At 39.5% G+C, this 62,939-nt stretch overlaps 2 protein-coding genes across 2 annotated transcripts; both read left to right on the forward strand.

Moving 5' to 3' along the window:
• Window positions 1–17,094: 17,094 nt before the first annotated feature.
• On the forward strand, window positions 17,095–46,026 carry LEO1 (LEO1 homolog, Paf1/RNA polymerase II complex component). The gene is made up of 12 exons (XM_033109167.1): window positions 17,095–17,291; window positions 24,128–24,886; window positions 26,861–26,965; window positions 29,667–29,761; window positions 30,768–30,913; window positions 31,853–31,937; window positions 34,643–34,737; window positions 35,288–35,422; window positions 36,532–36,667; window positions 38,448–38,634; window positions 40,646–40,743; window positions 45,780–46,026. Exons 1-12 carry the CDS (start codon window positions 17,234–17,236, stop codon window positions 45,882–45,884), a joined length of 2,004 nt encoding a protein of 667 aa, XP_032965058.1. The 5' UTR covers window positions 17,095–17,233; the 3' UTR covers window positions 45,885–46,026.
• A 48-nt stretch (window positions 46,027–46,074) lies between these two features.
• LOC117023135 (RNA polymerase-associated protein LEO1-like) lies at window positions 46,075–60,594 on the forward strand. Its single transcript, XM_033107621.1, has 11 exons — window positions 46,075–46,172; window positions 47,149–47,216; window positions 51,905–52,008; window positions 52,803–52,948; window positions 53,653–53,737; window positions 54,911–55,005; window positions 55,576–55,710; window positions 57,292–57,424; window positions 58,051–58,198; window positions 58,732–58,829; window positions 59,880–60,594. Exons 1-11 carry the CDS (start codon window positions 46,075–46,077, stop codon window positions 59,937–59,939), a joined length of 1,170 nt encoding a protein of 389 aa, XP_032963512.1. The 3' UTR covers window positions 59,940–60,594.
• Window positions 60,595–62,939: the final 2,345 nt, after the last annotated feature.

Consider the following 62,939-nt stretch of genomic DNA (forward strand, 5'->3'; position numbering starts at 1 on the left):
CAGGTTATGAAGGAAAGAGAAGGAAAAGATTAAAATGGTTCTTTCCCTCCTCCCTCTATGACTCAGATTAATCCTAAAAATAATCTTCATCCCAGAATGGGGAAGCTGAACAAAGACACATCTTCACATTGCAACTTCCATGATGGCCTTGGAGAGAAAAGGAACAAAAGGAAGAGGGAGATAGGAAATAGTAGCTATTAAAGATAATCTGGAAAAGGCTTTACCTATTCAGAAGTGGTGAGGTGAAATTGAAGGCCAAATCCAGCTGTAATGAAATAGGCATTTTCTGTTCTTGCCTTACTCTGAGGTATGTTGCATCAAGAAGGATGAAGTCTCGACTTGCCTTTTCAAGCTCATCTCCTGCTAACTCTCCTGGTGAGCCATATTTTACTCATTTAAAGGAATTTTTGTCTTTCAACATCATACCCGCTTTCTTTGTATCAGCAACAGGAGGGTGTTTTCAGGTGTTTCCTTAGTTACATGTAAGTATGTTCATTTAACAAAAGCTATTTATTTTCAAAGTATTTCAAACTTACAGAACATTTACACATATAGCATAATGACCTTTTTCTTTACCTGAACAATTGGAGAGTAAGTTAATAACATGAAACCTGTGGTGGACATTTAGATGCACTGACCAGATGCCCTTCAAGGAAGGACTGGTTTACCCAGCTGTGGGGACTGTGGTCAGCACATGGCTGTCAGCTGTTGTTCCTTCATGGTTGCCTGATCTGCAGAGGGCCACCTTGCCCAATGAGATGTCCTTTTACCAGATGTCCCAAATTCAACAACTGATCAAGGCCAGGATACAAAGGCCTGGCTATTTCGGCCCTATGCAGGAGACATCTTTGAGACATCACCTGAGGAGACCATTTCTTCTCAAGAGCTCTCACTTGGGTAAGCTGAGGCTATCAGCCTGCATCTCAAATCAACTTCTTTCTCTGCCTAATCCTCTTTCTTTCTCCACCCCTTCTCAGATACTGATCCTGAAAGCTCCACCAAATAACTATTCTGGACACTAAAGTCTATTTCAGAGTCTCCTTCCTGGAAAACCCAAACTGCAACAGTTGGAGTCAGGAGACGTCTTAGAAAGCAGATGATAAAGTGGGACTTTTGAGCTGGATGGAAATACGCTAAAGGAAATATGCTAAATGAATATGCTAATCCATACAATGGAATACTATTCAGTTATAAAAAGGAATGAGACACTGATACATGCTACAACTTGGATGAACCTTGAAAACATTTTGCCAAATGAAAGAAGGCAAACGTAAAAGGCCACATGTGGTATGATTCTGCTTATAAGACATGTCCAGCATGGGCAGATCATCCATAGAGACATAAAGTAAATTAGTGATTGCCAGTGACTGTCAGTAGGGGAGAATGAGGAATGACCGATAATTGGCACAGGGTTACATTTTGGGTTGATGAAAATACTCTAAAATTGATTGTAGTGATGGTTGTGCAACCTTGTGAGTGTACTGAAAACACTGATTTGTACACTTCAAAATGGTGAATTGTATGTATGTGGATGCTATTTTCCTTGTTTTAAAAAGGACTCAGAGAAGTGGGAATGCTAGTGTGGATGATATATTAATACCCATATAAGGCCAGGAAACCCTCCAGATGATGACTGTTCCACGGGAGGACCTGGAGCGTAGGTACACCATCTACCAAAGCAATAAAGTGTTGGTGAGAGGGCACCTGAATTACTATGAAGTTCAGTGCTCTCTTTTGCAGGCTGGACTCATGGTAGGAGATGCTGTTATAAAACTGAGCTCCTTATTAGCAATGGAGATAACACAACCCAGAAATAATTGAGCCAGGTAGCATCCTGCAACTCTCAGAAACCATGTGGACACAATTATGATAATGAGCGGCCAGATCAAAGTGACAAGCTGAGTACCTGATCCATGAAGAATTATGGAGATAGTTAATAAAACATGGTGTCTCTTGCTGAAAAATAGGTGGGCAGCCAATAAGGGTACTGCTCAATCTGTACAAGTGAAAGAAAGAGCGTGAAGGGAATGGAACTATTTGGGAGCAAAGTTTTTGTATACTATTGAAATTAAATTGGTGTTAATCTGGACTCAACTGTTATGAATTAAGATTTAATTGTAATCTCCAGGGCAAGCACTAAGAAAAATCTCTCTTTCTCTCTCTCTACATATATATATATGACATACATACATACATATATATGACAAGGGAATTAAAATGGTACATTGGAAAATATCTTTTTAACACAAAAAAAGGCAACAATATAAGACTAGAGGAACAAAAATGCATGGCATACAGAAAAGAAAGCAAAACGGCAGATGTAAATCCCTCATATATAAACTGACACAGCCAGTTGACTCCACCTCTGTCACTAACCACACCATTGCTGGCACATGGATATGTGAATGAAATGGCCATGGTAAAAGAGATTGAGGCTATTTGGGGCCCAATAGTTTGGGTTCCCATTTAGCAGGGCTGACCTAATTATTGCCACTGGCAAATGTACAACTTGATAGCAAAAGAGATCAATGTTCCTGGTCTGACACCGTTCCTCAAGACCCACCAATTGGTTGGTGGCAAGTTGACTACTTTGGGACCCTGCTACCCTGAAAGGGCCAGTGATTCATTCTCACAGGAAGGGAGACATAGTCTGGATAAGGGTTTAAATGTCTTCCCTTCAGGCCTCACCGTGGGCTTATATAATGTTTGATCCTCCAGCAGACCTCATGTAACATTGCATGAAACCAGGGGATCCAATTTGCCTGAAGGTTTTCATAATCAGATTCACGTTATGTACCTTTGGCAGAACTATTAGAACAGCAAAGAAGGTGTGAGAGTACACCCGTGACCATGGCATCTACTGGGCATATCACTTACTGCAGCACGCTAAAGCCCCTGGCCTGATAGAGCATGGGAATGTCTTGCCGACTGCACAGCTGCAGTGCTAGCTAAGATGCAGTGCTCTTTGAGTGCTATCCTCCAGGATACATTAAATCCATTGCATCAAAGATTTTTATATGATGTTGTGTCCTCAACAGAAAGAATACATGAGTCTGAGAAGCAAAGTATTGAAGTAGGAGAGGTCCTGTATATCATCACTCCCGATGACCCTTTCGGGAATTTATGTTTCCTGTTCCTGCTATTCAGGACCCTGCAGAGTTAGAGGACATGCTTCCTTAGGGGAATATTTCCACCAGAGCAAAAGTCCCTTTGAATTACTAGCTAAAACTGCTGCCTGGGCACTTTGGGTTCCTAGTATCCAGGGATAAGTGGGCTGAAAGTAGAGGAACAATCTTGGCAGAGATATTAACCTTGATCATCAGAAGGAGTTACTGTGTTTCCCCGAAAATAAGACCTAGCCGGACAATCAGCTCTAATGCGTCTTTTGGAGGAAAAATTAATATAAGACCCAGTCTTATTTTACTATAATATAAGTATCTAATTGGATACTGGATCTAATATATAATATAATATAATACAATATAATATAATAATATAATACCACGTCTTATATTAATTTTTGCTCCAAAAGACACATTAAAGCTGATTATCCGGCTAGATCTTATTTTCGGGGAAACACAGTAGGTCTGCTGTTATAGAATAAGGGGAGGGAAGAATGTTTAAGCACCCAGATGATCTACTTGGATGTTTCTTGTTATTCCCTTGCCCAGTTGCAATGGTAAATGGATAATGTAGCAAGGACATGGCGACCAGGAACTCAGACCTCTGTGGGATGAGAATCTAGGTCATGCCCTCAGGTAAGTCACTGAAGTCAAGAGAAGTGAAGGCTGAGAATGAGAGAAATGTAGAAAGGATGGTCGAGGTGGGAGACTAAATTTTAATTGCAGCTCTAAGACCAGCTGCAGCAACAAGGGCTTCTCTTCCAAGTTGCCCCAGGAGGAGAGGCTCATCAGACATCTGGAGAAGCTACTCAACATGTATGACGAAGTATCTTGGAGAGCAACATGGGGAATGAACGTGGAGATGAGCCACTGAGATTTCCCTTTGCAGGACTTCTTGTGCCAGCTATTTGGAGTACTGTCCGCAGACAACCTTTAGCTATCAGCTGCTACCACTGCAGAGAGCTGCTTTATTAAAGCTCACGCCCTTTTGGGGACAGTCCTCATGTAGTGACTGATCAAGGCGTGGTTTTAAAACCCAGCCATTTCAGCCTGGTTTGGGACAATGCTAAAGCGCAATTGGAGCTCCAGAGCTCCTTGTGGGGCCAGTTGAGGCTGCTAAGACTTCCTCACACGCAGCTTCCTTTTCTCCTGTCTAACCTACTTCCTTCTCTTCCCTATCACAGGTGTCGATTCCAAAGGCACTCCCTAATAAACATCCTGGACACTAAACTCTGACTCAGAGCCTTCTTCCTGTAGAGCCTAAACTGTGAAAATGCCCCGTCATCCCAATACTTTAGTGTGTGTTTTTTCCTAATGAGAGCATTCGTCTAGATAACCCCCAATACAACTAGCACAATCAGGAATTTAGCATTGATATATTTCTATCTAATCCTCAGACCCCATTCAAATGTTGTCAGTGGTCACAATAATGTTCCTAAAGATCCTGTCCAGAAGTCATGCATTGCATTTAGTTGGGTCTTCAGTATTCCTCAGTCTTTACCGGTTCCCTAATCTTTACTTTCATGGCCTTGACACTCTTTAACATTACAGGCCACTTATTTTTGTGGAATGTCCCTCAATTTGGGCTTGTCTGAACGCTTTGCATAATCAGATTCAGGTTATGTATCTTTGGCAGAACTATTAGAGGAATGATGCAGTATTCTTCTCATTGCATCCTATCAGGTGGCACATAACTTCAATATTTCCCATCTCTGGTGACGTTAACTTGGTTAAGATGGTGTCTGCCAGGCTTTTCCATTCTGAAATTACTCTTCCTCCCTTGTGTCGTTAAGTATTTTGTTGAAGAAGTACTTTGAGGCTGTGTAAATATCCCATTCTTCATCAAACTTCCTATTGATATTTGTTCTTTTATTTACTTATATCCATATTACCGAAGGAATTCCTGTGATTCAGTGGATTATAATCCATTAATGTCATTATTTTGACACTCAAACTGTTCCACATTTGGCCAGTGGAAGCCCTTTAAAATTGGCTTGTTTATCCTTTTCACATATCTCCGTCATTCTTTTGCACTTCTTGCTTGCTGCACAAGATAGTCCAAGCTTATTTTGTTCTTTCCCTGCCCCATCCCTGGAATCAGCAATTTCTCCAAGGAGCTGTTTCCTTTTGGAGAGAATGGCATTTAGAAACAAGATCTTGGTATTAGGTGTTTTCACTGCTATTGAGATGTTACTGTTCTCAGGGCCTTACAGTGAGCGGAGCTAGGAATGATAGGAAATACATATACTCATATGTATGTTACATAAATATGTGTGTATATATATATATATACACACACATATATAGTATATATGTATATATATATATTATACACACACACACACACACACATATATATACATTTCTATATTTCTGTATCTATATATATTCAAAATCAGGAGTTCACAATGATACTTCCAATCCAACTAGTTCATGCTGGGTTGTTGTTTTTTTTTTCACTTTTCATGTATGTAACTACTACCAGTATCTCTACCTGTGAGAAACCTAATTCCCATTATCCTTAAAATGACTACTTACTGATGATCAATCCTTCCGTACACAAACAATCTCCTGTGACTGCCCCTTCCCCTGTGTGGACACCCTCCTCACCCTTACCTGGGCTGTTGCTCTGCCCTGATACCTTCTCCATCTTGTTTGGGCTCCAGTTCCTCGAGCTGGACCACCCCCTGCATAGTCACCCTCCTCACCCTGATCTGACTTTGACACCCTGTGCCAGGTGGGCTTCTTTCATGGATGCCCTAGTCACCCAACTTGATCTCCGCACCCACCCTAGGCCTCTTCTCTTCCTCTCCTCTTCCCCTGCCCCATGTGGAGAGCTGTTCTTACCCCCATTGAGCTCCAACACCTGGCACCAGGCTGCCCTTCTGCAGAGACTCCATTCCCACCCTGGTATCCCCTTCCTGGTGGTGTATGGCCTGCCTCATCCCAGACAGGCCATACACCACACAGATGTCCCTTTCACCCCTCATGAATTCTGACACCTGCACCAGGCTGACTGACCTCTTACTCATTTGTCCTCCTCATACCTCGACCATGGCTCCACACCCCTACCACAGACACCCACCTTGCTTGGCCCAATAATGGCTTTTGGATTGATTTGTGCAGGAAGGGGTGGGAAGAGAATGGGAAGGTAGAGAAAGAAGTGGCAGACAATTCATTCTTTTAGTTCATTTTTAATAGAATCATTTTTCTCAGATTCACTTCCATTTTGGTATTCAGTGAGATCTATTTCTGTCATCATGTCTGTTCAATTCATACTTGCTGGGAAAGTCAAAGCTGCCTGCTCACGCCATTCCTTATCTGTGATGGCCACCACTTCATTTACCAGGACCACTATGGCTCACACAGATCAATAATAACCAGTTGCTCAAGTGAAAATTTCCTTCTCTTGCCTTTCATTTCAGTTGAGTTTTCAGAATAATATATAGATATGGGCATGCATATTTGGGAAAAGGGTATCTTACTTCAATACTTCCAACTTCTTTTCATTTCCTTTCTTCCTCTTTCTATCAGAACGCTGTTAATTTTGAAAGGTTAGTTTAAATGGAACCTCAGTTGCCCCTAACTTTCTGCTAGACTTTTCCCATAGGAAGATACTTCAAATGTCCTAAGCTTGTAGACTCCAGATCCCAGGAAGAATGGATTATTCATTCCCTTAAAAAGTGCCCCAAGCTGTTCTACCTGTGTGCCTTTATTCATCCTGGTGCTTCTGCCTGATCCATCCTCTCATTGTTTCTCTAAAGGTCAAAGTACTATATCCTGTAAGGCACACTTCACATGCTACCTCCCACAAAAGCCTTTGCCAATATTCCCAACTCTGGACCCCCACGTAATTTTGTATGCATCCATGCCATATATCCCTTCCTGATGTATTCTAATTATCATTCCTTGGAGACTGGAAACTAGTTCCTAGTACCATTTCTTTTTCATCTCTTTACTCCCCAGACGCCTTGCACATAGTAGAGGTGCTACACATAAGTTGAATTGAAACATAATAAAGGTTTATATATTTTATATTAATTTTTCTTTACATAGTATAGGCTTCAAAACAACTAAACCTCCTAGCAGTCCTTTATGGCCTGGGACCTAAATTTTCTACTTCATAAAGAAGAAAGATACTTACTTTTATCATCTGAAGGGTAAGGAAGTAAAGGTGTTTACCTTTTTTCCAACATGATGCAATAGGTTGTGTTTGTATACCAGGAAAAAAATCTATTCTCAAAGCGAATTCATATTTGCCTATGGAAGCCTGTATTTGTATCCTGCCCAAATGGTACACCATGCTAACTTTGGAATATTGACATTGTTTCTATCACATATGCATTACTTTGCGCAGAGAATAAAATCATATTTTTACCTGCAGAGAGATGGCCCCAATTCCTCACTCCCCGTAGGAGTTATGTAACTGCAGTAGGAGACTGATCTGCTTCTTTTGTGTTGGTCTTAGCCTGGATTCTCATAATCTGTTCCAAAGTAGGGCATTATATGACAATCTAGGCTATTTTGTCATATTTTTTCTCCATTTAACTGTTTATTGCAAGGACAATCATTAGATTGTCAACTCTTTGACTCAGAGGTGACTTCTAACTCTTTTGTAGCTTTCTTTTGTGTGTGATAATAGCCCACCATAGATGTACAAAGAATGATTTCACCAAGTTAGTCTTAGGTGTGCTTCACTTACCTAGGCTGTCACTACTAATCTTGTTGTGTTCGGTAGCCAAAAATATGGACTTTTGGTGTTCTGGACTGCATGCTTGATCCTACTAAAGAATTTTAAGCTTCTCTTTCATAGCAGGCCTTGAAATTGGAAGAATAAGTGGAGAAAAAAGGATGGGGACCATGGAGAACTTTCCTGTATTCTAATAGAACTCTTTCTGTGTTATCTGTGGTAGTGAACATTTTGTCCATATCTGTCAAATTATTTTCTCAGGGTAAATTTCTAGATATGGAAATGTTGAATCAAAGAGTACACCCATTTACAGTTTAGATAGATGATACCAAATTGCCCTTTCAAAAGATTGTCTTATTTTTATACTCCCTATACTAGTATATGAGAATGCCCTGAAAAATATCATTGAAATGATTGCATAGCATTTCAGTTATGGATGTCTGATAATTTATTTGATCAATTCCCTACCAAGGTGTTTCTAACATTTCTCATTCTGTAAATAATGCTATAATATAAACACCCTTGTACATCTTCATGTGAATCTCTTCTTTTCCTAAGCTAAATTCTTTGATATGGAATTACAGAGTGAAAAATAAGTCTATTTTTAGGACATTTTGATACATGTTATCAGTTTCAGGTGAATATTTAAAACTTAAGGTTGTTTTTAAAGAATTTACTTGATGCTGAATAGAAAAAAAATTTCCATCTTGGAAATAAACTTTCATGGCTCTCAAATAAACTTACGGCTGTTTTCCCTTTAGTTTCTTCTTTGGCATTATAGGCCCAGGATTCTAACCTATTCCCCCATCCAAATCTTGTTCCTGTGTTAAGTAGCAGATAAAAAGTACACCCAAGTGTATTTGCATGTTGGAAAGTTAAATGTATCTGTATGTCAATATGAATCATTATTAACCTAAAATGTCACACCCATTTAAGGAAAGGGATTAACCCAACCCGTCATTACCTTAATGAGTAAGAAAATAAGTTGCAGTCAAGGAAATAAAATCTTCACTGGACTCCTTAGGGAAATTTCATTTTATGGATCTGAAGAAAAAATTTCGAATTTTTCAAAAAGGTAAAAGTTATTTTATTTAATTAGTGTATTGCTTTATCAGTAGATACATAAAAATCAGAGTGCCTATAGCTGAAAAATATATCCTTAGTATCTACCAGTCTTAAAAGTACTTTTTTTTTAATTGGGAAAAAAAGAGAAACCAATAGAAAAAAATACTTCTAAGTTTTGTGTAAGAAATGTTTTGATTACTATGTAAAGTTAGATTTTCAAATGTCTTCTCTCCTTCACACCACCCCCACTTTCTGAGTCAATTTTTTGCTAAGGAAAATTGGTAGGGTGTGTGTGTGTGTGTGTGTGTGTGTGTGTGTGATTTTTTGCAGATGAACAAGGTCTTTTCAGGTAAACCATCACCATCTTGTGGCCTCTTGTCATATTACCGTTAAGGGTTCTACTACTGCAATGCCTTTTTTTGCAATTGTAAGCATGAAATACGTGAAATACATGGAAATCCCTCTATGGATTAGATGAACTATGCTGACAGCCAGATACCGTCTGCATGCCAGGGGTTCCCACCCTCAGGTGAGATATTTCTGTATTTATGCTGTGTTCTCACATGATTGTAAAACAACTAGTTGAATAAGAAAATCTAGGGAAGAAATTTGATTAGAGTAGTTTTATTGTAAAGTGAAATTTTCAGTTTTGTTTTATGTTTGGGCTGAATCGGTTTTAGTGGTTCCTTTTGGTTTGTAAGAATATTGGTTGGCAGGGGAATCTATAAAATCTGCTAACTTTTTTCTCTGTCTCTTCGGTTATATAGTGAGAATGTTTCCCCATTTTTGTTTCAATATTCTCCATCTTAGCACGATTTTATTATGTTCTTTTTTGGGAAAAAAAAATGTTCTTTCCAGATGGCTCTTCCTTTCCCTTTGTCTCTTTAATCTATTTTTTCCTTCTTTTCTATCCTTCCTCTACTTTTCATTTTCAGTTTCTTTAGTGTCCTTGCTGCATGTTACTTATTCAGCTTCCGCTACTGACACCCACACTCACAGTGGCCCCACCCTCCCTCTCTGTGTCCTCTTTTCTTTGTTCATTCCATTTCCTTCCCCCAGTAGTTGTGGTTCCGGCTCTGTAAAGTTGACCTCATCCGGTCTGCTGCCCGGGTCTTTTAAGGACACAGCTCACTGGTAACCCTTAAGCTTCCGGAAGGAATCTAAATCCTACTTATTCTAGGAAGCTAGTCCCTAAAACTAATCCTAGGTTCAAGAGGAAAGGTTTCAAAAGGACAATCTTTGCTTCATTCCTAAGAAATAGTTTCTGACTCATTACCTTCTGTTCTTTTTCTCAACATAAGTGCAAATTTTCATAGGAAGTGTACTGGGACATTTTCCAAGCTTATGTTTGCCTGTGCAAACTCGCATTTGCATGGAAAACAATTATTTACCAGTGCTTTGGAGTTGACACTTGAATTTTATAAAAGTGAGTTAGATTAATGATGATGAGAGGAAAGAGATTTGGGGAATGGACTTACTATCATTTTGGAAAACAGTTTAAGTTTTATTATGAGACATGTATTTATTTGTCTTTTTCTTGATAGCTTGAAAACTATCCCATGAGGTAATCAGCTTTACATTTTAATAGATTTTATAACTCCAACTGAGTAAACAGAGCACCTGTAAAAAATTATTTGAGGCCCACCATCGATTATGACAGTAAAAACTTTCATTTATTAGCCCAAGAAGCCCAGGTTTACTCATTCTTCAAAATCTGAAGATTTCTGTAGTCGTAGAATCCTAGATACAAAATTAATAGAAAAATATAGTTGAGTGAAGGGATATACATACTCCCTAGAGAAGGTTTTCCCCCCTCTTATTCTAAAACTAATCCATGTTCATTGTAGAAATTTTAGAAAACAGAGAAAAAAACAAAATAAAAGAAAAATCTCAGCATCCAGAGTTAACTAAACAGTACTCACATTTTGGCGTATATCTTTTTACTACTTTTTAGTTTAATTTTAAATAGAGTCCCTTGGTACAAAATTCAAATGCTGCAAAAAAGTATAAACTAACATTTCTCTCCTACTCTTCTCCTCCAGTGTCTCCTAGCTCGTCTCCTCAGGAACAATAACCGTTTCCAACTTCCATTGCCATCTCCCAGTGATAGTCTATCCATTTCTCTCTCTCTCTCTCTCTCTCTCTCTCTCTCTCTCTCTCTCTCTCTCTCTCCACACACTATTCATAATGTTGTTGTTTTTTCTCTTTACTCGTGTATCTTGGATCCTTCCACATCAAAACATAAAAATATTCCTCATAAAATTATGAGTATATGTATGCGTATGTGTGACATTTTAAAAGTCAAGTAGTACTACTGAACTTAAAACATTCAGTATTTACAACGTTATGAGTAAGTCTTATTAGCTATGCGGCCTAGGGCAAAGCCACTTAGCTTCTCTGTGCTTCTGTCAGTTTTTTCAGGTATAAAATTGGAATATAATAGAATCTGTCTTAGAGGGTTATTGTTTGAATTGAGAAAGTTAGTTCTGGTCCACAAGCGCTTATTCACAATTCTGAAATCCAAAAAGCTCTGAAATGGAAAATCCTTTCATAACTCACTTGGTGGCAAATGCTGTCCTGAACAGACTTAAAGCTATTTAAAGTTTTGTTTATCCCTCTTAGTTTTGATTTTCATACATTTTACCATATAAATTGAATTTTGATTATAGAATACTGTTCACACTCAACAAGATGTGTTAAATAATAAAGACTACATATATATGTATAGTATTACCTTTCTAAAATCTGGGAAAATCTCTGAATTTTGAAACATATGGCTCCAATGTTTTTGGATTAAGTACTGTGGACTTATATATAAAAAGCACTTAAAACAGTGCCTGGCACAAGGTATTACCTATTATTATTATTATCAATTGAGCCACAAAGCACGGTGATGTACATTCATTTTGTTTTTCTTGGAGTTAATAATTGCCTTGCTTTTCTGTTTGCTTAGTTTTAATGTGTCAGTTGCAAATTTTTTACATACTAATTACAGAAAATATCCATTCAAAATATTCAAACACATCAGATATAAATATACAAAACTGAAAGTATATATATTTATAGGTTTATTAGTACAGTATATTCCTTCCTTTATTGTTTCTCATCCTCCAGCAAAATGCAAGTTTCTGAGAACAGACACTTGACCTATTTTGTTTCTGTTGTATCTTCAGTGCCTAGATTAGTTTCTGGCATGGAGAAAGCACTTATCCTTATTGGATTAGCAAATGTAGCAGGTATTCTATTCATTTCCTTCTTAGTCTGCTTTCTCTTGGAACCTTCTGTCCTCTTGCTCCAATCTGGACCAGCATCCCTCTTGGCCTGCAGGCCCAACTATCATTCTGGAAATTTCTTTTGCCTCTTTTCAATCTTGGATTTCCTGCCTTTTAAGTTTTTCCCTTTCTTGGCTTAGTCCCTCATTTTAGGGACTACAATTCATAGATTGTAAAATTTTTGAGTAATTCTTCCAACTGCTATTGCTGTATAACAAACCACCTCAAAACTTAGAGGCATTATGCCACAACACCCCCTTACTGTCTCCTGGTTTCTGTGTGACAGGAATTGAGGAAAGGGCCAGCCTGGGCACCTGTGGTCTGGTGTCTCTCACCGAGGTTGCACGCACACTGAAGCTGGAAGCTTAAGAGGACTATTGCAGCTGAGGGTTGGTCAGGCATCTCTCTTTATGTAGTTTTGGGGAGTCTCCATTTGGTCTCTCAGCGTGGTCTAGTTTGGGTGCCAGATCCAGTGAATAAGGTGCATGAGGACACACCATAATGTTTTTATTTGACAGAAATTGCTGTACCAGAAGTGATGTGTGACATGAACCTTTTGTCATAATGGAGGATGAAGTAAAGACACTCATGGAAGAGGACTTCCAGAACTGCTTCAGAAAACGGCAAGAACGAAGGGAGGTGTTCGAAGCAAGGGGGAGTATTTTGATGGGGATTAATGGCAATGTGTCTTTTACTGTAATAAATTTTTTTAATTTAAACATTCACCTTATCTTTTGATCACACCTCGTATTCCGGTTTTGCAACTTGATGTGAGCATATAATTTATAAAATTTAAAGGTATTTTTGCTACCTTTTACGAGAGTCTTGGTTCTTCTTGCCTACAGTGAAGAATCAAAGGTCAGCAAGCTGATTAATATGCAGGCAGGGTTGATTAGTGATACACTCTTAGGGAAGAGAATGGGCCTAGCCAAGGTGGGGGACAGGGAGAGAGAGGGAGAAAGAGAGAGAAAGGGGAGGAAGGGGAAGAGAGTGAGGGCTAGAGAGCTCGAGGGTCAGAGACAGAGAGAGCCCTTGTCCCAAGGACTTATAGTTTTCCGGGTGAGGTGAGGGAGTTACATATTGATTTGGTGGGAAAAATGGTGCATGCTCTTCCATGGGAGGGTGTGACCTGCTAAGATGGGTGGAGGTCTGTTGACTCAGATCCTCATCTTGCTCCAGACCACGGCATTGTTATCTGTTGTTGTAGAAACAAATATGAGGCAGTTAATCAAAGCTACTTATGAGCTTTTTCTATAGTCACTATGGACCCCCTCCCACCCCGCCTCCTCCTACATTTTCTAACTTCTACCTAGCATCATCAACCTAGTTGAATCCCTATTCTTTGACTGGGGGTATTGTGGTGTCTGAGGATCACACTTCACCTAATGAAGTCAGAACATGGGAAAAAGAGACAACCTCCAAAACTGGGAATCAAGGTAAAGTTACTCTGGAGTTGTTTTAGTGAATCACACACATAATAGATGAAATTTTTCATCCCTGGGAGCAAATCAAGAGATTATCTTAACATCCAGAGTTAAGTTAGTTAAACACAAACCCAGTAAGATGAACTTCTTATCCAATAGGATAAATGAAAATTATTTTAACATTCAATGAAAGTGATCCGGGTGTAACCTTAGGCAAGCAGTACTGGAAAATGATTGTGATTGATTTAGCTGAAATCTAATTGATTGCATTATATTTAAAGAAAGACAATGAATAAAAGAGCAATGATCGGCATACAGTATAGTAAAAACAAAAGTGAAAATCAAAGAACCAGAAGTTATTTGTTTTGCATTATTCTGATGGGATAAACACACTAATTCTGCTAGTCATGAATATGGGCATGGTGATTCAGCATGCTTCACTCAATTTATTAAGATTTAATCAATGTCCTTTTCAAGGATAGTATTCTAAATGAAAATGAAACTGAATTACAAATAGAATACTTGTTTTCCCAGTATTCCAGAAAGTTTTAAAGTAATCCCACCTACCTACTCTTATATCATCCATTTTATCACAACAGCTCTGGAACTGATAACATACCTAGTTAGCTAACCTTTTGCCCATTTGGACCATGTCAGGCACTCTTATTGGCAACAAAAATATATCTCATAATCTCCAAACTCAAAATCCATGTTGCTTGTCCAAGATCAAAACCCTCATATTGGCCTAATTTGGTAATAACCTAACACAGGATGCACACTTTTAGTTAACCTTTTAATTTTTCAATTACAACTGACATACAATATCAGTTTCGGATGTACAATACAGTATTAGACATTGATATAAATTATGAAGTGATCACCCCAATAAATCTAGTACCCATCTGACACCATACATTGTTACTACAATATTATTGACTATATTCTTTATCCTATACTACACATCCCCATGACTACTTTGTAACAACCAATTTGTACTTCTTAATCCCTTCCCCTTTTCACCTATCCTTCCAACCCCCTCCCATCTGGTAACCATCAAAATGCTCTTTGTATCTATGAGTTTGTCTCTGTTGTTAGTTTATTTTCTTCTTTAGATTCCACATATAAGTGAAATCACATGGCATTTGTCTTTCTCTGTCTTTCTCCATTCAGAACAATACCCCTAGGTCCATCCATGTTGTTGCAGATAGCAAGATTTCATCCATTGTAAATATGTACCACCTCTTCTTTATCCATTCATTCACTGACGGACACCCAGGTTGCCTCCATATCTTGGCTATTGTAAATAATGCTGTGATGAACATACGAATGCACATTTCCCTTCGAAGTAGTGTTTTGGGTTTCTTTGGATAAATACCCAGAAGTGAGATTACTGGGTCCTTCTTTGTCTCTTCCTGTAGCCTTTGTTTTAAAGTCTATTTTGTCTGGTATAAGTATTGCTACCCCAGCTCTTTGTTTGTTTGTTTCCATTTTCACGAAATATCTTTTTCCCTTTACTTTTAGCCTGTTTGTGTCTTTCAATCTGAAGTGACTCTCTTGTAGGCAGCATATGTAAGGGTCTTGTTTTCTTATCCATGCACCCATCCTATGTTTTTTGATTGGAGCATTTAATCCATTTAAAGGAATTGTTGATAGATATATAATTATTGCCACTTTATTATTCTTTTTTTTGTTTAATCTTCTTTCTTCTTCTTTTTAAAGAAGTCCCTTTAACATTTCTTGTAATACTTTGGTGTTGATGAACTCCTTCAGCTTTTTTTTGTGTCTGGGAAGTACTTGTTTCTCCTACAATTCTAAATGATAGGTTTTCTGGATAGAGTAATCTTAGTTCTATGTCCCCGCTTTTCACCACTGAGTATTTCTTGCCAGTCCCTTCAGGCCTGCAAAGTTTCTGTTGAGAAATCAGCTGACAGTCTTATGGGAGCTCTACTATAGGTAACTCAACTGCTTTTCTCTTGCTACCTTTAAGATTCTCTTTGTTTCTAACCTTTGGCATTTTAATTATGATGTGTCTTGGTGTGGGAGGATGTACATATTTTATTTTACTGGGGAATATCGGGGTACAGTGTATTTCTATAGGGCCCAAGTAGTTGTCCTTCAATCCAGTTGTGGAAGTCGCAGCTCAGCTCCAAGTCCGGTTGCCATTTTCAATCTTTAGTTAAAGGGGCTGCAGCCCACCATCCCATGCGGGAATTGAACCCGCAACCTCCTTGTTAAGAGATCAGGCTCTAAACAACTGAGCCATCCGGCCCCCCCTTCGGCAGCTCAGCGGCAGCTCATTGTCTTCAATTTAGCTGTGGAGGGCACAGCTCATTGGCCCATGTGGGAATCCAACTGGCAACCCTGTTGTTCAGAGCTCACGCTCTAACCAACTGAGCCATCTGGCCGCCCTAGAATGTACATTTTTAAAAACTGAAATGAAAGCTTTCTAAAAGAGACCTAGTTCTTTAATGTATACAATCGCTTCATTTCTTTGAGCTCCTGTAAAGCAAGAGTGTTTACCTCGCACTAACCTATTATGAAAACTCTATTACTGTCTGGTTGTACTATGTATAATTGTAGCCACATATCCTCTAAAATCAATTTCTAGGCAAAATAAACAAGTCAATGAAACCCTTTAAGTAGTGTTCTAGCTGCAGGTTGCAATCCATTAGTAAATCATGAAATCATTTTAGTGGGTGCACTGCCTGTCAGCATTCAACATAAAACTAAGAAGCTGAAATAGAATAAAATAGAGAATAGGAAATCTTAGACTGCATTTTAGTAGTGAAGGAAGTATTGTTTTGTGAACTATTTATTTCAAATTTTTACATTGTGTACTAGGTTAAGATGGAAAATTTATTTATGATGCTTGAGATACACTGCACTAAAGCTGCATTGGTCAAAGAGTTGTCTGAGAAAGACAACTCCCCCCCCCCCTTTCCGGAGGGGACTCTGTAAGGTCCTCCCTTTCCTAATTATGTAAATATTTGTTATGAGGCCAGATTTTCTTCACAAGCGTCAACCAAAACAGACTGAATGAATGTGAAAGCAGGCATGAGAATTCAGCTGTCTTCTTTTAAGTCAGACATTAAAGACATTTTGAAAACTGTAAAATAATTCCACTCTTCTAATTTTTTTCTCTTACAAAAATCCAGTGATTTAAAGTTTTAAAATGGTATTTGTTAACCTGTTTATTATGTTTAAATTTTTTTAAATTTCTGATTTAATTATGAATGTGGTAAATATCAACATATATTACCAACATAAACAAAAGCACTTTGGAGTCCTCAACAACTTAAGAACCGCGCGTCAATATCAAACAAAGGACATCAGGCCCGACTCCGGGCAGGTTTAACACGGTCCAAGACCCTCTGGGGAGAGTGTCAAGCACCACCCACTCCATCCACTCAGACCCCGAAGGCCCGGCTCCGGGTGAAAATCCTCGCCAATGAGAACAGATACAAAGGGCGGGGTTTGTCACCATGTGAACGCCTAAGCATCGACGAGCATATAGATTCGTGGAGCTCGCGAAAATTAGGTCACAGGAGGAAAGCAGCCTTTTAGAGAATCTTTGCGACACTGTCGCGTTTCGTTGGTTTCGTGCCGTAAAGACGGTCGCGGAGCAGTCCCCAGCCAAGGCAGAGGCGGACGTAAGCGAGAATGGCGGATATGGAGGACCTCTTCGGGAGCGACGCCGACAGCGATGCTGAGCATAAAGGTGGGATCGACTGGGCTTCGGCGGAGCGGGTCGCGGAGGGCCTTCTGCGGCCGGAACCCGACCGCAGTCAGGTTCCGGGTCTGCGAACGCTCGGACGGTGCGGGCTGGTGGTGCTTCCTCCTTTCCTGCCCCAGCGCCCCCTGCACTCCCGGCGGTGCCAGCCTCCTCCTGCGGGCGGAAGTAGAGGGACAAACGCTGAGCGTGAGCCTGGGGATTCTTGGTGTCGGTGGAGCATGCAATGCCTGGGAGCGTGTAGAGCGAAGGGGGCGCGGGGCAGGGGTGGAGGCGCGGGCGAACCTGCACAGCCCAGGACGGAACCTTGGGGTCCTGCTCTCTCCTGGCTTGCACAGGCTAGCGCATAGTAAGGGCTGTTTGTGAGTGAATGGAAATTAGGTGTTCAGGAATATGGGGAGTGGGTGGACGAATTTACAGATGAGCTCAGAATGCCCGCTTCAATGAGACCACACCATGGGGTTATGGGGCGTTTGAGATACCTGGGAAAGGAAACTAGGAAGGAAACCGGGATACATAGGCATTACGCACCGGAGAGAATGCCTTCTGAGAGCCTGTGCAGAAACTAGAATTTACCTGGTAAATTAGAATTTACCTGGTAAACTAGAATTCACCAAACTCAACTGGTATTAGATTGCGGGACGTATAGTGTCTGTGTTTGAAGAGGAGAGATGAAGGATTTGTTGATGAAATGAATGAAAATGAATGAATGGTTCATGGAAGTATTTCTGGTACCAGGACTGTGGCTATTTGAGTTTGAAATATGAATAGGAGTTATTTGAAGTGAGAAGGGGTCTAAGACCAAGTTCAGAATTCTTGCAACCCTCCAGTCTCAAAGTAACTTGATCTACTTTTTGCCTTAGCAAAGTGCATTGTTGTAGTTGTTCTTTTTCTCTCCAACTCCAATTTACTCATATTTTTTAGTGTAGTGGAAGGAGCACCAGGTGGAAGTCTAGTCTGAGGGCTTTAGCAGGATGGGTGTCCAGGAGATTCTAGTCAGGAAATACAGCCCTATATGCTACCTCTTGTTCCACTACCTTTGCTAATGTTTTCATTTCCCCCTCAATTTTACTTGTCCATATCCCATTTGTCCTTCAAGGCATAATTCCACCATGTGAACCTCCCATGACTCACTTCTATGAAGTTGTTCATTCATTCAATAAGTAGTTATTGATCCCCTATCATGTTCCAGCTACTTTGCTAGGTGTTGGGGATATAATGATGAAGAGATTGCCTCTGCCCCCTCCCTTTCTCCACCAGCTTACACTGATGTTTAATGCATATTTAATAAATAAATTGGAGCAGTAGAAACAATAGTTTAGTAACATGTATCCTGCAGTGCTTTCCCATTGCAAACTCAGTGTATGGGGAAGTGATATTTGGAGGTATCTGCTTCTCTTGGCTTCACACTTTACTTTCTCTTGTAAGTCTGTTGCTTCTTTCATCTTACCATTAGATAACAGGACTCAATCAGATTTACTACCAAATCTGTCCTTGAAGGTTGCTGTTGATCACGAAGGTAGTATGGATGTGACAGGGAATTCCTGTTATGCCTAGCATACTTCATTTTCTCCCTGTGCTAAGAGAGTTGTGGAAAATAACTGCACCTGACAAATTTCTTGGCATAACAATGAGTAGAATTCCTACCTAGGCCCAGCATGTTTCTTTCACATATAAATGTGCCAGGTCGTCTTTAATTTCTTTCAGCAATGTTTTGTAGTTTTTATTGCATAAATCCTGCACCTCCTAAATTTATTTTTAAGTGTTTTATTCTTTTGGATACTATTGCAAGTGTAACTGTTTTCTTAATTTCGTTTTTGGATTGTTTGTTGCTAATGTACAACTGATCTTTGTGTGTTAATCTTGTATCTTTGCTGAATGTGTTAACGCTAATAGTTTTTTAGTGGATTCTTTAGGATTTCCTACGCGTAAGATCATGTTATCTGCAAATAGAGATAGTTTTACCTCTTCCTTTTCAATTTGGATGCCTTTTATTTCTTTTTCTTGCCTAAGTGCCCTGGCTAGAACTTTCTATCCAATGTGAATAGAAGTGGTGAGTGGACATCCTTGCCTTGTTCCTGTTCTTAGGGAGAAAAGCATTCACCATTACTTACATATGATGTTAGCTGTGGGTTTTTCACAGATGCCCTTTAGCAGGTTGAGGAAATTCCCTTCTATTCTGTTTTTTGAGTGGGTTTATCATGAAAGGGTGTTGGATTTTGTCAAATGCCTTTCCTGCATCAACTAAGATAATCACTTTTTTTCTTTTATTAATATGGTTTCACTTCGACTTTTATAGGTTGAACCACTGTTGTATTCCTATGTTAACACCCACTTGGTATGGTGTACATCTTTTTAATATGCTGCTGGATTTGGTTTGCTAGTATTTTGTTTAGTATTTTTGCATATGTATTCATAAAAGATATTGGTCTGTAGTTTTCTTTTTTGGTGACGTGTTTGGCTTTGGTATCAGGGTAATGCTGGCTTCATAGAATGAGTTTGGAAGTGTTTCCTCTGCTTCAAGTTTTTGGAAAAGCTTAAGAAGGATAGGCATTAATTCTGTAAATATTTTATATGATTCACCAGTGAAGCCATCTGGTCCTGGGCTGTGTTTTTGTTGGAAACTTTCTGATTACTGATTTAAATTCTACTTTGTTATAAGTGTATTCAGATTTTCTATTTCATCTTTAGTCAGTTTTGATGGTTTGTGTGTTTCTAGGAATCAATGCATTTCATCTAAATTATCTAATTTGTTGGCATACAGCTGTTCATAGTAATCTCTTTTAATCCTTATTATTTCTGTAAGACCAGAGTAATGTCTCCATTTTCATTCCTGATTTCAGTAATTTGAGTCTTTTCTCTTTTTCTTGGTCATTCTAGCTAAAGGTTTGTCAATTTTGTTAATGTTTTCAAAGAATGAACTTTTGGTATCCTTGATTTCTATTATTTTTTATTCTTTACTTCATTTATCTCCACTCTAATCTTTATCATTTCTTTCCTTCTGCTTGCTTTGTGTTTAGTTTCCTTTTTCTAGTTCCTTAAAGTGAAAGGTTCAGTTTTGAGATTTTTGAGATTTTGAGATTTTTCTTTTTTAATGTAGGTGTTTACTGCTACAAATTTTCCTTTGAGCACTGCTTTTGCTGCATCCTTTATGTATCCTGTGTTTTCATTTTCATTCACATCAACATCTTTTCTAATTTCCTTTATTATTTATTCTCTGAGCCTTTGATTGTTTGCGTGCATTAATTTCCACATATTTTTGAATTTCCAGATTTCCTTTTGCTATGGAATTCAGTTTCATTCCATTGTGTTCAGAAAAGATAACTTGGTGTGTTTTCAGTCATCTTAAATTTATTGAGACTTGTTTTGTGTCCTAACATGTGGTCTATCCTGGAGAATATTCCACGTGCACTTGGGAAGAATGTATAATATGCCTTTGTTAAGTAGAGTGTTCTGTTGATGTCTATTAATGCCTACTTAATTTATAGTGTTGTTCAAGTCCTCTTTTTCCTAATTGATTTTCTGTCTAGTTGTTTTAGCCATTATTGAAAGTTGGGTATTGAATAATAGTTTCCAACTATTATTGTTGAATTGTCTATTTTTCTTTCAGTTCTGTCACTTTTTGTTTTCTAGTTGTGTTTGTTTATTAATGTCATATCTTCAGGTTGGATTTGCCCTTTTATCATTTTATAATGCTTTTTTTTTGGTTTCTTTTAAAGATTTTATCTTAAGATTTATTTTGTCTAGTATTAGTTTAACCACTATAGCTCTCTTTTGGTTGCTATTTCCATGGAATATCTTTTTCCATCCTTTCACTTTCAACCTATTTGTGTATTTGGTTCTAAAGTGAATGAATCTTTGTAGACAGCATATAGATGGATCATTTTAAAAATCCATTCTGCCAATTTCTGCCATTTTGTTAGAGAGGTTAATCCATTTCAATTAAAAGTAATTACTGATAGGAAAGGACTTCCATTTTACTACTTGGATTTTTCGTATGTCATATCTTTTATGTTCCTCAATTCCTCTATTACTATTTTCTTTTATGATTGATTTTCTTTTAGTGTGCTGCTTTTATTCCCTTCTTGTTTCATTTTCTGTATGTTTTTCTCCTTGTGGTTTCTCTGGTGATTACAATTAACATCTTAATTTATAACAATCTAGATTGGATTAATACCAACTTAATTTCAGTAGTATACAAAAACTTTTAAAAAATATAGCTCCATCTTGCCTTTATGTTGTTATTGCCACACATTACATTTTTTTTTTTTTTAAGATTTTATTGGGGAAGGGGAACAGGGCTTTATTGGGGAACAGTGTGTACTTCCAGGACTTTTTTTTTTCCCCAAGTCAAGTTGTTGTCCTTTCAATCCTAGTTGTGGAGGGTGCCATTCAGCTTCAAGTTGTTGTCTTTTCAGTCTGAGTTGTGGAGGGTGCAGCTCAGCTACAGGTCCAGTTGCCATTGCTAGTTGCAGGGGGCATAGCCCACCATCCCTTGCAGGACTCGAGGAATTGAACTGGCAACCTTGTGGTTGAGAGCCCACTGGCCCATGTGGGAATCGAACTGGAAGCCTTTGAAGTTAGGAGCATGGAGCTCTAACCGCCTGAGCCACCATGCCGGCCCCACACATTACATTTTTATACGTTGTCTGCCTAGAGACATGGATTTATAATTATTGTTTTACATATTGTCTTTTAAATCTAATTTAAAAAGAGGAGTTACTAACCAGAAATACTGACTTTCGTACTTACCTATATAGTTACCTTTACTGGTGTTTATATTTCTTTATTTTATGTGGATTCAAATTATTGTATATTATTCTTTCATTTTAGTCTAAAGGACTCTCTTTAGTATTTCTTGTAGGGCAAGTTTACTAGCAACAAACTCTGTTTTTGTTTATCTGGGAATGTTTTAATTTTGCCACTTAGTTTTTATTGAGGTGAAATTCACATAACAAAATTAACCATTTTAATTTGAACAATTCAGTGGTATTTAGTACATTTACAATGTTGTGCAACCACCACCTCTATCCAGTTCCAAAACATTTTCATCACCCCAAAGTAAAACCCCGTACCCATTAAGCAATTATTTCCCATTTGCTCCTCTCTTCAGCCCCCATTAGCCACCAGTCTGCTTTCTGTGTCTACCTATTCTGGATATTTCACATAAATGGAATCACAGAATATGTGGCCTTTTGTGTCTGGTTTCTTTCACTTTCCATAATGTTTTCAAGGTTCATCCACATTGTAGCACGTGTTAGTACTTCATTCATTTTTAATGACTAAATAATATTCCACTCTACGTATCTGTTCCAATTTGTTTATCCATTCAACCATTGATGGACATTGAGTTGTTTCATCTTTTGGATATTTGAATAGTGCTACTTGGACATTTATGTACAAGTATTTATTTGAGTGTTTTCAGTTGTTTTGGGTATATGTTGGGGATGCTAAAAAGGGGGGGATGCCAAAAAATGTACACAAGTGGACACTTTGGTCAACGTTGCTCAAGCAGTAGTTCTCCATAATCAGAAGTGTCTGGAAACTGATGGTAACCACTCTGAGCATCTCTTGTAATTGCAGAAGTCAAACGTGACTTGTATTCATCTTTTGTTATTGGTATATATTTAGTATTACAGTTTTCCTTTCTTAAAATGTATACTTTTTTTTGGCACTCTCTGTATGTATATACAAATTGCTGAGTAATATGGTAATTATTTTAAGTTTTTGAGGAACAACTAAACCATTTTACACAGGGACAGGACCATTTTACCTTACCAACAGCCATGTTCGAGGGTTCCATTTCTTCACATCCTCACTAACACTTATGGTTTTTTGTTTGTTTGTTTATTTTTTAAATGTAGCCATCCCTGTTGGTGTCAGGTGGTGTCTCATTGTGGTTTTGATTGGCATTTCCTAATGGTTAATGATGTGAGCATCTTTTCATGTGCTTGTTGGCCATTTGTAGAACTGGAGAAATGCCTATTGAGGTTCTTTGTCCATTTTTTAATTGAGTTGTGTTTTTGTTAATGAGTTGTAATCATTCTTTATTTATTCTGGAAACTAGATACTTATCAGACATATCGTTTGCAAATATTTTCTCCTATTCCATAGCTTGTTTTTCACTTTCTTGATAATGTCCTTTGTTGCACAAAAGTTTTTCATTTTGAAGAAGTCCAATTTATCTGTTTTTTGTTCTGTTGCTCATATCTCCATTTTTTTGAAACGTAGTTTTGCGGGGTATAGTATTCTTGATTGACAGTTGAACCAGCAACTATGGTATTTTTAGCACCATGCTCTAACCAACTGAGCTAACTGGCCACCCCCTGTAAATGTTTTTGACAAACACTCCCAACTAGTTGCCTCAACATTGAGAGAGTTCCAAGTTAGGTGAGATAAAGTCAAGCCATATGAGCCAGTACTTCAATGATCTGCCAGACAGATAAAACTAACAACCATGATTCTTTGTGAATGAGGTCCCTTCTGCTCCCTCTAGTAGTGATAATGTGTTCCAGTAATTCAGGCTGTTATCTTCAAGACACTGTTAGCTGGGGAGTGGGGGAGGGGGATAGTGGGTGATGGGTGTGTCTAGGGTATGTTAAAACACCACAAAGTTCTCCTTTCTAAAAATTCAGCTGTTGTTTTTTTTTTTTTGCATTCTCTTGGTTGCTGCAACTTTTGATTACGTTTCCAGAGTACAAAGAAAATTGACTTTCAATAGTTGTGGACAGGTTTGTCATTGCTTTTATGTTGGGATGGACTTTTAGTGTTGCTTGCTCTGTCTTTTTTTGCTGACATCTCCCAATGTTTGTATGATTCCATAGATTCCGATTCTGGATCAGACTCGGATTCTGATCAAGAGAATGTTGCTTCTGGCAGTAATGCCTCTGGAAGTGAAAGTGATCAAGATGAAAGAGGTGATTCAGGAAAACCAAGTAATAAGGAATTGTTTGGAGATGACAGTGAGGATGAGGGAGCTTCTCATCATAGTGGGAGTGATAATCACTCTGAAAGGTCAGAAAACAGATCAGAAACTTCTGAGCGTTCTGACCATGAAGACAATGACCCTTCAGATATAGATCAGCATAGTGGATCAGAAGCCCATAACGATGACGAAGATGAAGGTCATAGATCAGATGGAGAGAGCCATCACTCAGAAGCAGAAGGTTCTGAAAAAGCACATTCAGATGATGAAAAATGGGGCAGAGAAGATAAAAGTGACCAGTCAGATGATGAAAAGATACAAAATTCTGATGATGAGGAAAGGGCACAAGGATCTGATGACGATAAGCTTCAGAATTCTGATGACGATGAGAAAATGCAGAACACAGATGACGATGACCGGCCTCAGCTTTCAGACGATGAGAGACAACAACTGTCTGAGGAGGAGGAGAAGGCTAATTCTGATGATGAACGGCCAGCAGCTTCTGATAATGATGATGAGAAACAGAATTCTGATGATGATGAACGGCCACAGATGTCTGATGAGGAGAAAATGCAAAATTCTGATGATGAACGGCCACAGGCCTCAGACGAGGAACGCAGGCATTCAGATGATGAAGAGGAACAGGACCATAAGTCAGGTAATTCATTGATGAGAATCAAAATGGTTTAGTAGAGAAGCATCCAAATGCAGCCCATTATGCTTTTTGCCATATTTAGTGCACCATTTTTTTTCCTCTCCTGTCCCTCCATTTCAACCATTTCTAACTCTATAGAGTTTGTTTTTTGAAAATTTTCGTAACCCATGTATTATTTCTGTCCCCTTTTCATTTGTTAATTGATGATAGATCAGGAAGAAACAAAAGAAGATAGTCTTCAAGAAAGATATATGGTACTAGAGTAGTTATAAAATGAATAGAGGTGGTTTTGTTTCTGTGGGTAACTGAAGAGCATGCCTCAGGTAAGAATCGATTTGCTTGGGGTAAAAAAAAATACCATTGAAATGTCCTCATAGGGTAGCTGTACTATGTGAACAGCATGTTCAAGCTCAGGTTTTTGAGATCCAAAATTTGATCATCCAGAGGTAATGAGGCTCCAACAAGTTTACTCAAACTAATTTATAAAAGTTGAATTGTAAAATTGTTTCAAGATGATCAGTTATTTCTCTAATCTTTGTTTCCTTTCCCTTGGGGGAAAGCTACATTGGGTGCCAGTTTATAGTAATAATCAGGAGGTTGCCTAGGGAGCATAACATCCAGAAAATGAAAAAAACAAGTGGATGATCTTAATGATCTTCGATAGCTTGAAGCAAGCATCCTCACCCTAGGGAGATGTACTTGGGTCACAATACTCATTCCCTAAAGAATACTGGAAACATACAGCTGACCTTTGGCTCTGGACCTCCTTTTAAAATAGCTATTTGCACCAGTCTGCTCGAGTTAACACATTCCTCATATAGAATATTTTTTAAAACTGAGAGATCTTGTTTCTTTGCATTATATAAAAGTTACCTTGATTAGGTTGGAAGTCTTCCTGAGAGTCTGGATTGCTTCATTTCTGTAGGTGATTGATTGTAATTACATGTTGATCTTATTTTTTAGAGACCTTAAATATGGAGGCAGAAGGGTCTTTTCTCTTGTCATACATACCTCACAGGATAGCATTGCACACCACATTTTGACATTATTTAGGAGAGGATGTCAAAAAATGTCCAGAGATGGATATAGGTTCATGTAGACTATGGGACTGCAATAAGTATTCAGTAACTAATTCTGGGTAGAGTTATTTGTACTGTTTCCAGACTCGTTAAGACTAAAACTCATGCAGTCCTTCCCAAATACTAGCAGACTAACCTAAGTAAGACTTGGGTCATAGTAGGGAATCTTGTAGCTGGTCATTCTGATTAACTCTTAACAAATTCTACAGTTGATTTTCTTGAAGTTTATAATTAGGTAAACAATTGTGCCATCCAGAAACATGATATATTTATCTCTTCCATTGCAATATTTTTACCTCCTTTTTTTCTGTAATGAGTTATATATAAATTTAATCATAAGTTTCAGTACTACTTTTCTCATTCTGCCAACTTCTTCTGCTGACAAAAAGCAATGTTCTTTTTATTCATTTTAAATTAACTGCAGTAAGTTGATTTTCGTATGTGTATGTATGGTTCTGTTAATAATAATACATGTGTGCATAGATTTGTGTAACCACCACTATAGTCAGGGTAAAAAACAGTTCTGTCACCCTAAAAAAACTCTCTCATAGTATCTCTTCTGTAGTCACTTCCTTCCCCCACTCCCGACCCCTGACAACTACTGATCTGTTCTGACAGTAAGGTTTTGTCTTTTCGAGAATGTCATCATATAAGTGGAATCATACAGTATGTAGCCTTTTTTCTTTCACTTACTCATAAGCTTCTTTCACTTAGCATAATGCATTTTAGATTCATCCAGATTGTTACATGTATCAGTAGTTCATTCTTAGTTGTTACTGAGTAGTTTTCCATTGTATGGGTGCACCACAATTTGTTTATCCCCAATGTTGCTTTTAAAACAAAATTCAATGTTACAATATGACTGATCATGCAGAACCTCTAATTTCTACTCTTACAGAATCTGCAAGAGGCAGTGATAGTGAAGATGAAGTTTTACGAATGAAACGCAAGAATGCAATTGCATCTGATTCAGAAGCAGATAGTGACACTGAGGTACCAAAAGGTACTCCAATTGTTTCTTTTATTATTATTATTTATTTCCATCTCTCTTTCTGCATTTAACTGTAGTGCACGCCCAACCCTGGGCTTTTAACCCCGACTACAAGACCCACAGAAAAAGTGTGGTTACACTTAGTGTACAGAGGGAAGTTATGCTCATATGAGAAACTGTTCATGCTTAACCAGTTGAAGAAGAATCTGTTTCTTCGTTTATAATTAGAGCGAACCTGTTGTTAGGGGGCTAAGGCTTTGGTTCAGCTGGAGGTGGCAGTGTCCATCCTTCAGTTTGAATAATGACAGTTCCAGGGCAGCTTGTTCTTAACAGGTTGATATCAGATGAAGAAACTGATTTTTCAAGCTGTGGGTTAGATGAAGAATTCCCAAAAACCCAGTGTTAGGTAAAATAGGTTTGTTTTAAGGATAAAAGGTCTACCTGTTCATCTCTATGTATGACTCTGTTTCAAATGGCAAATTACTATGCAATAAAGATGTTAGTATAAAAGTTACAGCAAACATAATTTTGATAGTTTGCTTATGGGTAACTGTTATTGTACTGAATGGTAATTAGGCATTGATGTTAAATAGCTTACATAAATTATTGTAAGTAACAAAGCAAACATTTAGAAGGTCAACTAGAGAGAAAAGGCGAGAGCTGGACAGAACAGCAAGCTCCGGGATTTACTTAAAGATCTTTGGATCTATAGTAGTTATGTGCATAGACCTTGGAATTCAGTGATCTAAGTTAGAATCTTTGTAGGTCCACTTTCCTACTATATGATTTTGGTCATGTTACTTACTATACTTCAGCTTTCTGATCAGTGAAAGGAAGATGATACTAACCATCTTACAGAGTTTTTGGAAGAATTAGGTATGCTCATTCTTTCATTTTGTTCAGATATTTATTGAGAATCTGCTGTGTACTAGTACTGTTCTGGGCACTGGGCATGTAACAATGATCAAAACAGATAAAGACTCTTATAGACCCTCATAGAACTCACATTCTGGTGGGGTCAGGGTATGGTAGGGAGACTGATAATAACACAGTAAGCAAATTAAATTTATAGTATGTTGGATGGTGATAGGAACTAAGAAAAGGAATCAGGAAGGGAGATGAGAGTGTTGGTGGGTGGGGTTGTGTTTTGGTGATTTTTATCATATAGATAAACTTTTCAATACCCTGACTTTTCTTGTCTCCTCTTCTTTTTTAAAAAAAAAATTATTATGATTATATATTTTTTAAGATCAGTGTAAGGTTCACGGCAAAATTGAGGAGAAGGTACAGAGCTTTCCCACATACCCCCTGCCCCCAGAGGTGCACAGCTTCCCCGTTATCAACATTCCCAACTAGAGGGGACATTTGTTACAACTGATGAACCTACACTGACACATTATAATCACCAAAGTTTACAGTTTACATTGTGGTTCACTGAGGGTGTTGTCCATTCTATGGGTTTGGACAAATGTATAATATGTATCCACCATTGTAGTATCATACAGAGTAGTTTCACTGCCCCAAAAAAATCTCTGCATTTTCATTCCTCCTTCCTTCCTACCCCTTGGCAGCCACTGAACTGATATTTGTATTGTCTCCATAGTTTTGCCTTTTCCAGAATGTCATATGGTTGGAATCATACATTATGTAGCCTTTTCAGATTGGCTTCTTTCACTTAGTCATATGCATTTAAGTTTCCTCCATTTGTTTTCATGGTCTGACAGCACGTTTCTTTTTAGCACTGAGTAATATTCCATTGTCTGGATGGACCAGTTTATCTATTCACCTACTGAAGGACCTCTTGGTTGCTTCTAAATTTTGGCAGTTATCAATAAAGTTGCTATAAATATCTGTGTATAGGATTTTGTGTGGACATAAGTTTTCAAATTCTTTGGTTAAATACCAAGGGGCACAATTGCTGGAGTGTATGATAAGAATATGTTTATTTTGTAAGAAACCACTTCACTTTCTTCCAAAGTAGCTACACGATTTTGCATTCTCTTCAGCAGTGAATGAGAGTTCCTGTTGCTTCACATTTTTGCCATTTTGCATTTGGTGTTGTCATTGTGTTTGATTTTGGCTATTCTAACAGGTTGCCTCTCCTTTTTTACATCTGTTCTCTACCTTGTCTCAGTAACTCACTCTCAGTTTTATCCTAGGTCATGTCATTACCAATAATTGTAACACTTCTATGATCTCAACTTCAAGAAGTCCACTTTCTTACCACTTTCCTGCCTTTCTGTTCACTTTACTACCCCACCTTGGTTTATTGGGTTATTACAGATTAGATTGCTGTTGTTTTTCCTATACCCAGGTGAAGTTCTACCTGAGAGGAGAGGCGCCTGGGTGGATGTGGACCTGTAATTTTAAAACTTGAGGGACTATGCAGGGAATAGGTCTGAATGGGGTGCTTAAGCCCCAGATTTGAGTATCTAGAATGTAGGAGGATATTTTGGCTCCTGGGGTTAAAGGAAAGCGGAAGAACAAGGATGCATTAAATGAAGAGAGAAGGAAGTACCTCATGGGCAGCTTTGTCTTTTGCTGGATTCATCCCCTTCCCTCTCCAGAGACATTCTGTTCAGATCATTGAGAGCCAGGGTTGGGTGGTGTCCTGGTGCCTGGTCCAGAAACCTTGGGAATATGATAAAGCGATAGCTTTGAAGAACCTCTGTTATAGATGTTAATACTGTGCATTTTTCCTCCTATATTGAAGATAATAATGGAACCATGGATCTATTTGGAGGTGCAGATGATATATCTTCAGGAAGTGATGGAGAAGATAAACCACCTACTCCAGGACAGCCTGTCGTAAGTAAAATTACCAATGTGAACTGGGCCCTTATTCAAGGCTAAGGAAAAGGTTTCTGAGACTAAGAGTCTCTCTTCTGCTGAGAGGAAGAAGTTAAGTGTATTTTACAGTATAAAAATACAATGAACAGATGGATTTTCTTAGTTATGTTGGGAACTCTTGGTTATAAAGGGGGTAAAAATAACTGCTCTGGCACATCCATACCACAGACTATTATTGCTCAGCAGTAAAAAGGAATGAACTAGTGATACAGGTAACAACTTAGATGAAGTTCCAGGGAGTTATGCTGAGTGAGAAAAAGCCAATCCCAAAAGGTTATATACTTTATGGTTCCATTTATATAACATTCTTGAAATGACAAAAATTATAGCAATAGAAAAGAAATTAATGGTCGTTTGAGATTAAGGAGGGATGAGAGCAAGAATGAAGTGGATGTGCCTATGAAAGAGCAGCCTGAATCTTTGTGCCATGGAAATGTTTTGTATCTGGCTCTGTTGGAGTCAGTCTCCTGGTTGGGATATTATACTATAGTTTTGCAAGATGTTACCATTGGGGAAACTGGGTAAAAAAAGGAAATAACTGCCCAGCATGAGGTTGGTGCCACGTTTTAAGAGACTAGACTTAAAGTCTTTGATTTGAGATCCACTGATTTAAATGTTTTTCTTGTTCATGCCAAGAAATGGGTGCTGTGTTGATAATCTCTGATCTTAATTGATAGAGTGACTTCATACTGAAGTGTGGATTAATTTCACACGTCTGTTGGTGAGTGTGTGGAAGATAGATTTATCACGAAAGAGATTTTCTTATGTTGAGGCTTCCAAAGTGATCTTGTTTCCCATGAGGTTTTTGGAGGCTGGGTGGGTAGGAACGGGGATTGAGGGCTGTGTTAGCCCTAAAGTGATGTCTCGATATGCTTCTTGCCAATCTAAGTAATTATAGTCTGGAAGTTGAGCTAGACCATTGCTAAGGTCCTGTGAAGCGCTAAAATCCTGATTCTTTTACTAGGATGAAAATGGATTGCCTCAGGATCAACAGGAGGAGGAGCCAATTCCTGAGACCAGAATAGAAGTAGAAATACCCAAAGTAAACACTGATTTAGGAAATGACTTGTATTTTGTTAAACTGCCCAACTTTCTCAGTGTAGAGCCCAGGTAAGGGGATCAGTTAAAGTGTTTCTAGAGGTTTGATAGAAATATGTGGAATGTAGATATTTTTCTTATTTTACATGGGTTGACTACGATATTTTGCCATGTATAATGTGCACTTTTTTGCCCACATTTTGAGGGAAAAATAAGGATGTGCGTTATACATGGGAGTACTAAAAAATTAAAAGATTTTTTTCCCCCTGAAAGTTTGGGCCAAAAATGTGGGCGTGCAATATACACGGGAGTACATTATATACGGCCAAATATGGTAGCCACAAAATAGAAAACTGGTCATTGACCTCTGAAAAAGTAAATCAAGCATATTCTGTGATAGAAAAAGTATGGACTATTGTATTGGTAAAGGAGGCTTTTAATCCTTGTAATTGTTTTTAGGAGTTTGATACTTAAGAATTAATAGACATCACAAGTCTTTGGGTGCTTTTGACTAATACAGCCCTAAAAACACTGAAATTGAGAATGATGAAATTTGCTAGAGAAACTGCAAATGTCTACTGTAGCAGCCATTGTGGATCTAGAAAAACTAATGGTTTTGGACACTTAAATAGTGTTGATGGGTATTATCCACTAAGTAACACGCATGCTCTTGTGCAATTTAAAATTTTTTCAAGCAGAATGATGTGAAAAACTACAGCATGAATGACCTATTCCTTGAAGACTTACATAAGAATAAAGAATATTTTGAATATTTAGCCTTGCTTGCACTTTATTTCCAGCAACATGTATTGACACCCAAATGTCAGGAAGGTGCAGTTATTTGAATACTTTCTTGAAATTGAACGTGAAGATATTTGACCATTATGAATTTTAATTATCTTATGGTTTTTTTAGTATAATGATGTGTATGTATTAATAGATACGTTATTACATAGCAGTGATAATAGTCTTTATCAAATATTAATAGTTTATTTTAAAAACAATTTGTAGACCTTTTGATCCTCAATATTATGAAGATGAATTTGAAGATGAGGAAATGCTGGATGAAGAAGGGCGAACCAGGTTAAAATTAAAGGTACCATTCTATGCTTTACTTGTTTGTTTGTTTGTTTTTTCTTTTACAAAGTAAAACCTGGGGACACTAACTGGAGACTTGAGCTTTTGAAAATGATTTTTTTTATGTTTCCTGCTTTATCAACAAATGAATTATCTTCCTTTTCAGATTATATTTAGAAAGAAAAAATATATATATTTTTCTCTATAAAGATGTCACTTTTCTATCACTGTTACACTTTTTCAATGCTTTTAAAAAATTATTAGCTACTTCTTCAGGATAAGTAGTACTGTGGTTCAGTGTTTAGAACAAATCTCAATATGTACTGTGGAGTAAGTTCTAGCAACTTCCTGCAAGGGGGAATTCTTCAGGGTCTGATCCATGGATAAACAAATCATTTGCAAAAGGAGAATTCGTTACTAGCTCCTCACACTTCACCAGAGGGCTCTCTTTGTATTCTGATTGCTCTTGTTGATTATTAGGGGATATTTTTATTGTGCTAAGTTCCTATTAATGCATCTCTTTGCTACCTTGTACTCTGTGTTACCTCTACTCAAGGAGGGCCTTCAACCTTCCTTTAGTGAAGGAGGATATAAATTAAGTAGATGCTTTATAGCAGTTGAGCTCATGATACTAAAACTAGAGATAGGCATTTTAAATTCTTAAATCTGAAGGATTTCTTATAAATACTTTATTTTTCAGTGGGCATTGTATATGATATTAGAATGTTAAGAAATGACAGTTTGGCATCCTGAGAATTCAGGGGTTGAATTTTTAGAATAATTCCACCTCTTCAAGTGTGATAGATCCACAAGTACCTGAAGAAACTTGATAAAAGACGGTTTCTATCCAAAACGCATGGGCTTCCAAAGCTTTTCAGTGAAATTTCACTACTCCTCCCTTTAATGGAAATGTACATCAGATGAAAAAATGGAGATAAACAAGTACCCATAACTTGCTCAAGGTCACATAATTAATAGGTATAGTGTTTAGAGTACTTTTTATTCTTTGCTATCCTTTTCCTTGTCTCCCACCAGCCCCTATTATCCCATCTGTTAATATTTTTCCTTGGAACATGTATCTATTGATGTCGGGGTAGCACTATAAATTTCTTATGTCTGTTTTAGTGCCTCTGGCATTATTCTGCTTTTCATTGTTTCCAATCATTTATGTAAATTAATGTGGTAGTTCCTTATTTATTTACTTTTTATTGATTTTTGCATTTTCCCCCTTATCTTCTATCCTGATGATCGGCGAGTATCAATATATCATATTACATTTTCAGACCATGTAATGCCAGATTCTAGTGTAAGCATCAAAGTTTAGAGATAAATACTTTCTCTAAAATCTTTCGTGCTTAGAGTACAAAATGTTGGTGTATAACACTGCTGTCTTTTAAAATCTTGATATGTGATGGAAAATAACACTGGACCGTTTGTTTCTTGAATGATGTTCGTGAGACGAGGCTGTGTGTTCTTAGAGAGTCAGTTGGTGGTGTAATTAATTCTTAAATGAAAAACGAACCAGGTGTAGTCTATGTCCCTCTATGAGGTCCTCTGTCTTTAAAAGTACATTAATGTGTCTTTCATTCTAATAGGATAAGCCCTAGCAGCAGTATTATTATTATTGTTATTATTATTATTCAGATCACCTTATATAATAGAAAGCATTTTTCAAAATGACTTCTCAGTTAATAATGGCCCATATGTGTTTGCATCTTTATATATGGCTAACCTATTTTGTATGAGAGGGAAGGCAGGAATAGTGAGAGATTATTTTGTTTCCTTTATTAAGGAAAAATTTAAGCATATGCAAATACAATGAGAATAGGATAAGAACCTCTCATGTACACATTACTTACTTCAGTGGTTGTCAAGTTGGACAGTCTTATTTCGTCTATATTCCCCACCCCATGTTATCCTATTTTGAAACAAATCTCAGATATGACATCATATTTAATTCATTAATATTAATGAGTTTGTTGTCATCTTAATTCACATTCTCTTTATCCTTGTGAGTGTATCCTTTTTAAATTATTTACTGTCATGTTAGTGGGTTTCCAGGATGCAGCAGTGATAAACTACATGCATTTAGTATGCCACATTTTCCCAGAAATCCCATTGAGTTTTTAATTTTAGTAACACTGGTTTTCATTTTAGGAAGCTCTTGAATGTTTTCCAGATCTGCCCGATTTCCCTTCCATGCAATTAAGATAAAGTTAGACTCTAAATCTGCCCAAACCTGGGGTTTGAATTTTCATAGGGTGCTTCTTTTTCCTTTCCCATATGTGGGGAGCTTTCCTATCTCCCTAGTCCAGTAGATAAGAGTTTTTTGGTCCCACATACAGGGTTTTTAGCTCTGTGAGAGAACCTGCTTTGTATAGGGAATCATTCTAAATTGCTATCTTATATGCCTCAAGCCTTATCTCCTATTCTGGTAGCTTTTACTTAAAACATCCCAAAGCTACTACAGATTTAACATCTGCTCAAATGCATGAGCACTCAGCTTCCTCTGTGATTCCAGCACGAGGAGCTTAGAAATTCACTGAAGCATATTTTTTTCCTGTTGTTAATATATTCAACATCTCTGGGTGATTAAAACAAGAGTGTTTCAATGTTGTCTTTTTTTCTGTCACTACCTGTGCATGCTTATTCTATGATTATGTGTTCTTAAGGACAAAAGAAGCATAAACTACAGTGTTCTAAGGCACTTGTATTTTAAAACAGGTAGAAAATACTATACGATGGAGGATACGCCGGGATGAAGAAGGAAGTGAAATTAAAGAAAGCAATGCTCGGATAGTCAAGTGGTCAGATGGAAGGTGAGCACAAAATGCCCAAAGAGAGTTGGAATACCCAGAATCTGGCTAAGAGGGATCAAGTTTTGGAATAAGACCTTATTTTGGGGATACTTCTTATTAAAGGAGTTCCATTGCTTAGTCCATTGGTCCATTGGTCCATTGGTCCATTAATCCATTGCTGGGATTGCATAGGAAACCCTAGAGAAATAAGTAAGCAGTTGAGGGTCATACAGGCTGGTGGAAGACATTACAAGTGGGCCGAAAATGAGATCATCCTCTTTGGCTACAGCTTAGTAATTTGGTAGTTAGACTAGCTTCCCTCCTCATTACGTGCTGCTTGCTGTATGTTGACATTTTAGAAAAACTACGTTTCACTGGGAAAGTAGTAGAGGCTGAGTAAATGTCACAGAAAGTTTTACTTCTAGGTAGGTCATTTTTCATATCATGCGTTCTTTGTTCTTTTCTTTCCTTCTGAGTTCTGTGTAAGGAGAGAAAGCAGCATTTTAAGTGACATAAAATGCTAGGATGAAAGCTTTATGACTTTAATATGCAAAGTGTTCTTTCTTTTCAGCATGTCTCTGCATCTAGGCAATGAAGTGTTTGATGTTTACAAAGCTCCACTGCAGGGCGATCACAACCATCTTTTTATAAGACAAGGTACTGGTCTACAGGGACAAGCCGTCTTTAAAACCAAACTCACATTCAGGTAACTCTTCTTATCAGTGTGCTATTGGTTACAGTAAAGCAGCGAAATATAGATGTTGTCCAAAATACCTGACTTCTGATCGACGTAATCTCACAGTATAGTTCACCAATGACCAAGATCTGGTTCTCAGCTCATAGGTTCAAAGGCTGTTTTGACAAGTGCACTAAAAGTTGCTGTTTCACAGGGAACCAGGTCATGCTAACCAAACTTACAAGAGACTGCTATGTAAACCAGAATGTCAACTTATTGTTTCAGTTAATTAACTATAACTGCCAAGAGACCTAGAAAACTTGTTGGTCGGTGTGTCTTTTCTCTTTAGTAAAATTGATCTGGGAGACTGATACCCAGAGCTTGTCAGGGAGCCCGCAGTCAGACAGTGAGTGGGCGGGTGTGAGCAGGGTCCTCAGGCTTCTGCATCGCAATCCCACTCCAGGGATGTATCCCCGGGCAGCCCAGATTGCTCAGGTCAACTGCGAGAGCTGTCCCCTTCTCTGGGCTGTGGAGACACTACCCTGAAATGTTCGTGTTTCTCTTGTCTCGATTCTAAGCAGACCATGCTCCTTAAATAATGTTTATCTTTAGAGCGGGCACAGTGACCTTGGTGGTGACTTAGCTTTTTGAGAATTGTAATGGTCAAAAGTATAGACTTTGGAATCAGATAGAGGCCTGTTTCCACTTGTGTGACCTTGTGCAACGTTCTCGAACTCTCTTTGGCTCAGTTTCCTAATATATAAAATGTAATAATTATCTCATGACTAGCTATGACAGTGGAGTCATAAAATATGTAAAACACCAAGCCCAGTGCTTGGCATTTAGTATTCAGGGCGTGCTGCTCGAGTCTATCCATTTACTGCTTGAGAGGGTGATCGCCCTTTGCAAAGCCTTTTTTCTCCAGCTTTCCATTTTTCACTTTACTGGTGAGATAAGGTTTCAGTGAGCCACAGAGTGAGGAAAGTTCAAATTCCCCCACCTAGTACATTCAGTTTAGTGTCCCTGCCTATTTCCTCCGGAGACTAAGAAATAGTCACTGGCCTCTTGTTTTTGTGATGTTGATATGACGGGCTCACAAATGTATTTGGGAAACAGACGTTTTTGTTCATTTCCTGCAGGCCTCACTCGACAGACAGTGCCACCCATAGAAAGATGACCCTGTCACTTGCAGATAGATGTTCGAAGACACAGAAGATAAGAATATTGCCAATGGCCGGTCGTGATCCTGAATGTCAGCGCACAGAAATGATTAAGGTGTGTTTGCTAACCTTGTTTTGGGATTTTGGGTGCATTAAGAAAAGTATTTCCTGAAATGGTTGTTAATCATCTCTTATTGACCTGCCCTTTTTCCTTCCAGCATGAGCAGGGACCTGGATTCCCGTCCTAAGCTTTTGCCAAATGGTGGCTGAAGTGATGGTCTTAAAATAGACACGAGGGTTCTCCCACCAGGTCCTGTGAGTTCAGCAACCTCGTGACTGAAAGAATCTGAACATTTACAGATAATTTCAAATATGATTAAATCATCTGTGTCTCGTTTAGAATCTATGTCAGAAATCAGTGGATGCTAGGATTTAGTCTAAAATAGAATAAAAACAGGACCAGAAGTTGGAATAGGAGAGTGCCTAAGGGAGAATCGGGTAGAGTGGCTTGTAGTTTTTTTAAGGTCAGTTTGTAACTTTCTACCCCGTAGGTTTTCACTGTTGACACAACTGTCAGTTGGACACAAATTCCCTTGTGGGGCCTTGTCCCTAAAAGGTGGAGTGTGTGTTTGTATTGACAGCATTGGCCTTTTGTGCAGCACTTGCTTTGACAAGCTGAATGCAGTGGTACAGTCTCTCTCCTGTCTTCTCCGATCACTACTGGATCTTGCCCATTGTCCCCCGTGCTTCGTGAGATTTCATTCCTTAGTGCAGAAGGGTACAGTGAGGCTAAGATGATCTGGTTGACTCGAGGCCTTTCTTAGTAATCTCATTGTCAGGCTCTGCTGAAGGTTTGGCCCCGGGCCTCGACTTTCTTCTCCTTGTGTTTTGTTCATGGAGACAGGTTAACTAACCAGATTCAGTAGCAGTGCTTAACCCAGTGGGGCGCGGGCCCATTGGCTTTGAAGTCTGACCTCTTGCTCCTGTTTCCCCACCTTTTCTCCTCAAGCTAAGGGAGCTGGAGGGGCCTGCAGACTCCAGTGTCAACATTATTGGCAGACCCCTCTGGACTACCTTGAGAGATCCCCCAAGCCTCCTCCACTTCCCCAGCTTCCATGGAAACGCACAAGGCATCGGCTAGCTTGTTCCGAATCCCTGTCCTGCTGATCGTGATTTTTACTTTATACTCAATACAAGCACATTCTACTTAATGGGACAGTTTGCTGCATTGAATGTCTAGCAAGAGAATGAGAGTTGTACCGAGCGCTTTCATGAGGAATTCAGAGAAAAGCCCTGACCTCTCATATCCTGTCTGCCTTGTGAACCCCAACATGTGGAGTGAGGGGTTGATGGAAGTGAATGAGGCTCTACTTTGGGGCTCAGGGACCCTCCCCTACCAATACCTTCCCATCCTGTCAGGAGCAGTGGGGAGCCCTCCGGATTGAGTGGCCCAGACACGAGTATGTGGGCACGATGATAATTTGGTGGAGCCTGGGCAAGTCGGGTGTGTGTCTCGGGGTGAGTGGAAACAGCCTCCCTGAGGCGTCCGCTGCGCATGGATGACACTGCTCAGGCTGGATGCTGCCCTCCGCTCTGACTGGCAGCGCAGGGGATACTGTGGCTCCCAGGGCCATGCCTGTGCCGGTTCTGATGTGGTGGTTCGTATGAGGGAGCCTGTGCCTCTTCACCCTCTTGTTGGCTTCCCGCCTTAGCACCAAACAAGACGTTGCTGTGTGTGGTAACGTGTGGAACAGAGAGACCTGTACTCTGAAGACAGCAAACAGGTGTCATCCTGGTCTAGGCATTTACATGTTCTTTATAGTAAAAGCAGTTTCCAGCGGGCAATAAGCTGGTTCAGTTCTTTTAAGGCCAGTCGTTTATTTGCTTCTTTACAGAAAGAAGAAGAACGTTTGCGGGCTTCTATTCGTCGGGAATCTCAGCAGCGCCGAATGAGAGAGAAACAGCACCAGCGGGGCCTGAGTGCTAGTTACCTAGAACCTGATCGGTATGATGAGGAAGAGGAAGGAGAGGAGTCCATCAGCCTGGCTGCCATCAAAAACCGATACAAAGGCGGCATTCGGGGTGAGTTTGTGCAGAAACGAAATTTCATCATTTCAGGGTTCAGCAACCTATCTCTGCATTGGGCATTCTGTGAGTGCCCACTCAATGGACATTTTGTTTGGAAAGAACCAAGGTTAATGAGCAATACACTTGCAGGTCTAATGAGCTTGTCATTGCAGAATTCTTTCAGGTGAGCCTGAAAGAGTGGAAACCGCTCTTGCTGCCACTTTCAGACTCGTCCCTGAGCTCTGCTTTCCTCATTTGAAAGTTTGTCAATTACATTTAGAACTTTTTCAACTTTTTTTATTACTAATTGGAAATCAAGAAGTTAAAGTTTTCAGGGAATATATGGTGTTTCCTTTCAAAGTTCTTTGCATATTCTTTCACAAGTACCAATAATTTATAATGGTTAACATTTATCTAGCATATAGTGAATCCTAGGCAAAAACTCAAACACTTTACATGCATCCTATTTGATACTCAGAACAACGTTATGACCCAAGAGCCATTATTGTCCTGTTCTTTTTTATTGAGGTATAATTAACATATAACAGGTGTACAACACAATGATTTGATATTCGTATATTTGATATGACTAATTTGCCCAAAAGACACACAGTTGGTAAGTGGACAGGTCTTGAACCAAGGTCATTTGACTTCTGAGGCTTCTGTCTTAGTCACAGTACTACATCCAGAGGTTTCCCCACAGCCAGTAGCAAGATGACAATGCTGAAAAGCAGGCTGAACCTGAGGGGAGAAGACCTGGGCTGGACTCCTGATCCTGCCTGCTCTAATCTCAGTTCTGCCACTTTTTAGTTGGATGACTTGTGGGAAGTTACAATACCTCTCTTGTGTTACCACATTAAAGTGAAAAAGCAATCTATTAATAATAGTACTTACACCATCAGGCTGTTTTGAGAACTGAAGGGTACAGTACATATAAAATACTTTACCCAGCGCCTTGGCACGTAACAAGTACTAAATAAATGCTACCTAAAATTGTTCTTACCACTCCTCAGCTTGGGCAAGTGACTTCACATTGCTGAATATCGTGTTCCACATCCGTAAAATGAGGCTTTAATCCTCCCCAGATTATCTTCGCTATAACGTTGGGAATCACTGTGCAGCTGACCATGCGTCCTAGTTTGGTTCCTGTTGAATGCTACATTTTAAGAACACTTAAACATTCCCTTCTCTGACCGCCTTGAAAACTCGTTTCTACTTTTCTTTCAGTGACTGCATTTATTCTGGTGAGCTTTGACATCTTCCTGCCTTCTTACCTATAATTCGGGACTATAGTACCAGAAACCTTTTATTTTTTGTTAATGCTCATTTCCCACAGAAAAGATTAATTGTGGAAATAAACCCATAAAAACTAAAGGTAAACAAAAAAATTGAGGATGCTTTTAGAGAGTTAGATAATATGCAGTTCACCGGAGATTGAAAACCTGACAGACAAGCTGATTAGCGTTCTGTTCTATCCAGGAGTCAGATAGGCAGGGAGTGGGAGGAAGGGGTGACGTGGGGTTCTGAGGCGAGAGGGTTGCTCTGAAGTAGGCTGCTCTTCTTCCACCCCGAGGTTCACCTGCGCTGGGGCATCAGCAGATCATTACTCGTCTCCATCTCCTTTTGAAATGTTTACCTGGCAACAAATGGTCTTTACAGGACCAGGAAACCACCTCTTGCTTTTATCTTCAAAGCTTATTTTGGAATTAGCTGTTATCCCCCACGAAAGAATGACTCAGGCTTTAATAGCTTATTTTGGAAGAGTAGTGGTGTCTGGCTCTTTAGTCAGCTCGCATACAGCCTTTTAATATTTAAATAGATGAACCATTATTGTATTTTGAGAGGATAAATGCTTCATTTCAACATATCTACACTTTTATCTTTGAGTCAAAACATTTTTAGTTACTTGCTTTCTCTGGGAAAATGGTACAGAAGGAATTAAAGCTACTCGTCAGAAGAAAAATCCAGGAATGAATAGATCATTGTCTTTCAGAGTCACTCACCAATCTTATTCCTTTGCTTTCAGAGGAACGAGCCAGAATCTATTCATCAGACAGTGATGAAGGATCAGAAGAAGATAAAGCTCAAAGATTACTCAAAGCAAAGAAACTCACCAGTGATGAGGTAAAACCAAATTTATTCAATTCCAGGGATTTATTTTATACCCACAAGTCAGCTCCTGGAGTAAAGAGCTCACAGCTCAGGAGCACCGCAGATGTCTACACACTTCACTGAAGCTCAGTGACGCAAGTGCAGTGACAGGACTAGGAGTGGCCCAGCGGAGTCTGACACCTCTGCTTGGATGGATGTTGGAAGGCTGCTCAGAGGAGACCTCTCACTGGGTGTTGAAGAAAGAGTGTTAGCTGGCAGGGCACCCCGGCCAGGGTGGGCACGCCAGGTAGATGGAAGGGCCTGTGAGAAAAGACATGTGGCTCGACGAGAGAACTAGAAATCATTCAGTGTGGGTAGATCAGAGGGCGTATCTCTTCTTTCCTTTTTCCTTTTTATTTTCAATATGTTTTAAGTTATGGAAATAATTCTTGTGCTAGAAAAACCTGATTCCTTTTTATTTAGATGAAACAGTATTTGAAATAGTATTGAGTAATATAGTAAATTAAGATAAATTTCCATCTATTATTGAAATAATAAATTATTTCAAAGTAATTTTTAAATATTTTAACTTGTATTTGTAACACTATCTTTTTCAAATTATAAAAGTACAGGTTCTGAGATTTTTAAATTTTGTTTTTTATGAGATATAATTGACATGTAACATTACATTAGTTTCAGGTGTACAACAATGAATTGATTGATATATGTATATATCAATATATATATATTAATGATCACAGCATTAAGTCTAGTTAACGTTCTTTACCGCATATAGTTGTAAATTTTTTCTTGTGATGAGAAATTGAAAGATCTCATCTTTAAAATTATCTTTAAAAATCTCTTAGCAACTTTCAGATAAAAAGAGTGTGCCAAAAAAATGTATACACATTTTAAGAAAGGAAAACTGTATTAAAATTGTAATACTCAATATATACCGATAAAAAAAGATGAATGCAAGTCACATTTGATTTCTGCCAATTATAAGAGATGCTCAAAGTGGTTGCCATCAGCATCCAGACACTTCTGATTACGGCAAACTACTGCTTGAGCAAAGTTGACCAATGTGTCTACTTGTACATATTTTTTTGGCACCCCTGGTATAATACAGTATTAACTATAGTAACCATGCTATATATTACATTTCCAAGACTTTTTTTTTAAATTAGATTTTTTTTTTTAACTTTTATTTATTTAAGTGTGTTTTTCCAGGACCCATCAGCTCCAAGTCACATAGTTGTTTCAATCTAGTTGTGAAGGGTGCAGCTCACAGTGGCCCAGGTGGGGATCGAACCGGGAACCTTGTTAAAAGCACCGCGCTCTAACCAACTGAGCTAACTGGCCACCCCTGAAATTAGATTGTTTTTTCCACTCTTTTTTACTTTTTACTTTTAAACATCATCTGCTGGTAAACAAGAATTTAGCTTTCTTCTACTCCTGCCCCATCTCCCTTCCCTTATCCTCCTCTTTTCATTACATCACAATAGTTGGCTAAATTAGTAATCAGTGTTTATATTATTATAACTGTGTAATTAATGCTCATTGCAGATACAAGTTGTACATTGGAAAATTACATTTCCTTTCTGGAGTTAATAATTACAAGACTTACTTATTTTAGTCTCTTTAGGTTTTTTTTTTTTTTTAATTTGGGTCCTTGAATTTTACTGTGGTATCTATTTTTTTTTTAATGGCTTAAACAATGCAAATTTATTACCTTACACTTTTGTAGATCAGAGGTTGGACATAGGTCTCACTGGGCTAAAATCAAGCCCTATCAGCAGAAGTCTATTTATTATTTCTCACCCTATTTGTGTTTCTTTTTATCTTTGTGATTGGGATTTGTTAGACTTCCTGAATCTGTAGATTGGTATTTTTCATCAGTTCTGAAAATTTCTCAGCCATCCGTTCTTCAGATATTACTTCTGTACCATTTTCTCTCTCGTTTATGAAACCCGGATTAGATGCATATTATTCCTTCTCACTCTATCCTTTATATCTCTGAAACTGTCTTTCATATTTTTCATGTCTTTGTCTCTCTGCATTCTGGGATATTTCTTTAGATCCTTCTAGTTCGCTGCTTCTTCAGCTGTGTCTAATATGCTGTTAATATCTTCCATTGAATTTTTACTTTAATTGTTTTAGTTTTCATCTCTAGAGCTTTAGTTTCTTTTTCAAATTGGTCATTTTTCAAAATTCCTGCTAACTCATATTTTTAGTTTCTTCTTTTTATGCCTTTAAATATTTTAAACCTTTTATATCTGCTATTTCCAATGTCTGAAATCTTTACATGTGTGATTTTGTTGCCTATTACACAGGTCCTTGAATAGTGTTTTATTCAATGTTGTTTTGTTATAACGATGAGATGCTGTAGGAACTTAAGTTTAACTCTTAAGTTTATCTCAGTTAGCCTATGGTAAATTATACATCCTTCATTATACATCCTTCATTATACATCCTTCGCTTAAAGTCACAGAACCTATCAATGACATTAAGTGAGGACTTACTGTACTTCTGTTGGTTCTATTTCATGATGACTTTTTTCTCTATGTATTCTATGGTTAAATGATTGATTTACTCAGATCAATGGAAATTTTTGAGGCCAAGATTGATAAATTCCACCAAAGATGAGGGCAGCAGCTGCCTGGGACCACTTTAAATTATATTCTTGGAATAAAATCTTTTTAGATTACCTGAAGTATGAGTTCTGACTTGTGGTTATGAGTTTTGCTAGAAATTTTTTATTTTTGTTTTTAATCCCCTACCAAATAGTTCTAAGTGTTTGAGATTAGAAATTATCCTTGCAGTCATTTAGAACAGGGACTGGCAAATTACATCCCACTCACTTAATCTGGCCTGTCACCCTTTTTTCCAAATCAAGTTTTATTGGAACCCACCCCCTGCTTATTCATTTATGTATTGTCTATAGATCTTTTACCTGCTACAGTGGCAGAGTTGAGTAGTTGCAACAGAAATCTTATGTCTCACAAAGCCTAAGACATTTATTAATCTGGCTTCTCACCAAAAGTTTGCTGACCACTGCTTCAGAGAAATGGGCCTAGGCTTATTTCTGGTTCACCTTTACACTAAAGATGTAGTCTTTTGGGGTCTGCTTTAATCTGCTGCCCTTGGCCTTTGTCTCCTGTCTTCACCGTGTGAGGCATAAAAGCCAAAGCTCATGTTCACACAGTTTGGTAAATATCTTCAAGGAGAAAGCCTGCTTCAGTGCTCTCCTAACCTCTGTGGCTTCTTGCTTTCACTTCATTTTTGGCCTCTGATTATACCTTATTTTCTTGCCATCACCTTGATTTGCTTATATTTTGCCACCTTTAGTTATTTTCAGTGGGAGAGTTATTTAAAAGATTGTTCTGCCATGTAGGAAATAGATGTTATGTTCCTGTTACCCATGATTTTAAGGCATTTTGATATTTTGACCTCCTGTGAACCATGAGAGCTTCTGTAAGCTTTTTTCTCACGTGAAGCAGAATTTCCTTTTTGTATTATTGTTTGTTAATCACAACACTTAATATTTCCCAATCATTCTTGGAAATGGCATGCTGTGGAAAATAACTAGACAAATTGTTAAAATTATTCTGCGGCATATTTGTTTTAAATTAGATAGGAAACATATTAATGATGCATTTAGAGTGTTGAACTGTTGGCAAATGGAAATCCCCATCTAAGCAGATGCTCCTTTATTTCTTGGCAAGCAGAAACTGTGAATGAAAATTGAGAAGTGCAATGAGATTTCTCTTTGTTTATAGTATTCTCAGAAAGGAGATTTTAAAATGTGATCCATCAGTAGCCTTTTTCCAGGCTGGGCAATTACAAACCTATAACGACCTGACTTAAAAACGCCTCTGTGGATGCCTCCTAGCTTCTGTTACAGGAACCACCCTCTGCTTTCCTCACCTTAATACTCTCTCTCAGGTCTTCTTGTACCCTCCCCGTCCTCTTGTCTGACAACAAAGGTTTTACTTCTGCCTGGACCTCCCAACTGCTGCCACTGTCTCCTCATATTGTCTCAGTTCAAGTCCTGGCTGTGGGTTACAGTGGAAGAGAGGAGAAAGGGGTCATCCCTGCTCTAGGCCCCTCTCCTGTATGCACACAAAACCCTACCTAAATCCACGAGCCTAGGTATGCCTCTGAGATACACGGGCCTTTTCAGACCTCAGGGTCCCATACCAGAGAACCACCGTTAACAACAGAGCATTCATTCCTTGATATATGGGGGCAAAGGCACAATATATTAGAATGAACTGGATTATTGAATCTTCGAGCTACCCTTTACCACTTCCATGGCCTGGAGCAAGTCACCTCACGTTTCCAAGTCTGTTTCTTCATCTGTTCAATAGGATTTAATGCTTGCTGCCTTGTAAAGTTGTATTATAGTAAACAACAGATAGGAAAGTGGGTAGCACCGTGACATGTAGTAGCTGAACAGGAAATGCTCATTTCCCTTCCCCAATAGAGTGTAAGTTACAAAAGAAGAGAAAACGAGAGCTTTTTATCCTCCTTTATTTTTATAAGCAGTAAAACTTTTAGAAAACCTAAATTACTTGAAAGGTAGAAAAATGGGTAGGAAGAGAAACTGTGGAAAAGGGAAAGACCCATGTGGAAAGAAATATGAAGACAATGGAAAGGAAAGGTACCATGGCCAATCTTCAGCTTTCTGTGTCTTTATAGTTTGTTTGCATTACTCTGTGTGGTTGTCATTTTTGCAGACCTAGTACTTGTGGATTTGGAAACTGGCCATGACCTTGACCACTATTTGTATTCATCTGGTGAATGTTCCTATTTAAATCATTATTTTATTTTGGGTTTTCAGAGGGTCATTCAACTCAGAGCTACTTATTTTCCTTTTTTTTTTAAGTGGTGAAAGAGAAGCTTATTAGAAGAGATATTACAGTCTAAAGAGTTAGGAGTGGGCCTGAGCACAAAGAAAAGTAGCTCGAGGGCTGCGGCTCAAAGGCCAACTCAGAGCTACTTTTGATAAACCTTTCTAGAAATATTCTGTATTGACTTCTAGATTTTTAAAAATTTTATCTGTTTAGGAAGGTGAACCTTCTGGAAAGCGAAAAGCAGAAGATGATGATAAATCAAATAAAAAGCATAAGAAGTATGTGATAAGTGATGAAGAGGAAGAAGATGATGATTGAAGTACAAAATGTGAAAACATTTTATACATTTTATTGTACAGTTTGTTTTATAAATATGATGTAAACATGAGTTATTTTGATTGAAGTGAATTGATTTGCTTTTGTGTAATTTTAATTGTAATAAAAAAAATTTAAAAAACAAGTCTCTGTTCAAGAAATTAACTTTTCCCACAGCAAGTTGATTTTGTTAATGCTTTACATTGAGTCTGAGGTTTTAGTGAATTCCTGCCACTCTGCCCCGCCCCCTTCCTCCCACCCTCCACAAAGAAGCCTCCTGGCCAGGGTCAGGTGAGGCAACTGAGGCATTCTTCTGGGGTGCAAAATTTAAAGGGACACACACACACAAAAGGCTCTGTAATTGTCTTAGTTTGCTAGGGCTGCTATAACAAAATACCAAAACCTGGGTGACTTAAAACCACTGAAATGTATCCTCTATCTCCGGAACCTAGAAGTCCTAAGTCAAGGTGTCAGCAGGGCTGTGGTTTCTCTGAAGGCTCCAGAGAAGAATCCTTTCTTGCCTTGCCTCATCTTGATTTCTAGGGACTCCCGTCTATCCTTGGTTTGTGGCAGTGTAACTCCAGTCTCTGCCTTTGTCTTCACCTGGCGTATTTCCCTGTGTAGTTGCTGCTCTGTGTATCTCCAGATCTCCCTCCTTAGATGGATACCAGTCAATGGGTTTGGAGCCAACCCTGATCCAGTGTGACCTCATCTTAATCAATTATATCAGCAAAGACTCTGTTGCCAAATAAAGTCAATTCTGATGTTCTGGGTAGATAAGAATTTTGGGGAGGGGGTTCCCTATTCAGCCTGCAGTAATCAAGATAAATAATATTGTAGTATAACATTTTTAAAAACTAAAATTAATGTAAAACAATCCATGATAAACAAAATGTCAACATTTTACGTTAAGACAGTATCTGACAGGGCTTAAAGTAAGGCAAGTGAGAATTGCACGAGTACAACTGGATGGATTCTCTGTTTGATATTTTGTTCATGGGTTTTTTGCATGCAGTTTAAAAAATATTGTATTGCAGTCCATAAAAAAGAATGAAATTTTAACCATTTGTGACAACATGGATGGACCAAAGGGTATAATGCTAAGTGAAATAAGTCAGACAGAGAAAGACAAATACCATACGATCTTATATATGGACGATCTTATATATGGAATCTAAAGAACAAAATAAAAAAAATAAATAAAATACTGTATTGCAATATTATCTTGATCACTGAGATTTTGCACCCCTTATTTTTTCACACACAGTGAGTATCTCACTCATCACAGCTGTTCCTGGCCCTGCTTTCTCACAACATGGTGGCAGAGTTCCAAAGGTGAGCACCGCAAGCGAGTGAGCCAGGTGAAAGCTGTATTACCTTTTCTTTTTATTACCTTTTATGACCAGAATCGAAAGTCAGATCAAAATCCACTGTGTTCTGTTTATTAAAAATGTGCCACTAATGTGAGCCCATATTCAAAGAGAGGGAAATTTGACTCCTTGATGGAAGGAATGGCAAAGAATTTGTGGATGTGTTATAAGCCCACCACTTACTTGTCTTTTCTGTGATGCTCTTCTACATACTCTAATCTTCCTTTGATGAATGAACTCTACCCCACTTCTTTCCTAATGCTGTTAGTACAATCTCAGAGTGGGGGCTGTAGGAGGCTTACCCGGAAGCCTGGTTATAGAAAAAAGCAGCATGGCGAAGGAGGTTCTGAATCACAATGGTGATTGTGCCATGAAACCTTCAGTCCCTTGCTATTTCTTGGCTTACCATGGTGAAACTCCCACGTGTGGCTTTGAAGAGCCTTCACTCTGACTCTCCAAGGCGATATCATTTGTGGACACTTGGGTTTCAGTAATTAAGCTCTTCTGTCCAAACCCACCCTTCTATACCAAGCCTAGCAATGCTGGGGCCACATTTCAGCTTTGCCAGCTGCCCCCTGTTAGGGGGCGCTACAGGGAGACTGGAAGCTTGGATAACAAACAAAAGCTTACTCCTTCCTGTTTATTAAACTTTCTGGGGGCTTCCTGTTGACTTGCAGTTTTTCTAAGGGGGCCAACCAACTCTTCTTCACCCCAGCGAGAAGGCAGTTCCTTCCCACTACAGCTCAATCCAATTTGCAGTTTTACCAACACTTGGAGAGGCAGATTCCTCGTATCCCCCACCCCCGCAGCCCCCCTCCACCCACCCCAGACATCCGTACCAGCTGGATATTCCTCAGGTATGAGTTTCAGCTCCAAGAGAGTCCTTTCTGTAAGTTTATACATTTAATAATTCCACCTCTTGTTCCCTGATCTCTAGGAGTGGAAGTTACTCTCTGAGTTTGCTACTTCTGTGACCCCTTTGACTTTTGTTTTTATAATTTTTGTAACCTAATTACAGTTTTTATATTGTGTCTGTGTAGACAACTGGTATGTTTCCTGCTGCCCAACTAGGACCTGACTGGGTAGTGCAGGAAAAAAAATCCTCAAAGATGAGATACGTAGATTGGTTTGGGTTTAAAGGCAGGCCTGAGCTCCTCACCAATGGAAAGGGGATGCTGGTAACCCACGGTGGGCACTGAGGTGTGCAGTGACGCCATGCCGAATCTGATTCCCCCTAAGGTTGTGGGCTCATAAGGCTGCAGTGTGGAATGGATACTTCTGAGTTTCCTGGAGCACTTACAGAAAAAAAGTAACAAGCTTAGTTCTTTAAAATGCTCAGCTCAAGTCACGGTCAGAGAATGTGAGCTTTCATGACAGCCCTAAAAGAATCTCATGTCTTGTAGTCAGAGGGAAAACGTAACTGAAAATCAACATTTAATTGTGTAGTTATGGAATTATCACATCACAGCCTCTTCGAGTCTTTCATGTGAAAGGGCATTTGATTGAGAAAGAAACTAGGCATAAGGGGGGTGGCTGGATGGCTCGGTTGGTTAGAGCACAAGCTCTGAACAACAAGGTTGCCAGTTCAATTCCGGTATGGGATGGTGGGCTGCGCCCTCTGCAACTAAAGATTGAAAACGGTGACTGGACTTGGAGCTGAGCTGTGCCCTCCACAACTAGATTGAAGGATAACGACTTGGAGCTGATGGGCCCTGGAGAAACACACTGTTCCCCAATATTCCCCAATTAAAAAAAAAAAAAAGTAGAAAGAAACTAGGCATAGGGAAATCTGTTTGGACTCAAGCTGAAAAAACTCAAAATTTCCTAGTTGCTCTGAGCCTGCCAAAGCAGCTTGCCTCCTCCCTATGTCTGAAGAAACTAGTCTTATTTGAAAAATGCTGTAATATTATCTTGGGGCAGGTTCTCAAGACTCAGTCGAGTGCTGTAGGACCACTTTTTACCTGTAGACCCATCACTCTTAGTGATAGGTCTCGTCATACTCTGGTAAAGAAAGCACAAACTGACTAAAGAAGAAATTGCTTATTGTCATGTGAGGCGGACTGCGGGGCCTCTGGTCCTGCTCCCCTGCAGGATATGGCTAGGCCAAAAAGGAACACCCACGGAGCCATAGATAGGGGAGTCATACCACTATATTCTGTCTGCGGCCAGGCGAGACACACGCAGTAGTATGATCCGGAATCTGCCATTCACTTCTCTGCCTGCCAACCCACCAACCAATCAACGCAGCCCACAGTTACATCAGTAGCTAATTGGCTAACTGGTCACAGCTGATGGCTAACCAATCACAGTTGATGGTCATTCACCACCCGAGCCAGCACCTCCCCACGCGAGGACGAGAGCCTGGAAACTGCTCTCTGGGACTCTGTCCCACACTTATACACCAAAAGAATTACAAGATTTTGCTAACAAACATAAGCAGAAGCCTGGGGAAAATGTGTGGGAGTGGATTATAAGGCTGTGAGATGAAGGACAGACTATAACACTGGTTTGGGCCAAATATGTTAGCACAAATAGCTGGGCATGGCTCTATGAGGTCTGCGAGGTTCGTGAAGTTGCCACCGTGTGCTTACACTGGCAACCCTGTACAAACAGCTCGGTAAGGCTTCATAACCTTGGTATATCAGTGTCTCACAGCTGTGTTTGTGTTGATGAGTGGTGGAGTCTTGCTGGGTGGCGTTCATGATTGTTGCGTGTTTTTGTGTGCCTTTGCGAGAATGTCTGAGCTTGAATTATAGCAACAAACAAACATTAAATTTCTTGTTAAACTTGGCATGAGTGAAATTGAAATCAGGGACATGTTAGTCCAAGTTTATGGGGATAACTCCATGAAGAAAACGGCAGTGTACAAATGGATAACGTTTTTCTGAGGGGAGAGAATGCGTCACTGATGAAGAGAGGTCAGGGTGGCCAGTAACGAGCAGAACTGATGAAAACATTGCAAAAATTTGTCGAATTGTGCGTCAAAATTGTCGGCTGACTGTGAGAAGCATAGCAGACCAAGTAAACATCGATAGAGAAACAGGAAAATCTTAATTGAAAATCTTGACATGAGGAAGGTGTGTGCAAAAATGGTCCCAAAGGAGCTCACCGATGAACAAATGCAAAGGAGAGTTGAAGTTTGCCAAGACCTTTTGGAGAGGCAAGAAAATGTTTTGGGCCATGCTATTACAGGTGATGAAACATGGGTGTACCAATACGACCCTGAAACAAAGCATCAAAGTGCACAATGGAAGGCAGCCAATTCTCCACAACCAAAGAATTTCTATCAGTCCAAATCAAGGGTCAAAACAAAGTTGCTAACCTTTTTTGGTATCAGAGGGATTATTCATGATGAATTTGTACCAACTGGACAAGCAGTTAACCAAGTTTACCATTTGGAAGTGCTGAAAAGGCTGCCTGAAAAATGACCTGAACTTCTCACCAATAATTCTTAGGTTAGCTCTTGCATCACGGCAATGCATCAACTCACACGGCACTGTCTGTGAGGGAATTTTTAGCCAGTAAACAAATAACTGTATTGGAACACCCTCCCTACTCACCTGATCTGGCCCCCAGTGACTTCTTTCTTTCTCGAAGATAAAGGAAATGTTGAAAGGAAGACATTTGGATTACATTCAGGACACCAAGGATAATACGATGACAGCATTGATGGCCATTCCAGAAAAAGAGTTCCAAAATTGCTTTGAAGGGTGGACTAGGCGCTGGCGTCAGTGCATAGTTTCCCAAGGGGAGTACTTTGAAGGTGACCATAGTGATATTCAGCAGTGAGGTATGTAGCACTTTTTCTAGGATGAGTTCACAAACTTAATTGTCAGACTTCACATGCTTGGTTGGTTATCTAAAATAAACTCGATGGTTGCCTCCATATAATAAAGTTGAGATGCCAAAGTTTCCCTGGCATTATGTGGAGGGAATCCAAAGGCTGAGGGAGACAACCTGTGTACTAACCCTTACCTTCTCCAACTACATCCCCTGAGAGGGCCAGCTAAAAACAAACATTTACTGTGTCACTGTTTCTGAGGGTCAGATGACTTAGCAGGCTGGTTCTGGCTCAGGGTCTCTCCCGAGGCTGCAATCAAGACATTGGCTGAGACTGGATCATTTAATGGCTTGCCTGGGGCCAAAGGATCTATTTCCAAGATGGCTCGCTCACATGACTCATGGCAGGAGGCCTCAGTTTCTCAGCACATGGGCATCTCCATCACAGTTTGAATGTCTTCACATCATGGCAGCTGGCTTTCTCCAGAGCAAGTGACCAGGAGAAAAAGCGAGTCAGAAAAGCCACAATGTCATGTACTAGCCTGAGAAGTGAGGTTGTATTCTGTTGATCACATAGTCCAACCAGAATGCAATGCTGGAGGGGACCACACAAGGGCAAGAATACCAGGGAAAGGGATCATTGGAAACCATCTTGAAAGCTGGCTGTCACTGGAACTTTGCCTTCTACCAATCAACTTTGTCACCTTCCTTCATACATGCTCTTGTCAGGCTTCTGAGGGCCAGGCTCAGGGAGTCAGTTTGAGGTTAGTTTTGTGGAGATTTGATGATGGATCTTGGGACTATGTTGAAGTGATAGGCTAAGAACTATGTGAAGAACTTTTCAGAGAAATTAATACGGTGCGTTTTCCCCAGACGTTGAAGATTATAGTGGAGCCATGGATCTGTTTGGAGACATAGATGACGTTTCTTCACAGAGTGATGATGACAATCAACCACCTATTCCAGGACAGCCTGTTGTAAGTACAGTCACTAATCTCAACTGGTCCCATTGTTCACAGCTAAGAAAAACCTGGCAGAGGCTGATAGGTCTGCCTCGCGTGTGGAGAGAGTACATGGGCAGCTGAGTAGCAGTCTGAAACATCTGATGAATGGGTGACTTTCTTAGCTCTGTGGAGAATTTCTAGATATTAGAGGGCATGGAAAGAACTGCTCAGAATGAGGTTGATGTCAAACTAGGGGCCAGCCTGTGAGGACTTAAAGTTTGAAAACCTTTGATTTAAAAGTTATTCAAACCTGTGCCAAGAAGTTTGTGCTATTTGACATTCTTCTCTGGTTTTAATAGTTACTTAAATACTTACTTGAGGGGCTGCATAATTTCACACTTCTATTGCTAAATATCTTATGCAGACTGGTTATGTCAGCAAAATAGACATTTTTTTTTTTCCAGGTAAGGTAGGCTAACAGCTCGATTCCCGTGGTGGGTTTCCTTCCTTTCCTTCCTTCCTCCCTCCTTCCCTCCGCTCCTTCCTTCCTCCCTTCCTCCCTTCCTTTCTTCCTTCTTTCCTTCCTTCCTTCCTTCCTTCCTTCCTTCCTTCCTTCCTTCCTTCCTTCCTTCCTTCCTTCCTTCTTTCCTTTCTTGTTTTTTGCTGGGTGAAGAGGATGAGATTTTAGGGAAGTGTTGCTAACTGCTTTTTCCCTAAAGTTGGTGTTTAAATTTACTTCCTGTCAAACCTCCATGTGCCTAGTGCAGAGGAAATCTAGAGCATTTCTAATTTTACTTCAAGCTCTCGCATTCTGAATCTTCTTTTAGGATGAACGTGGATTGCCTCACGACCAGCAGGGGGAAAAGCCAATTTCTGAAACCAGAATGGAAGTAGAAATTCCCAGTATCAACTCTGATTTAGGAAATGAATTGTACTTTGTTAAGCTGCCCAAATTTCTCATCATAGAACCCAAGTAAGAGGGCTTATTAAAGTTTTCTTTTTTTCAAGATACTAAATAAAAATATATAGAATGTAAATATTTTTTCTTATTTATCACGAGTTGGCTATGACAAAGATGGGAGATTTCTCATGTAACTCTGAAAAAATAAGTTTAAGATATGCTGTGATAGAAATATGATGACTTATTGGTGTGAGAAAGTTTTAATGCTAATAATTCCTCTAGCATTTTGGCACCTTTTAATAAACAGACATCACAGTTGAAGTATTTTTCATTAGTGTGAAGCTAAAAAACTGGAAAATGAGAGTGAGAAAGTTTGGTAGAGAAATCACAAATGTTCAGTGCAAAAGCCATTATGAATCTAGAAAAGGCAGTGATTTTGGTCAACAAAAAAGTGTTGATTGGTATTGACAGAAACACACTTTTCTTAAAAAATATAGAAAGATCATGTGTCACCTATACTTTAGAAGACATATTTTATCCAACAAAGAAGCCTGAATTATTAGTCACATTTGGATTTTATTTCATGTGATAGGTTTTAAAACAAAATTTCAAGAAAATACAGTAATTTGCATATTTCTTTGAAGTTTTTACATGAAGGGATTTGTGTACTGTGATTTTTTTAAGCATATTGGTACGTTGTAAAGGTTATTATTTTATAGTATTAACCATAATCATTACTAAATATGGCTAATATGACATTAAAAAACAATTTTTAGACCTTTTGATCCCCAGTATTATGAAGATGAATTTGAAAATGAGAAACTGCTTGACGAGGAAGATAGAACCAGGTTAAAATTAAAGGTACCATCCCATTTTATTCCTTTTTTTAAAAAAATGTTTTTCCTTTTATAAAGTAAAATGCAGGAATTATAATTTGAGTTTGTGTAATGATCTTTTATGTGTACTGTTCAATCAACAAATAACTGTTTAGAACAAGGAATTGAATGTCTTTTCAGAATATTTTTAGGGTAGAAGGTACATCACTTTTTTGTTTAACACCTGTAGAATTGTCACTTTTCTAACCTTTGGTTTGCCGTTGTAATTTTTCAACAAAAGAAAAGCTAAAAATCTTTGAAAATTGTTAGCCACTTCCTTCAGGATAATAATGTAGTTTTGTAATGGAACTGCCTGCACCTTTTATAGGGCATAGATCCTAGCAACTTCCCATAACAGGAATATCTCAGGCTCTTTATGGAAATTCAGATTATGCACAGAAAGCGGCCTTGTCATTAGGTGGTTCCTCTAGAGACGGCCTGGGATGGCAAAGCACAACCATGGTTCTCACAGGGATGTTGTCTTCTTTAACGGGGTTTCATATGCACTTCTGCCAGGGGCCCCAGTGGTAGCAGTGGGCAGGATCCATTTGTATGCCCCTTTTGTGATCTGGAGTTCCCTTATAGGTAGGGTAAATTTGAACTAAAAAACAGGGCAAAACACAAGTGTCAGGTTTTAATTTGTTGTTACTCACTTGTTTATAGTCTTTAAAAAATGTTTTTAATGTAATGCCCAGAGCTTCCTTGTCTTATTAAGTGAATGCGCACTTTTCAGTCCCTATTTCATTGGGTTCGTAGCCCTTCATTTGGGCCCTGCAGTAGGCAGAGGTCTGTTTTAACTCCTACCTCACGTGGACCCAAAGCCTTATCCTCTGCCCTTTGGAACTCTTGCTGTGTCTGGTAACACTTCCATCCTTCATCCTATTTAGTTTCTGCTTCCACCGCTATGATCTGGGGCTCAGAAAAGATTTAAAAAAAATGTGTGGTGAATTTAACGAGTATCTCTAGGTATTTGTAGCAGGAGGGTTTCAGTGTGGCTTCATCAGCTATTTATTTATTTATTTATTTATTTATTTATTTATTTAGAAGCTTATTCTACTACTACCTATGAATTCTTGGTACATGATTATAAGTCACTTGAGAAAAACAGAACATGCAGTTTATCTCACTGGTTTTCTAATGCCTTTGTATTATGAACCAGGTAGAAAATACTATACGATGGAGGATACGGCGGGATGAAGAAGGAAATGAAATTAAAGAAAGCAATGCTCGCATAGTCAAGTGGTCAGATGGAAGGTGAGCACAAAATGCCCGAAGAGAGTTGGAATACCCAGAGGGAGGCCAGGGATGAGTGTGAAGTTTTCTGTGTGGGACATGATTTTCAGGTCATCTTTCATTACACAGTGAACAAACTCTAGGCCTCTGACATTACCTGGAAAAGCTGAGAGAGAAAAACAGGGTTGTGATCATATGGCTGTGCTGGTGGGAGACTCTAGAAATGGACCAAGATGTGATTAAATTCATGGTATCTACGTATTGAGGTGAAGCCTAACGTTACCTCTCATCTGTGAATGATTAGACATTATACACTGATATTTTAGAAAAATTGTTTCTGTTTTACTAATCAAGTGGTAGAGATTGGGGAAATGACAAAAACTATATTTCAAGTTGAAAGGAGGATGGATTTTACCATCTTTTGCTTTGAAAGGAGATAGTAATTTACGGTATCTTTGTTTTTCTTCGGAATTCAGTAAAAGGACAAGGCCCTGCAGTTCCACGGCATTTTAAGGCAAGCTAAGAGTAGAATGGAAGCTGCAGGAGGGGTCCACTAGCTGCCCTATTAACTGAGCTATTTCTCCTTTCCAGCCTGTCCCTGCACATAGGCACTGAAGTGTTCGATGTCTACAAAGGCCCAGTGCAGGGCAACTATATCCAACTGTTTGTTAGAGAAGACACTGGTCTCCAGGGACAAGCCATCTTTAAATCCAAACTTACCTTTCGGTAACTGTTCATTGTGGATGGATTGCTATTTGCAGTTAAAGAGCATCGAGGTTGAGAGGTTGTGCCTAAAGCCCCACTCAGCCCTGATAGTGTAATTCTGAGGTGCGTTTCCCCAAGGATCCCATAGTAGTTAGCACTTTCCTGCGAGTTGCTGTTTCTCAGGAAGCCAGTTCGTGCTACCAAACCGCCAGGAGACTATGTAAACCAGAAGAGCGGTGTATTGATTCACCGTGATCAGCGCTCAGTGTAAGAGGCCTGTTATGGAAGGCTTGTCTGGGCCTCTCTGCTGGTGCGCTGCCCTTTCCCGTACACGGGAGGTTGGCTGATCATGAGCCTGGGGGCTGTGTGCATGCAGTAGAGGAAAGGGAAGAGCTAGGTGGTGTGACCCTCAGCTGACACGTGCTCAGTGCTGTGGCCCCGCCTCTGGGTGCTGCACAGTCCGGGTCCCCTCACCCCTCCCCTTGGAAGGACACGGCCCTGCTGCCCTCCGGGAGACTGTCCTTGAGAAGCGGGGCACGTGCAAGACTCTAACAGTGCGCAGTTTTTCCTAAGAGGTCATGAAAAAGCCCTCAAATCCGATTGTGGTAATGGTTGCACAACTTTGTAAATTAAACAATCGTTTGTGTATTAGAATGAGTGCGTTTTATGGTATGTAAATTATACTTGATAAATCTGTTGCTCTGTTTTAAAGATTGTAACGGACAGCTCTGACGTCACATTTCACTTCTGTCTGTGCAAGCTTGAGGAAGCATCTCAATCTGACTAAGTTTTAGTTTCCTTATGTATAAAATAGAGGTAATCCATCCACCTCAGAGGGATGTTGTATCAATTAGGTCAAGTAGTAATAGAACATTATGTAGCGCAGAGACCTGACACAAGAAATGTCGCTCAAACCCAACCTCTTAACGATCTCTTCTAGAATAGCCTCCTAAGAGACAAGGACTTCTCCAGTGTGCTGTGTTTTCATTGTGCCCCATGCTCCACACCAGGATAATATTTGCCCAGCACACTTTCACTCCTTACATCCTATCTCGCTACAGCCATGCTCTTCTTCAGAGACTCTCTGAAGGAGCATCCTTTCTTCCGATGTACTTAAAATCTGGCTTCCTTTAGTCAGCATTGCATTGCTTTCTGCACCAGGGCCTTCTGTTCTGTTATTGGCCCCGAGCTGTCATGAGCCGCTCCCCTCACTGTGACCTGCCTCCTTGCTTTGACCTTCCTTCCAATTTTATTCACATGGACTCATCTTCGATTGTTCAATTGTGCCTTCTAGCCTCTGTGTCTCCCTCACAGAACTCAGATTTCATATTTCTTCCCTCTGTGATTATAGTCAGGGGTTTTCTTTGTAAAAGCCCTTGACAGCGCCTCTCCTCCTTCCTTTCCACTCTCATTTCACCCATGAGCTTGTCCCGGGAGGTGGGGTAGGGGAAGGTACTTCCTGGGGAGCCAGAGAGTGAGGGAGGTTCAGAAACCCCAGGACCTATGGCCCCGCCGCCCTGCTCTGCTCAAGGGGAAGTGGCCGTGGTCCATACTGTTCATGCTGTATGATCGCCTCAGATGTTTTTGTCCATTTCCCGGCAGACCTCACTCTATAGACTGTGCCACACACAGAAAGATGACCCTGCCACTTGCTAATAGATGCTCAGGGACACAGATTAGAATCTTACCGATCACTGGTTGTGATCCTGAATGCCAACACACCGGAAAGATTAAGGTATGTTGGCTACACTTTATCCTGGGAGTTTTTGGGTATTAAGAGCTGTATTTTCCAGAGTATCAGTTCACCATTTATTGCCACAGCCAGTTTGTTTCTGGTAGTTATCAGGGAGCCAGCTTAACCTTCTAAGTGTGTGGTTAACTGTAGTACTAACAGTGGCCTGGTAAGATATAGGAAACCAGACACTCAGATGTTCTCTGCAATCTATGGAATTTCAGAGGAAAACTGGTAATGTAAAAAAATGTAGCCTTTGACAGATACCACAAAATTGTGTTAGCCAGATAGGAAGTGAAATAGGAAGGTTCAACCTGTCCTATTAAAATGTTCAATAGGACATTCCTGATTCATTCCACACTGGCCCGCCCTTGTGAACCCTGACATGTGGAGTGCAGGGATGGAAGGGGATGAAGGCTCTACTTTGGGGTTCAGGGACCCTCCCCTACCAATACCTTCCCATCCTGTCAGGAGCAGTGGGGAGCCCTCTGGGTTGAGGGGCCCAGACAGGAGTATGTGGGCACTATGGTAGCTTGGTGGAGCCTGGACAAGTTGGGTGCGTGTCTCGGGGTGAATGGAAGCAAGCGGGCACAAAGGTAGTTTAAGTTAAATCATTTGCTTCTTTACAGAAAGAACACAAATGTTTGAGGTCAACTCACCAGAAGATGATATTCTGTCTGCAGAACAAGCAGAACCAGCAGGGGCCAAGGGCCCCCCACCAGGACCCCAGCATTGACGATGAAGCCATTAAAAACCAGTACCAAGGGGAACTGGGAGGTGAGTTGAGTTGGAGGTAGGCTGTCATCTCAGGGCCACAGGGTCTGCGTCTGCTCGGCAGGCTTACTCCCCGGCCTGCTGTTACTTACTTAGGACAACGGTACAAAGGGGTTTTATTGTTGTTTTGTTAGGACCACTTGCCCACAGAAAAGCTTAGCTGGAAAAATAAGTCTCCTCCAAAATAAAGAAAATCAATTAAATAATTTGTGTCCTTCTGGAGGAAAGAAAATTTATGTAGTAGGCAGTTTGCCTACTTGTATAATTAAGGACCCAATAATTAAACTTTGTAGTTTTTAAAAATGTGCACTTAAAGCCTCTTGGTTATTTCCAAGTGATCAATCTGAGAACAAAAGCTCTCAAATTTAAGTCGTTTCAGCATGTCTGAAAGTTACATACACCTTCTCATCAAAACTTAAAATTGTTGGCTCCTCAAGGGAAAATGTACAATGGGAAGTAATCAGCAGAAGAAAAATTCAGGAATGGGTCTTCATCTTGGAAGGTCAGTCTTATATCTATAGTTCCTTTGCTTTCAGAGGAACGAGCCAGAATCTATTCATCAGACAGTGATGAAGGATCAGAAGAAGATAAAGCTCAAAGATTACTCAAAGCAAAGAAACTCACCAGTGATGAGGTAAAAACAAATTTATTCAGTTCCAGGGGTTTATTTTATACCCACAAGTCAGCTCCTGGAGTAAAGAGCTCACAGCTCAGGAGCACAGCAGATGTCTACACACTTCACTGAAGCTCAGTGACGCAAGTGCAGTGACAGGACTAGGAGTGGCCCAGCGGAGTCTGACACCTCTGCTTGGATGGATGTTGGAAGGCTGCTCAGAAGAGACCTCTCACTGGGTGTTGAAGAAAGAGTGTTAGCTGGCAGGGCACCCCGGCCAGGGTGGGCACGCCAGGTAGATGGAAGGGCCTGTGAGAAAGGTGCTGGGGCCCTCGACACATTAAGTCTTGACTGGAGAACCAAGAATAGCTCGTGTTGTTCCAGGCGCCTACCACATTCACTGTGCTAACTGGGTGTCTGGGTATAATGGTGATGGAGGCTTATTCCATTTCCATGTTATTAAAATTTTTTCCCATTAATTATTTCCTTTTCCACTTATAAGATCACAAATGCAAAGAAATGTCACGTTTCAACTATACAAGCGGATCAATGACTGCCCATAAGCCATATTAATTCCTTCAGTGTTTTCTGAACAGTTAACATGTTCCCCTCTCTACGTTCTGGAGACAGGAGTAAACATTGCAGTAACAGGAATGTTCAACTAAACATTGGTCACTTGTATAAGGGAGGTGTTCATGTTTCTATAAACATATATATTTAAAACTTTAAAAGCATACTGGAGAAACACGTAAAACACAGTTTTTAAAAAAAAATCAACAAGCTTTAAACTACTGAATTTTAGAAAGTACTAAGGAAGCAGAGGAATGTAGTACGATAGAAATCTTAGTATAGAAAACGGTGTCCCTCCGGCCCAGACCGCTGCCCAGGGGCAGCCTGACCTGCTAGAAACAGTGTCTGCACACGCAAGTCGCCCCGGGGTGGGCCGGGGAGGGGGGCTTGAGTTCTAATGTGAAGGGCTAGCCTCCCCTGTCAGCTCAGAACTACTTTAGACAAAATTTCCAGAAACTTTTGATATTGAATTTTTACCTTTTATCTCTCCGATCTTTTCAGGTGAACCCTCCAGAAACAGGAAAGCAGGGAGTGAAGAGAAAGATGATGACAGAAGCATAAAGTGTGCACTCGTTGTTTGTATTTGTTTTCAACAGTTTGTCTTAAAGCAGTGATGACTTGTTTTAATTGAAATGACGAATTGAGTTGCTTTTGCATAACCCTAGTTGTGAATAAAAAAAGTTCAGAAGCAAATGTGACTTTAGCAAATCCATTTTTCCCAAATGAGAAGTTTATTCTGTAACTGTTTGCTCTGGGTCTTAGGTTTTTATGCCTTCCTGCTGTTCTGCCCCAGCCCGTCCCCCGGCCGGCCCAGAGGTGAGCTTAGGGTTAGCTCCGGTATTGCCTCCTCCGGGATGCCCTCCCTACCCTGCCTTGCTGGGTTCCAGGCCCTTCTGTGTCTCCATTGGCATGGCACCAACTTTCCACTGACCTCAAGGTCACCCTGTGACCTTAGAAGAGCAGGTACAGCATGGCAGGGCTTACTGGACATTGGGTGTTTTGCCAGGTGCTGCACAGGCCTTACTAATCCTAATTCTCAGAACACTTGAAGGGCAGGGGCTAATTCTGTTTTACAGATATGGAAGCTGAGCCTAAAAGAACTTCAGACTGCTAGCCAAAGCTTTTTCTACCCAAGTAAAAAAATCAGCATTTTTGAGACAAGAGTCTTCTATGCACAACCCCAAAATGCTCAGCAGGTACATGAATGACCTTATGGAAAAAGACCCAAAATACCTACCTGACATCATCAGCTACTATAGGGTTAAAGAGCGGTGGGAAACACAGCACTCGATTTAACTTCTAACTTTGTGAGCAGTAGCTGGAATGTAATAGGTACCTAAGAAGTATTTATTAAATGAACAAACCATTGGTATTATCTTGGGCAAATTACTTCTCTGAAGTCAGTTTTCCCAACTTGGTGGTGTTTGGACTTGACCATGTAAATCCTTCATGATTTAATGTTTGTATTTCTCTATCTCTGAAAATTGAATACTAGATATATTTTTTTAAATGTTTTATTGTTAAATAGAAGCGGTCAAAGAAAACAAAATGGCCCATCATCTCATCATGTAGAAAACCTGGATTTACTTATTTCCCTCCCTTTTATACTTTTAAAGCGTAATTTCAAGTTTGTATAGTAAACTGATTCATAATTAGCACTAGCTCCTAAAAGGCAAGTTAGAGACTCATCCAGAACACTGAGCGATACTAGCACAATTTAATTGTAAGGTCAGCTATATATATATTTTTTTTTTCAAAAAAAAATTTAAATTGCTTGATAACCTAGTTTCAGGTATATATCTAATACGACATCTGTATACTATATATTTTGTGTTCAACACTCAAAGTCTAATCTCCTTCCATCACCATATATTTGACCCCCTTTACGCTCTCTAACTTCCCCCCACCTCCTTTCCCCTCTGGTAATCACTTCTGTTGTATCTATTAGCTTGTTTTTTTGCCTTTTTATTTTCATTTATTGCCTTTTTATTTTACATTCCACATATAGATGAAATATGGTTCTTGTCCTTTTCATTCTTATTTCACTTAGCATAATACTCTCAGGATCCATCCATGTTGTTGCAAATGGCAATGTCATCTTTTTTATGGCTAAGTATTCCATTGCATATATATACACCTTCTTTATACAGTCATCCATCGGACAGTTTGTTTCCATGTCTTGGCTATTGGTGAATAATGCTGCAATAAACGCAGGGGTGCATATCTTTATGCTTCAGTATTTATTTGGTTCTTTTTCAGTTTCATTCTCCAATGAATAAAAGTACTTCTTAATTTTATTCCTGAACTCAATGAACTGCGTTTCTTAGTTTTCTTATGTAGCGTTTTCTTCCTAACTGCAGTCTTGAATTGTCACTTAAATCACTGTCTTTCATGACTTTGACTTTGATTTCTGGAGACTTTTCATTTTCTTTCTGTGTTCCAAAGTTACCTTGATTGTTCATGGTATTTGAGGGATTCTCTGTCTGCACATTTTTGGTGCTGTTTTGTTTTGATCCTGTTTTGCTCTCAACAATTCAGCAGGTTGACAGGTACGATACTTCTTTTCATTGCGCTGCTTGGGGCATCTCAGCTTTTTTGACAAGGTTCTGTCAGGGAGTGTGGGGCAGGGAAAGCAAATGTGGGATTTCACGGCTCCCTGTCCCCGACCCCTCAATGGCCTTTGACACCGGTGTTTTGTTTACAGCTTCCCAGCCGCCTCTACCTGGCTCTGCTGAGATGCGAAGGGTGAAAGGAGATGCCTTTTCCTGGAAACTGCTTCTGCCCCTCAGGCACCAGGCTAGTGTGTGAGGGCTGCAGCTCAACTTCTCCACTGTTACTGTACTCGCTGGAGCCACGGTGGGCACTGAACTGCATCTGCCACCACCATCCTTTTCCTTCCCCCACCACCCTGTCTTATCTCCCCTAGTCGTTCCAATATGCACAGATGTCCCAATGCGTGGATTTTTCAGGCGTGTTTGTGTGTTGAGCAAATGAGCCTTTGTTGAGTAATAATTGTCCGATGTATAAATTTAAGGGGAGAAACGAGTTTTCTCACTCTGCCATCACGTTGATGTCACTCAGGTCACCTATTCTTTACAGGGGCTGGCCTCGAGGCTCTGCTATGTCTGCAGACAGGACTGGGGCGTGGGAATCAGGCTGGGATTTCTAGGGCCTCAACCTTTGCAGACATGCAGGAAAACTTAACATCTGAAGGACAAAAGATGTTTGGTGATTTTGCACCCATGTGTGGTCGGCCACCCACGTTTTTTGGCATCTAAAAGAGCGGGGTGCTACTGGGCTGAGCCTGAGGGCACGGTCGCCCCATGGCCACAGGTCCTGGCACCACATCCACTTGGACTCACAGGAGCTGAAGTTACCCGACAACTCAAGTGCCTGAGTTTCCAACTTACCGAAGGGCACCAAGGCTTCCTTCCTTGAAGTGAATGTAACCCGACAACCATCCTCAGAAGGCAGCCAACATTCAAGGCTCAAGGGGAATTTATTCCCCTAAGTTTCAGAACTGTGAACATTTTAAACTTAATTGACACTTATCCCTAAACG

Source organism: Rhinolophus ferrumequinum, chromosome 6, assembly GCF_004115265.2.
Source record: "Rhinolophus ferrumequinum isolate MPI-CBG mRhiFer1 chromosome 6, mRhiFer1_v1.p, whole genome shotgun sequence".
In the NCBI taxonomy this organism is placed as follows: Eukaryota; Metazoa; Chordata; class Mammalia; order Chiroptera; family Rhinolophidae; genus Rhinolophus; species Rhinolophus ferrumequinum.

What these genes read in the sequence shown, in the direction of transcription:
- LEO1 (XM_033109167.1), top strand. Translation starts at nt 17,234, where the DNA reads ATGGCGGATATGGAGGACCTCTTCGGGAGCGACGCCGACAGCGATGCT. An exon ending in TTTCTCAGTGTAGAGCCCAG is followed by an intron (nt 30,914 to 31,852) that starts GTAAGGGGATCA and finishes AACAATTTGTAG; the next exon opens with ACCTTTTGATCCTCAATATT. An exon ending in ATACAAAGGCGGCATTCGGG is followed by an intron (nt 38,635 to 40,645) that starts GTGAGTTTGTGC and finishes CTTTGCTTTCAG; the next exon opens with AGGAACGAGCCAGAATCTAT.
- LOC117023135 (XM_033107621.1), top strand. Translation starts at nt 46,075, where the DNA reads ATGCTTTACATTGAGTCTGAGGTTTTAGTGAATTCCTGCCACTCTGCC. An exon ending in GAACCAGGTTAAAATTAAAG is followed by an intron (nt 53,738 to 54,910) that starts GTACCATCCCAT and finishes ATTATGAACCAG; the next exon opens with GTAGAAAATACTATACGATG. An exon ending in AAATCCAAACTTACCTTTCG is followed by an intron (nt 55,711 to 57,291) that starts GTAACTGTTCAT and finishes ATTTCCCGGCAG; the next exon opens with ACCTCACTCTATAGACTGTG.